General features: G+C 51.4%; 4 protein-coding genes, 1 long non-coding RNA gene and 1 pseudogene across 9 annotated transcripts; 4 read left to right on the top strand and 2 right to left on the bottom strand.

The window, feature by feature from the left end:
* Positions 1-15,191: 15,191 nt before the first annotated feature.
* Positions 15,192-15,309, top strand: LOC120604212 (uncharacterized; annotated as a pseudogene).
* An 891-nt stretch (positions 15,310-16,200) lies between these two features.
* Positions 16,201-25,117, top strand: PRELID3B (PRELI domain containing 3B). Of its 3 annotated transcripts, none has more exons than XR_005653212.1 (7): positions 16,201-16,359; positions 20,035-20,203; positions 21,174-21,263; positions 21,704-21,774; positions 21,908-22,010; positions 23,346-24,444; positions 24,572-25,117. XR_005653212.1 is itself a non-coding variant. In XM_039864723.1 (7 exons), the coding sequence occupies exons 1-6, from the start codon at positions 16,328-16,330 to the stop codon at positions 23,463-23,465; spliced, it is 585 nt and encodes a 194-aa protein (XP_039720657.1). In that variant the 5' UTR covers positions 16,201-16,327; the 3' UTR covers positions 23,466-23,496; positions 24,572-25,117. The 3 variants fall into 3 exon arrangements, 2 of the variants coding, with proteins under 2 accessions (XP_039720657.1, XP_039720656.1); XM_039864723.1 differs by having other exon boundaries at positions 23,346-23,496; XM_039864722.1 differs by having other exon boundaries at positions 23,346-25,117.
* A 5,999-nt stretch (positions 25,118-31,116) lies between these two features.
* Positions 31,117-37,328, bottom strand: TUBB1 (tubulin beta 1 class VI). Its single transcript, XM_039864721.1, has 4 exons — positions 37,112-37,328; positions 34,824-34,932; positions 34,309-34,419; positions 31,117-34,192 (listed from the first exon to the last, which is right to left on the bottom strand). The coding sequence occupies exons 1-4, from the start codon at positions 37,166-37,168 to the stop codon at positions 33,114-33,116; spliced, it is 1,356 nt and encodes a 451-aa protein (XP_039720655.1). The 5' UTR covers positions 37,169-37,328; the 3' UTR covers positions 31,117-33,113.
* A 9,090-nt stretch (positions 37,329-46,418) lies between these two features.
* On the top strand, positions 46,419-54,509 carry CTSZ (cathepsin Z). Its single transcript, XM_039864719.1, has 6 exons — positions 46,419-46,631; positions 47,015-47,178; positions 50,739-50,918; positions 52,605-52,755; positions 53,036-53,198; positions 53,926-54,509. Exons 1-6 carry the CDS (start codon positions 46,489-46,491, stop codon positions 54,034-54,036), a joined length of 912 nt encoding a protein of 303 aa, XP_039720653.1. The 5' UTR covers positions 46,419-46,488; the 3' UTR covers positions 54,037-54,509.
* Positions 54,510-54,942: 433 nt separating this feature from the next.
* On the bottom strand, positions 54,943-65,188 carry NELFCD (negative elongation factor complex member C/D). 3 transcript variants are annotated; one of them, XM_039864717.1, is made up of 15 exons: positions 65,036-65,188; positions 62,247-62,362; positions 61,907-62,016; positions 61,003-61,112; positions 59,864-59,971; positions 59,248-59,400; positions 58,914-59,044; positions 58,183-58,348; positions 57,771-57,905; positions 57,225-57,364; positions 56,377-56,491; positions 55,814-55,909; positions 55,593-55,733; positions 55,138-55,267; positions 54,943-55,049 (listed from the first exon to the last, which is right to left on the bottom strand). In XM_039864717.1, exons 1-15 carry the CDS (start codon positions 65,150-65,152, stop codon positions 55,015-55,017), a joined length of 1,803 nt encoding a protein of 600 aa, XP_039720651.1. In that variant the 5' UTR covers positions 65,153-65,188; the 3' UTR covers positions 54,943-55,014. The 3 variants fall into 3 exon arrangements, 2 of the variants coding, with proteins under 2 accessions (XP_039720651.1, XP_039720652.1); XR_005653210.1 differs by having other exon boundaries at positions 54,950-55,049; positions 55,682-55,733; XM_039864718.1 differs by having other exon boundaries at positions 54,950-55,049; positions 62,247-62,359; positions 65,036-65,185.
* On the top strand, positions 63,517-67,167 carry LOC120603886 (uncharacterized). Its single transcript, XR_005653211.1, has 2 exons — positions 63,517-64,840; positions 65,922-67,167. It is a non-coding gene; the product is annotated as an uncharacterized LOC120603886 (long non-coding RNA).
* Positions 67,168-68,476: the final 1,309 nt, after the last annotated feature.

Here is a 68,476-nt window from a genome sequence, read left to right as displayed (position 1 = left end):
CAGGGAAGACGTCAGTGTTTGTGGTTGGGGAGTTAGGGTAGCTGTGAGAGGAACATCTGAATGTGTCTTCGCATCTTGGAGGAGAGGGAAGGGAAGGATGAAGGCAGAGGAAAGACAGGCAGAGGCTTCCTGTTGGCACATTGCTGCTTTGACGCTCCCCTCTTCCCAGCCCCACGTGGGAGGGGGCTCGCCTTGGAGACTTACATTTCCGGTCACATTTTTCTATGTTGCTTTGTTTATCCTGCCGGAAGAAAAACTGAGGTTAGGCATATTATTTTGGTGGTGTCAGATTTGTACTTATGCATAGTGCATGTAATCATTCGAAAGTGATTTTGCTTCCATTTAGGGCTTTTAGTGTAAAAAAAGGGGGAAAAGTCTGCTCGCATTGTTTGCCTTGGAAAATCTGCCAACTTCTCAACACCCGCCGAAGTGGGCTGGAGGTTCTCTGCTGAGCATGCGCATTCTAACATTTCCTCGCCCCGTTAGGAGCACAGTAATACCTTTCTGCAGAATGATGTTGTCTGTTAGTTTTCTGCCAATCTCACCGTATACACCAAAACTATTTTCCCATTTAAAATCACCTATTTTTAATCTACAAATTGATCTGGGCGGAGTCCAGGCAGGTGTACACATATGTGGAAATACATCACGTGTACTCATGAGTGCACTTCACTTTATAATTTACATTTCGACAACAACAAAAAATTAATAAAATCATCTGGTTTTTTCCTCTGCGTGGCAGCCATTTTCTCTCTCATCGGTATTGTCATTTTATTGCTAACAGAATATTTTCCTATCACTAACGGAATTTTTAAAATTCACCCAGAATCCCCCTACTGTAATAAAAAGTTTGTTTTTCAATATCTGCTTTCACTTTGGACATCTACATAGTTGTTAGTAGAAGCACATGCAGTTTCATATTCTGCTTTTGTTCCTCATGTCATATTCTATCAAACATTTTTCTGTCTTTCATGCTCCTCGTTATTTCCCATTTTAATGGCTGCAAACCTTTCCGCTAAGTGATTACAGTACCACTGGCTTAGCCACTCCTCTTGTATTGGACATTTAGGTGACTTCAGATTACTCATTAAATCCCGGAAACGTTTATGCACGCATTCATCCATCCACCCAATGGATGGAATATTAATTTGAGCCTCTGTTCTATGGAGAGGTCACAAAAAGGAAACGCAGATGCAGAACCTCCTTTGAGGATCACTGAGTGTGGTCTGCGCCGCACAGTGAGAACTGCTAACTAATTATAGCCTGTTCCCATTTGTCGAGACCTGCGCATGATCACCCTAGGACAAGCCCGCCCCTGGACTCGGCTCCAGTTGGACACGGAATGGCTGATTGGGCTTGCCTTGTCCACCCCAGTATGGCCGGCACCAGGAAAGGTTACAGTGCCCTATGACTCCTGGCCCCCAGCGAATGAATGAATGAATGAATGAATGAATGCAATGTCAGGTTTCATGATCCCAACAAGCTTATGAGATAAATATCATTATCCCCTTGTTAGAGATAAACTGAAGTTCATGGCCAAAGGCACAACGTATCAGAGAAACACAGGGCTTTGCAGGTGACATGCATGCTGCTGCGTTTAACCCCCACTGGAACCCTAGGAGAAACATACGACCATCCCAACTTTGCAAATAAGGAAACCGAGGAGCAGGGAGAAATTAAACAACTTCCCTAGGATCACTCAGCTTGAGAGTATCTTCTTTGTGTACTGTGCTTTTTCTCAGACATGGGGTTATGGAGTAAAAAGGCAGAAACATTTTTATTATTTAATTTTTACTATTGCCAATATATTCTCTTTATTTTTGTTCAGAAGACAATTTTACCTGTAACGTACACAGTTACCAGTGTAACTACAGCCATCCCAGCAATAGGTATTATCTTTTTAAACATTTTTGAGAATGTGAACTATTTTAACAACACCGATTGCTATCTTATTTAATATTTATTTAATTCACATGGAAGCTCAACACTTTTCAAATGTTTGTTTAGTCTCTGTTCTTGTGTTCTACTTATGAACTTTGTCTCTTTGTTCATTAGACTTTCCATTTTAATGGTTTACATTAAAGTGGCTTCTTTAGATACTAACCTTTTGTCATATTTGATTCCCACTTTTTCCCCAAATAGTTGTTTCCTTTTTGATTTCGTCAATTTTCATTTTATAAAAACGATATAACATATAGTGAAATGTTTGAATCAGTCCTTAGAAAGTTGTATCACTTTTCCAAACATCTGGTTAGAAGCAAATATCTTAGGTTTAATGTACTGATTCATCTGAAGTTCAACACAGTATATAGCATACGGATCTAAAGTGTATGTCTCGATTTTCTATCTCATTTAAGCCAAGGCTGGATTAAGTCATGCCCACCTGTACGTGGCCCCTGATAGGGTTGGCCAACAACAGTTCTCATGCCCATACCATACTGTTGTTAACATTTTGAATATCACCTAGATTATTACCCAGTACCCATATTAAATTATTCATGTCTTCATCACATTCTTCTGACACTGTCTTATATAGTTAAGCTTTACATACCAGCAGATTTATATCTAGCTGTTTTTCTATTCCCTTGATTGATTTTTCCACACCGCTTAGGTAACCTTTTGAATTATTGTAGATTTATAACATCATTTTATATTTGGCATGGTAGAATCACATCTTGTGGCATCTGAAGTTATACAATTTGGGGGGGCAGGGTCTCATAAAGAAAATACATTTGCTTTTGTAAATCTACATGATGTGTCGATTTATTTCAAATTACTTTTCAGTATCCATGGAAATGACCATGTAGGAATTTTTATTTAACTCATCAATGTCACCTAAGGCTTTATAATTGAACCGTCCTTGCATTTCAGAGCTACATTATACTTTGTAATGCAATGCCCTTTTCATGGATTTTATTTACGATTTCCCCATCTACATTCATGACATCGACTAGTTGTTTGGGGTGTTTATCCTTATCAGTAGGGTATTAAGTGTTTCTCTGTCAGGAGCACTCTTTGTAACATAATATTATCTATTTCTTAAAATATTTTTAAAATTCACCCTGATTCAGAGAATTGTAACAGTTCTTTAATGACTTTCCGATTTTTCCCTCTCTTATCAATCTCTAAAGATTATCTTGCATCTATTTTAGGAATTTTTGTTTTCTTTGAAATTACCGATTTCTTTAAGAATTACAAATATGGTAGCATACTTATGGATACTTGTTTCTTACAGTTTTATTTTAATAGAGTTTCTATTTTTCTAATTTCTACTTTTATATGTTTTTCGGTTTCTCTCGATTAGACATCGGAATTTTTTCCATATTGCAAAAGTTTCAAGGAATCAGCATTTGCTTCTGTTGATTTTATTTTTCGCTTTCCAATTTACAACTTTATCTTTTTATTTCTTTCATTGTGTTTTTTCCTTCTCTAAGATATTAAGTTGAATAATTTATTGACTTTCTTTTTTACTTTTAACAATAAAACATTTAAAACTTTTGTTCACATTTTCTCTAAACATTATTTTGGTATGTATATTATTGTTATTATTATTTTCAAATTTGTCTTTTATTAAGTTCTTGATTTTCCACTGTCCCAGTTGTTTTTTAGATTATTTTCAAAATATCAAAGTACCTTGCAATTTTTTATTCTTAAGACTTTTAATTTCAACTTTTAGTTGTGTTTTGTTAGAACATAGCCTATAAAACCTCTGGTGAATTTTATTCACTCAATTTTATGGAAACTGGCAAGTGATAAAGTTGGTAAGTGTTCTTTGAGTAATTCTAAGAATATATCTCATTTGTAGACTACAGAATTTTGTCTGCTTTAGTTATTGTGGTTTTGATTATAAGAAATTTAATGTTCTATAACTGAATTTTTGTTAGTTTTTACATGAGATTCTTACATTCTCTGCTTTGTGTGTTTTGTTGCTATGTTATTTGGTGCATATAAATTTACAAATATTATATCTTAAGTATGCAGTTTATCTTCGTATAACTACCCATTTATTTCAGTTAATATGTTTTATCTTGAATTACTTGATATTATTATTGCTTTCCTATATTTCCAACCTCTGCTTTCCTATATTTATTATCATTGCTACATCTTTATAGAAACTTTTCATTTTAAGTTGTCAGTGTGACTTTTTACAAGTCCGTTATTTATGAATAGCACAATGTTGACATATCTTTTATAATCCTTTTTGAGCATCTTACCTTCTAGTCAGAGTTCCATGTTGTGTTTTTCTTTTTATTTTAATTTTATTCTTTTTCTCTACAAAAGTTCTTTAACTTTCGATGGAATTCGATTTACCTCAGTGATCATTTTCATAGTTGAGGTTTTCCTTGTTTTAAGCCACTTAAAAAGCATTTTAAAGAAATCGAATGGGAGAAAATGCCAGGATCTTCCCGTGTCACCATTCCAAAAGAACACGGCACTGTCTGATGAAATGTAGGCATCTCCAAGTTTCCAAACCCCTCCCCCCTCCACAAATAGCTCTCTGGTTCTATTCAGGTTGTGCTTTTTTAGATTCTATAACTGTTCCCTTGTCTTCCACCAAATGCTGATTTCTATTTCTTATGCTTTGATCTCAAGACTTATTATTCTGGTATAATATTTTTAGCTATCATCTTCGAATTTGAAGTATGCCGTTCAAGGTTCTTTTTGTACCAAAAATACTATATACAAACCTCATTTTACTTTTCGCTCGACTCTTCTATATGACTCCAATTTTCTGTCTTTTTTTTTTTGATATTTCAATAAACCATAGCATTTTATTAATTCTATTTCATAAAAAAAATGATGTTCCAATAGCCAAATCCTTCTTTTTCATGATCCCTTTATGAGGTATCCTTTCTCTAAAGGTCGCTATTATTCTTGTTCCAATTACAGTATTAGTGTCCACATAGACCATTGAAATATCACCACCATTTTTAAGTATCTTCTCGCCTATTCTGATTTAAGAAATTTGTCCTGGGTAAATGATAAGCACAATTTAAACCCTTCTCCACATAGCACCGATTTCTTTAAAATGTCACACTTACCTTTAATAGCTATAATAAATAGCAATATTAAGTTAACACTTTTAAAAACTCAGTTTTGTAACTGGTGACTTTGAGCCGTTACTTATCTACTAACAGTGCATGTCTGTGGTAGTAAGGAATGAAAAATAATTGTGGTTTTCAGGGCAAGGAGAGAGGCACAGAGAAGAGAGACAGTAACCAGAATGAAGAACCATAAGATTAATAAACAAGCGATATTCTTCGTTAATATTAGAATTTCCAGCATTGGTGCACCCCCTACTGACTGAAGTCCAAATAAGTCTGTTTTAAAATATCGTTTAATGCATGTCATAAAAACGAATCAAAGGAGTTACTTACGAGAGGTCTTTCTTAATTTTCTCCCTAAGAAACTGTGATGGCTCTTCATCGGCTATAGAGTAACACCACGAGTCAATAAGATGGAATCCAAAACCATTGGATGTCCTAAAGAAAATCTACATATTTACTAACAGACATTTATTAAGTACCTAATAGGAACTTGGGAGGATAGAAAGATGACCAGCACAGAATCTCTACATCTTAAATCCTCATGAAGGAAATGGACAACTGAATAAGAGCTTCTGGGCCTCACCTACCCCTACTCCCTCCATATGTTCACGTTTTAACCATGACAAAGCATACACTAGTCTCCAAACTGGCCACACGGTGAACTTCGACATCTCCCCGCCAAAAAAAAAAAAAATCCCCCTAGAATTCTCGCCCTAGAATTCTCGCCCTAGAATTCCTTCCTTCCCCTCCCCTCTCCTTGAAAGACTACTTACTTCTGTTCCTTCATGATCCAATCAGTAAATCATTTTTTGAATCTTTTGAATCTTTAAGCTTTTCTAGTTTTACATTACTACGAACAATTCTGTGATCTAGATCTTTGTCCACATTTCTGAATGTTTCATCACAGTGGATTTCTGCACTGGGAATCACAAGGACAAGAGGGATTGTTTATGGCTCTGAATAGATATCGCTAAATTGCTCTCCAGAAAGACTGTACCAATTTATACTCTCAACAGAAGTGTATGAAAGTGCCTATTTCACTTCACACTCACCAACTCAGAATAAGACGTATGTTTTAATCATTGCTAACTTAATAGATCAAAAATGCTATACTGTTTCAGTTTGCATGTCCTGGATCACAGCTACAGTTGAGCATTTTTTCACATCTAGCAACCATTTGCACATTTTCTACAGATTGTTCATGGTGTTTTTATCTTTCTAAAGGATTTTAATGAGGTCTTAATGGTTTAAATGGTTTTTATATATTAAGAAAATTAACATAATCCATCATATTTGTGGCAAATATTTTCATATATTTTCCTTTTAATTTTGAATTTGATGTTTTCTATATTTGTGAATCAATACTATGTATGCAGTTGAATCTGTATGAATAATTAGATTTTAATATTTATCTCTTTAGGTAATCTAGAACCGATTTAGATATATAGCCTGAGATAATACGACTTTCATTTTTTTTCCAAATACTTAACCGACTGTCCCAGCACTATTTATTTACCAATCTATCCTCCCCCCTTGGATTTGAAATGCTGATTCAAATCAAATGCTAAAATATAGTACACGCTAAGGTCAGTTTTAAGGCTCTCCATTCCTTTCTACCTACTTTTGCCCAGTATCACACTATTTTAGCTACTGTAGCTGAATAGCTTGTTGTAATATCTGGTAGATCAAGTTCTCTTTGCCTTTTCAAAACTTTCTTGGCTATTCTTACCTCTTTATCCTTCCAAGTGAACATTAGAATCATGTGTCAGGTTCCCAAATTATCCTATTGGGATTCCATTGGAATCTCATTAAACCAATTTGGGAAGACTTGCCAACATTAAACACTCAGTTGCTCTGCCCAGGAGTATGGTGCATCTGCCTTCAGTCAACCTTCTTGCTATGTTCTTCCGAAAAAAAAATTATGATTCTCTTCATATAGGTCCTATACTTAAGATTTCTTCCTAGGTATTTCAGGTTCTGAGTTATTTTGGAAATTTTGGAAATTAAATGGAAATTTTCCATTATTGCTTATACATGATCATTGCCAGTGTGAAAGAAAGCTATGGACTTTTGCACTTTTCAATTAATTTTAAATAAAGCTTAAAAGATTTTATATTAGCTTTTCAAATAAATCACAATTACCCAAAGTATATTTTTAATAGATATACGATCAATGCTATGTGCTGATTAATTCTGATAAAAATATCAATCTCTGAATGTGTTTATGCTCTGACACCAGTTGGCTGGTGTAAATTACTGAAGCTATTCGAAGATTTTGTCTTATTCAGAGATACAGTCGATGTCCTTGGAAGAAACGAGAAACCTCTGAAATTTCTTCCTATGGCAGGCTTTTTCTACACTATTGCTCTTAGAGAACAGTCGAGTCAAGGAAAGAAAAAGCCCAGACTCACAGATGTCAGCTTCCCTCACTGCGTCCCGAAGCCTCTCAACACACAGTCCTGCTGCCTCTACTTCCCCAGCTGCTAGATGTCTCAGAGTTCGGAATAAAGGTCGGTGTGGGTCTAACATTCCATCTGATCTGCAAGCCGGCAAGTACTTAAACATCCGCATCGTTATTTGACGTGACGCGCAGTCCATGACTGGAGGTGTTCCCTGTCGGGGCCAGCCCTGCGCTTTGTGGTCCTCGCCCTGAAGAAAATGCTTTCCTTTCCCTTCTGCCCCGCTGGTGGGCAGCACACGCATTTGTCCAATGTTTTGCTGAGGAAAAGCGGATGCGGGAGAAGCAGGTGGGTTTCGTACGTTTTGACAGTGACACGCTTGCGGACCACAGGAACGCGTGTGCAGGGCTGGCTGGTTCCCTTCCAAACCACCGTCCCCGCGCCTTTTCTAGGGCCACGCACTGAGCGCTGACTCACCGAGGACAAGCGTCTCGCACTCTTTTCTCGGCCTTAGGCGCAAGCAAATAGCTGTCCTTTCCCACGAAGGCAGTTTGGGATGTGGGCAGATCCTTCCCCTCAGGCCTGCTCCCTGCCGCCCACTGCGGGGCTGCCCCAGCTTCGTTCTGCTCTGGCCTCTACCACCAGTCTCCCTAGATTGTCCCACTGAGCTGCTGGGGACACTGCTCAGACTCAGGCACCTGCTGATTCTCTCCCGAGACCCTTGTGTTCTTTCTGGCTTTGGGACCTTCACCTTGTGCCTTGCAAGTTCCAAATTCTGCTGACTGTCTGGCTTCATAAGCCTGTCCACAGTGTCGTTGACACCCCTCCACATATGAGGTGTGATGTCACCCGGTGCTAGCCCTTGGCTTGCTTTCTAGTCATTCCTTTATTCACTCAACAAACACTTATTGAGCAATGACTATGTGTCTGGCACTGTGCTACGTCACGGGTAGTCACTGGAAATACAGCTGTGAACAAGACAGAGCATCTGTCCGGAGTGTCCCCACTAACCTGTGCTCTCACTGGGACTAAGAAGACCGAAACCCTGGCATCTTGCTGGCCTCCAGACCTCTCTGGTCCTATGTGCTGGGGTTGGGTTCACGTCGTCTCCTGGAGTGATTTGAGTTTATACATCATGGAACAAATCCTTGGCCAATTTCTGACATCACGTTGGAGCATCTAGATGTGAAGAGACCTTCCGCTTTCTCAGTCAAGAAGGGCACATTCCTTTGTCTCGTTTTGATCCGTTTGAGAGGGCGCACGAGACGCAGGATGGGAACGGAAGCTGACATCTCTGCATCACTTCTTACAGGTTTTCCAACGAGATGCTCCAGTGCACAGAGGTTGTGTCTACGCTTGGCCAGCGAGGCCGACCGCCCGATGCTCTGGTTTCCATCTGGGATGCCAATAACCCCGTTCCGTCTTTCATGAACTGACTGAACCGACCGGAAAGGGCATCGCGGCCACATGCAAAGCAACGGACTCCCAAGGGAACGGGGGGTGCTGCCTGCTGGGCCCACAAGCTCCTGTTGTTCAGTATTCTTGACTCCCAGGGCCTTGGAAGAGAACCGTATTCAAGAACCTTCTACCCACGTGCTGTTAAGCTCCTCAGTGTACTCCACAGTATCATGCCATCCTTCTGTCCTGGGGGCTGAGTCTTAACAATGAAATAATGTATTTTTTTTTAAAGGGCCACGTCAGTCCTTACAAGATGATTCGTGCCGAAAAACCGACTTTTCCCCACCCTTCCATCCTTTTGTGCTTCTTTATAACACATTTTCTTAAATGCAAAAAAAAAAGTCACACCTCTACAGAATGGACCTCTTAGGAAGACCATTATAAAGCAAAAAGCTGACTCTACCCCAAATTCTGTGAATAGAATCCAACGAATATTACCGCATGTTCAGAACATTATAATGCACGCACCTTCTCCCAGAAAGAATGAGAGAAACCCGGCAGGTCACACTCTGTGATTCCAACAGCCACGCCCTGCTGTGGCCGGCCTTGCCACCTCGATCGAGGCGAGCACGTCACACAAGTTTTATGCTGCTATAGCGTCACCTCCCCGCCCCGCACTCCCCTCGCCGTAATCACCGATGACAATAAGGCCGAGAAGCCATCTCTCGGCTCCTGTTTCCCAGCCGTGAACAGGAATAATAGCCTCTACTCCTTTGTCTACACGATGTCACCCTGGGAAATGAGAGGATCTATGTGTTGTGCTCTGAGCTGCTTTGGAAAAAGATGAGATATTCATTAATCCCAGAACACTCCTGGGGGCTCATGATTGAATGGTGTGGACCCCGGGGGGTTTGAAGGAGGTGATGGTTTGTTCCTTTGAAACTGTAGTCAGCTGAACTGCCTTCAGGAAGTGGTTTGTGTATGTAATTGTTCTCTCCTTCGCTGTCATGCTGTTGGCCACTGAAATGTTATATCCGAAAGGTCATCAGGATAAAGTCGAGCCAGAATTGAGCACACAGAAAGGAGCTGTCTGAATCCATCCCAGGCCAGTACACACTTGCATTTGTCACTCCCTGTGTCCAAGGTTCCCTGGGAATGGAGCTACTTGGAAGGGGAGCCCCCTGCGTGCCTAGCCTGTTTCTGGTTCGGTCCATTTGCCTCTGGCAAAGAGAGAGAACTAATTTGCCTACAGCTAAATGGAGAAGACCACCAAGCTCGACAGACAGGGAAGAACCGGGTCCTGTCCCCTTTCATGAACCTAATGATGCCACTCACGGATTGTCGCCCTCTCTCCCTCGATGGCACGAGAGGCGAGCAGTCGACTCGACGTGTCCACAGTCGTTAACGAACGGCAGGTCACCGTCCAGGGGACTTCAGATAAGAAAAGTCCTTTACGAGGAAGGAGAAACGGTGAAAACGCGGCTCATGCACACGTCGCCACGAGGGCCGCTGTGAGCCCTCCTTGGTCCCCAGACACTCGGGGGTTGGCCCGTGCACCCTCTTTTCTCCTTCCCATGCCCTGGTGTGGTAACAGGGACCAAACAGAGTACATTCAGCGTGACATAAGGGATCGTGAGAACTGTTCCTCTCAAGGCCCGTGGGCAGTGACGTTTTTATTACCCAGGCAAGAATTTCTGGCCAGGTCTCACACCTTTGTGCCTGAGAGCACATGCGAGGGAGACTTTCATGGCAAAGCTCTTAGCATAGAAAAGAGCGAAGCTACTTTCTATATGGACTGCCTGGTTATAGGAAAACTGCTAATAAGACATACTGAGTTAGCGCTAAGAAATTACCCTTAAATTTCTCAGGACGAGGAACTACCGAAATAGTCAAAATCCTCCCAAGAAAAGAGATTCATTTTTTATGACAAGAATTCAGGGAGAACTGGGTTAGATACCTAGAGAAACAGAAAATGGTGGTGGCGGCAAGGGATCCTATAGATAGGAAGCTCTGGACAGTTACTCAAACTCTTCAGTCGCTGGTGGGAACAAAATCAAATTTGACTTGAGACGCTTGTTAAATTAGAAGTCGTGCGAGAGTCCTGGACCAGAGGGGGCTGTGGGGGGTGGTCCCCTTCACAGAGACGAGCAGGTGGGCTCCAGGCTGCGGTCCAGGCAGGAGCCTCTGCGCCCGCCCCCGCTTCCTGCTCTCTGACCCAGTGAAATTCCACAGGCGAGAGAGACCATGGGATGCCAACGTCTCAGACTCGAGTTGTGCAGAGGCCACTTTTGTCGGGCTCATTCTGTGGCCACGTGGACTCTGGCTGTCCATTTTGTAAGGGTCGTCCGGGGCACACGTGAAAAGGTGAGGGCATGCAAGGACTTGCCAGTAGGGTTTCCTAGAAATGCCTCAAACTCCCCCTCCTTCTCTTCCGCCTGTGTCCTGGCTGCTTCTCACTCTAAGTACTTACTGCCTCCTATTCCTAACTGATCTTCCTATGAAGCCCCAGCTCTTGGGGTATAAGAAACTCTCATTTTTAGTATATAATTGGTGCCCAATAAGCCCAGCGAATTCACTTAAAACCAACACCAAAATTTCACAGTAAATAATGGAAAACAAAAACCGCAGCTGAGATTTTATCCTGAAAAAAGAAATAGAAAACGATGATGGTAAGTTTATTTATACACACATACATATATATATACAGATATGCATACATATTATGGCACATATTTTATATATTATAAGATATATACACACACACACCCCTTAGGTTAAAACGTCACTCTATGCAAATCCTTATTAAATCAAATCAAGTGCTACTTTTTGCCATAATTTTCCCCACCAAGCTGTAAAACGCACTACACAATATGTTTGAATTTCACAGCCCAATCACAGCGACGGAGATCTTTGCAGAAATATTCAAGGACTTGGTCAGCCTCCCCGTGGGCCTGCCCCAATGCTTAACCATGCCAATCCCTGACACGTGACATGCTTCTTCCTCCTCGATTTTCTCTTCTCGGCTGCGAACTGTCTGAATTCTCCGTGAAGTCATCTGCCCGTGGTTTCCCGGATGATGGAGGCGGTCTTGAGTATCACCATCACCCTCCTCAACCTGAAAAAATCCTACACCTTTTCCAAGAGTTTCCATCGCGCTTTCTTGCCATTTGTGGTATATTTTTAGCTATGGACAACCAGTGAGAGACCAACCAGCAGACACTTGGGCTCGCAAGTGGGTCCCGAGTGTGTGTTTGGTTCTGCAGTGAATATTTTTATGCTTTGATGATTCTGTGTGGCCGCATGACAGCAACGACTCAAAAATGAAGAGTTAGATAGGGAGATCCCCCCACGCCTCTAACACAAAGGTTGCTATGGTCTGGATGTGTCCCTCAAAATTCATATGCTGAAATCTCAATGTCTAGTGCCGGAACTAGGAGGCGGGGCCTCTGGGAGGTGCCGACGTCATGAAAGAGGAGTCCTCACCAATGGGATCAGGGTCCCTTCTGCCACGTGAGGACGTGGAGAGAAGATGGCCACCGCACCACGCTGGCACCCTGATCTCAGACTTCCAGCCTCCAGAACTGTGAGAAATAGCTTTCTGTTATTTATAAGTCACCCAGTCTGTGATATTTTATTATAGCAACCCAATAGACTAAAAGAGAAGTCATGACTTTGTACTTTAAATTGCCATTGTGGACACACACGCACACACACTATCTATGATAATAAGGTCTACATAAAATGCCAACAGGAGCTCAGAGCAGAAACAAAGCGCTGAGCTGAGCTGGGGCAAAGCCAAGTCCGTGAGGCACCGGGAGGAGGGTGGAGGGGATATTTGCTCAGTCTCAAGATGTTAAGAGTCTTCAGGGCAAATCGAGGGGCAGTACATTCTCAGCGGAGTACACCGGGCACAAAGTTCCAGGGTGTGGAAGTGCGGCCTGCTGACGGGCGGCGAGTCACGGATGTTACAAGGACAAAAGATCAAGGCCAGACTCTTAGCTCTGACCTAGGGCTTCTACATACACTGTGACGCTACTGATATTTGAAGTTGGGTACTTCTTTGTTGTGGGGGGACCATCTCTGTCCTGTGCACTGTAGGGTGCTTAGCAGCATCACTAGCCTCTACCCACAAAATGCCAGTGGCACCCCGCTCCTAGAAGTGACAGCCAAAAAGGTCTCTAGACATTGCCAACGTTCCCTGGAGGAAATTGCCCTGGTTGAGAACCCCTGGTGTAACGTAAGCTCCGTGAATTCAGGGATGACCGAGAATGGGTAATCAGTGACTGTTTGTTGAATGAATAAATGAAGGGAGCAAAGGAAAATAGATTGGAAAGGAGAAAGGAGTCGAAAAGAAATACAGAGAGGATTAATGCAAATGAAAGACATTTTGAAGAGGAGGGGAAGAAGGTTGAAGAAGCTCACCATGAAGTCAGAGATAAAGGTCAAGAGCACCTTGGAGGGGGCACGCCCGCTACGGGACTCTAGGAAAGGCAGTAGAAATCTTATTGTTTTACTTTAATAGTTATGTATTTAGCATATATCAAAAAAATACCGATTTTTCTGTTGACAGTAGTCATATTGTTTCATTTCAAGTTTATTTGTAAAAAAGCTGATATGAAAATTAAGTAATAATGGAACAGGTGGTATGAAAATAGGGCAAACTGTGAAGATGGCGAGTGAATGACTCAAGTTTGGAAACAGAAGGAGCTGGGGCCGGCTGAAGTTGGAGCACACGACTTCATCCACCACCAGGCCTGGCTCTGGGCCCCACTAACACAGGGCGCGTGGGCAGCGCCAATGCGCACCATCCAGGATCCCTATTCTGTTTATTTTAGAGAACGTTATTCTGTCCACTTCAAGATTTCTGCATTAGTTTTTGTTTTTTTTTTAATTTGTGAAAATTACATGGCACCTACCTCCCACCCATACTACATCAGCCCATCTTACTTACTGCGTCTGGAGTGATGGGGGGTAGAGCGTGGAAGGGTGGAGATCGAAGACACGACTATTTTCTCCCTGTGTCCCCAAGGCGGAAATAACAGCACCTTGGTTTGGGAGAGCAAGACCTTTACACGTATCTTGTCTCATAGAGACTCATTTAGAAACACCCAAAGGAATCAAATGAATGGTTTTTAGATACCTAAGCATTGTTATCACTGATGGTACCTCTCACAGAAACAGGAGTCATTATCAGGTCACTAATTTGAAATTAAGTAGGTGACTGGTTTTTATGGCACTTGCCCCAGGGATGACACACAATCCCCAGATCCCTAGCTCTTCCCTGGTTGGGCGAATGCAGATGTGAGTCCTACCAGAAAGGACCTTCACATCTGGCTGAGAAACTAAAAGACAGTCAAGGAAAAATGAGAAGATATTTACAGTGAGGGTTTGGTGTTTAGAGGAGAGAGACCACGACTGTCCTGCAGCCCCTTTGCAGAAGATGGTGGGCGGAGTGTCTTTCTGGACCACAGGGAAGGGTTTGGTGAAGGGCTGAGATCAGGGGCTGGTGTGCGAAGGAGTGGACAGACAGCGCCACTGGTTTCATGGAGGTCCAGGAATAGCAGGCACAGGCTGTTCTGTGCTGACAGTTCCCCAACCAGTGTTTTAACACTCAGCACCATCAACTGCGCATCTTGATCAAGGCTGAGGCACTCTCAGCAACCATGAAAGCGTTACCTCCCCAAGAATTCACTTTAAGTACTGTAGGGTTTTGTTTTTTTTTTTTAAGTCCTAGGTAGCACAAATTGCACTTAGCAACTACTCAACCATATTATTTCCTTCCTGTCTAATGTAATTTTTCTGTTTTTCTATATAAAGAATTTTAGCTATTTTTAAAAAATTATCCTCCCTCCTAAATTAACCTGGCTATTTAACAATTAAATGAGCTAAGAAAGAGAATGAAGCAGTGCTAACTAGCTTCTAAACCACCAGCCATCATTTTAAATGTCAACTGTTCCTATTAGGGGGTACAAGATTGCGGACTATGAGGGGAGGAGGGGAGGAAGGGCTTTTTCTGAAGGCTGGGCCAAGCAGTTTGTCTCCCAAACAAGACTCATCTGTGGATGAAACCACCTGCCATTCCCTCCTGCCCCCTCAACTTCTTGGTCATTCATTCCATCCATGCAACAAATAACTATTATGTAGGTACTTGAGAATCATTAAACAAGTCTGGCAAGAGCCTCGCCTTCAGAGGCTTGCAGTCTAGTGGAAGTTAACTGATAAACTAGATGATTTCAGTCACTTATTCCACAAATAATTATTTCATTGATCAATAATCAGTGAACCCTTACTCAATGAAGTACCAAGAATCGTCATTAAGCAAGACAGGCAAAATCTTTGCCTTCAAGTCTACGGCCATACCACTCTGATCCAGCCGATCCTGTCTGATCTTGGAAGCTAAGCAGGGTCGGGCCTGGTTAGCACTTGGATGGGAGACGACCTAGGAAGACCAGGGACTGTAGGCATTAAAAAAAAAACAACTTTGCCTTCAAGGGCTTACGTTACAGTGGAGGTTAAACAAATAAACCAGATGATCTCTGAGAGGTGGTAAGCACTAAAAAAAGTGCATCAGGATGTTGTAATGGGGGAACAGGTGTCGGAGGATCTGCTGAAGGGTGAAGGAAGACCTCTTTGGGGGCGACGTCTGAGCTAAGAGCCATCCAACAAACCCAGGGCCATGAAGCTTTTCCATCTGTTGCATCTAGCGCCCACGCTTCCTAACTACACTCTTTGTGTGGGCGTTAATCAAACTGATGTTAGTTTCTCCTTGTCTGTTTGTCTTCTTCCCACCCAGGGTCATAGCATCTGGGAGGGCAGGTGGAGTAAGCACAGTTGATTGGCTGACTTTGGAATTTTCCAGCCTGGCTGGGACGGGAGGTGGTTGGTTTGTTGGCTGGGTGACTTCAGAGCCCCTCCCCGCCCCCAACCTGAGCTGAGATGGGAGGTGGGAGGAATTTTCTAATGGGGCACCATGAACATTTGGTCAAGTAAACGCGACGGTGTCCATGTAAGCGGGCGGACTGCACCTGTCAACAGGTCTGCAACGCAAGGCGGGCAAGGGCCGGGCGGGACCGAACAGGCGAGGCTGACCCGGCCGGTGCGTCCAGGAACCCGCTGGACGGGTCCCAACTCTCCCTAGAGGTCAGCGCTGCCGGCGACGCCCGAGCGGGGGGCGGGCCGCCGGCCGCGTGCCGCGCCTGCGCAGCACAGCGCCTGCCCCGGCGAGCGCGGGCGCTGCCCCCGGAACTGCGCCGGCGCGGTGCGCCCGGCGCTAAGGGGCGGGGCTTCGTTGCGCCGCGCGCAAGGCTGGCGCAAAACCCGGGCCGGGATAGGGCGTGGGGCAGTGCGTCGGGACGTCCCCCGCGTCGGGCCCGACGGCGCGTGCGCGCTGCGCAGCCGGCGGGGTGGCGAGGGGGCGGGGCGGAGGCAAGTGTGGCCTCTTCCTCGTTTCGCCGCCGGGACACCGCGCAGGCCGCCGGCACCATGAAGATCTGGACCTCGGAACACGTCTTTGAGTAAGTTTGGGGCGTGGGGCGGTGCGGCGGAGGGGCACCGGGAAACTGCGGGGTGGGGGGGCAGGCCGGGCCTGGAGTTGCAGCGAGGTCGAGGCGTCCCTCAGGAGGCTTCCAGGTGTCGGGCCTAGTGGGAGGAGCCGGGCCTGACCCCGGGGGGGACCTGTGGGGGGCGCCCGAGCCGCCCTGCGCCCCAGGAATGGGTCCCCAGCGGAGAAGGCTGCGACTTCCAGGCCCAGTCACAGCTCGGGAGGGCTGGGGTGGGAGAGCAGAGCCGGGACACCTGCTGCCTGCCCCCCGGGGTGGTGGGAGCGTCGCTGAGCTCGAGGTGCTTGACAGCGCTAGGCGTGGAGGGGCCCTGAGCATACACATCCGGCCTTCCGAAACCCGTGGGACAGGGACCCGAAGATCCCAAGAGGAAGGCGTGGGCCTTCTCAAGAGTCTCATCGCCCCACTACCGTTTGGGTGGAGTTCCTTAACTCGGAATGTGAATTTGATGAGCTCAGGCCACCAGGAAACGTAACTTTGTGGCAGCTCCTTGATGTGAGAAACAGCCTTGGAATTAGAGTCCAAGGTTCACTAAGACGCCAACAAGCCGTGTGACCTTGGGTTACCCATTTTCATTGGAGACATGGAAGGTGATGATATCATCAGGGCTGCCAGTGTAAGGTGTTTTTGAGGCCACCTTCAGTAGTATCTCTCGGTTATCGAGAAATTTTTGGTAACAAATAGGCCTTAAACCAGTTGGATGTTGGGAATTAAACTCCTTTCTGGTTGCCTGATTCCATACACAGAAGAACCACACATAGAGGTAACTGAATCATTTTTGCCTTAAATAGTTAATCAGTTGTCCTAGCACTGTTTATTGACTAATGCGTGTTTTTCTCAATGATTTGAGATGCCACCTTTGTCCTAAACACTTGCGGTGTATATACGAACCTATTTCTGAGCTGTCCAGTCTGTTCCGCTGATGTCGCTACTGGAACCACACTGTTTCAACTTTCATAGCTTTGTAGGATGCTTTAGTTTCACCGTTTGATTTTTTAAACAGTGTTTCCGAGGGCAATTTTAAAAGAGGCTGTAAACTTTTTAAAGACTCAGTGAAGCAGACACATCCAAGAGTCCATTGGATCCTGGACTATAGAATGTTAGATCCTGGAGTATAGAATGTCAGAATCAGAGGGAAGATGTCTTTTCTTCCTAGTCTATCGTCGTTCTTGGGGGGAAGACCCTAAATTTTGTAGTCTTTCCGATGTTCTTTAACCTGGGCACATACTTCTCTGCTCCATTTCAGCTCCTGAGATCAGGAGTGGCTTGTACCTTGCAGTCTTCTCGTGGGTCTGAATGCTTCGGCAGTTCTTGGCACCACGTCTCCTTAGAACTTTCTTCCTGTCTTCCCTAACACTCTGTTCCCTGACTTGTCCCCTGCCCCCATCGCCACTCTTTCCGCCCTTGTTTCGTGAGCATTTCTCTCTGTTCTTCCCCTTAAGCATAAGCGTCCAGTGAGGCTGTTGTTGGCCTTCTTGTCTTGCATTTCATCCGTGATTCTTAATCTTTTTTTTCTCGTTCTGTCACAGACCTCCCTGAGATTTGATGAAGGCTCCAGGGCCTTCCCCCCAGGGGATAGACATGTTCACACACATGCTGCACATGTCCTGGGGGAAGCGCTGGTCCTGACTGTCCCCCAGGGAATCGGGGCATTTCCTTCAAGGCCCTAGCTAACATGTACGCATTTATGCCACCCACATCTGCGCCTGGGGCTCCACCCTCTTGAACTTGCAATCCTGACTGTCAGGTCTTACCAGGTGTCTCTACTCACTTGTCCCACAGGCTCTTCAAACTCAGCACACCTGAAATTGAAGTCATTCTCTCCCCTCACAAATCTTAGACCATTTCTCTGCGCACGCATCCTAAGGGTGTCGTGTCTGACGCCAGCCTCTCAGCCATTCCCCTGCGTCCTACCTGTCTTTGCCCTTCCAACACTTCCTCCCAAGGCCTGACACATTGCGGGCATCCAGCTGAAGTCATTCAGTGATTCCTTCCACAAACATGGACGCCCACTGTGTTCCAGGCACTGTTCTTTGGTTACATTTTGGTAAAGAAACCAAGACGTCGTTGCTGCTTTGGTGGAGTTAACTGTCTCCACCTCGCTTTGTAGGAGAAATCGGACAGACTGCCCTTTGGTGCTGTCCTTGAATGTCTTCCAGTGTGACGTCTTGTCACGTAGTTACCTTGAAACCGTTAAAATTAATTGCTGGAAGACTGTTAATCGTAATAGGCAGCCTTTGTAACGTTTGAGCCAGTTACGTTTCGTAAAGCAGTCTTAGTTCAAGCTAAGCGAAGTCAACATTGGTGTTTTCAGGTCGACTCAGGAGGGAAGGACTAAATTGCAAAGAATGCGTAAGCACCTGGAAGCCGTGCAGTTATTTTTTTAGGTGATGAGGGGAAGAAGAGCACAAGGAAGCCAGCTAGCCATGGCGTGCGACTAGATGGAGCAGGGAAAGGGTTCGTCCGGTTTCAGTTTAGATAGTCGCCTTGGTAACAATCAGTGCTCGGCCCGTATCACTTCTAGATACACAGATGTGGGGACCTCCCAGGTTTATAAAGTACCTCTGCTTCTATACCTGCTCTGATTGCCGAAGAAGACCTGAGATTAAAAACAGAATGAGGTGCATTTATATAATATTACAGCAGAAATGAAAACGTTAAAAGTAATGTTGCTGGTCGTCCACAGTCCTGGGAAGTGAATGGTGTTGAGATTTTCCTTGCTGGCAAGTAGTCTTGCTCAGTTCTCTAAAAAGTTAGGTCACCTTTTGTGCTCCGTAGTTCAGAAGGGCCCTTTTGAAAAGATGTCTTTTGTATGAGCATCTCATCCACACAAGTCGTGAACTAATGTGCATCCCATTTGAGTCACCCAGGCACGTGTACTTCAGGAAGATGAAGGTCCTGCAAGTCCCATAATACTGTTACCATTTCGATCCTAGAGGATAAGCAAGTGCTTATTGTATTAGGAGAGAATATTAGAAAATAACATACTAGATAGGAGCGTCTTAAAAATGTTACCGTATCGAGTGACCTTTTCAGAACAAAGCAGAATCCCTCCTCTGAGGAGGGCAATGGGAAAAGATTGACTGGCGAGGCCGCTTATTACCTTAATGTGAGGAAACTCGCGTGCGGTATTATGGTCTTTAGCTCAGCGACGCGGTGCGTCTTCGCAGCCCCTGTAAGGTTTTCCAGTGCGCGTAGTTTTTTTTGTTACTTCTTTATAGCTTCGTGGAATCGGGTCAGACAAAAGAATAAATGGTGTAATAACAATTTTTGCTGCTTGTTTCTGTAGAACAGAATTTTTAAATAACATTTGTATGAATTTGGTTCTCAGAAACAAAATGTGATGAAAGTGGACACGGGTAAGTAGGAGAGATCGCTGAGGAAACTTCTGTGAGGCTCTGTGGGCATTACTGGCACCATGCAGCCTGTGCACTGGGAAAATACCGAGGCCTACCTGTGTTTACAATAATGACGAAGCCCCTAGATTCTTCTTTCAGTCAGTGTTTCAGAAAATCATTTTCCCCAGGCAAATTAATTAAAGTTACATTTATAAAGAATAATTTGACGGTTACAAAACTGACTTAATTGACGTGCATATTTTTAAGTGTCTGGTTTGGGTTTATTTGGCAGCCACCCATGGGAAACCGTTACGACCGCTGCAATGCAGAAGTACCCAAACCCGATGAACCCGAGCGTGGTTGGAGTTGACGTACTGGACAGACATATAGATCCTTCTGGAAAGTTGCACAGCCATAGACTTCTCAGCACCGAGTGGGGACTGCCTTCCATTGTCAAGTCTGTAAGTGTGTCTCTTTCCCCGGGGAATGTGACTGCTGAAGAAAAGTTTTCTAAGCCACATTATAATTTCAAATAGGTGGTGGGAGCCAATTCCGAATGTCATTTTTGCATCCGTTCAAATTGTATTATAATAAACTCGAGCTATGAGTGTATAATGAATTGGAAATATTATTACAGTCTTCATGAAGGCACCTGATAAAACCTTCTGAAGGGAGCCAGCGAACGCTCTGAAATCGAAAGGAGTTGTTTCCTACTTCGGCTGTGGCCAGTAGTGAGATTCCGAGGGAACGGCCCGGTGGCCGTGGTCAGTGGTGGCTCGTGCACTGCGCGAGCAGCTACCCGTGCACTTGGCTCTCGCTGCGTTCGTTCCGAGCTCTGACTCATCTCCCCATTCATTGAAAAGCCAGGTCTGTTCAGTAACATTTCTCAGCAGGAACGTGCTGGTTGCCTCTGTACAAACACTGCAGTAGGCAGTGAGGACACAGAAGTGAGCAGGATCAGGGCATGGGCTTGGGGGCCCGGCACGGGCCGTGATGCTTGCCGTGCTGTCCTCCGTGAGACGGCTGCTGCTCTGTCTGAAGAGTGAAGCCACGGGCCCCTACCCGTGGGCTGCGCCAGGAAAATGCGGACAGAGACTTGCGCTCTCCTTGTTCCCGATGCCACGTTTCCCCAGAGACCCTGCTTTCTGTGTCTCAGGCCCGCTGCTCCGTGGCACACTGGCCGTTCAGTGCCGCCTTGTGTTGCACACGTTCTCAGTGGGCCAGGGTGCTGTCTGGGTCTGGGAGGTCCTGGTGTGTGACATCCCCCCTGCGACTCACGGGGCCCCCTTCCCGACCTTCGTGTGATGCCTCTTGCTCTTTGTGAAGCAGATTTTTGGTTCAAGACGTGAACACTTTTTACTTTCAAATAAAATATTGATACACTGGTTAAGGAACCCTCCTCTGATTACTAATTCTCGATGTCTTTCTTAGCTTATCGGTGCAGCAAGAACCAAAACATATGTGCAAGAACATTCTGTAGTTGACCCTGTAGAGAAAACGATGGAGCTTAAATCCACTAACGTAAGTTTTAGCTCTTTGTTTTTATTTTAAACGGTTCGGCTTAAGTCGTTGCCTCTCGTAGTCGACACAGAGGACCACTCCTCATGGCACTGCGGGGAGCCGGCGCTGACAAGCAGTGCTATCTGGGCCTGTAGTTCGCAGCATCGCCTCACGGCTCTGGCGAGCTGCTTGGCATCTCCAGGGTGCTGCTCTGAACGAAATGACTTTGGGATTCTGTGAAGGTCATTACTGTTGTAATGCTTTTGTCAAAGTTGTTTTTTAATAAAAAGCAAGCAGTGAATAGTGAAATTGAGTTTTATTTACACGGTAATATCAAAGTGGTTTATTTGTTGTTATTTTGTATATTTAGCTAGCAAGACTTTGATTTATGAATTAGTTTGGAAATGCTTTTAACCTTGGGTTTCCACAATGATTTGATATACTTTTTTTTAATTCTATAGATATCCTTTACAAATATGGTTTCAGTAGATGAGAGACTTATATACAAACCACATCCTCAGGATCCAGAAAGGTGAGTAAAAAATGTTTTAACAAACTTATTTTACAGGGTGTTTTAGTTTTTGTTTTGTTTTTTTTTTTATCAAATATTTCTTTAGAGTGAAAGTGAGATCATTCCGAAGCTGTGTGAATTTGTTTTGTTCCAGAACTGTTTTGACTCAAGAAGCCATAATCACCGTGAAAGGGGTCAGTCTCAGTAGTTATCTCGAAGGACTGATGGCAAGTACAATATCTTCAAATGCTAATAAAGTAAGTAAAGCTGCTCTCCGATGGCCGTTTTTCCTGGGTTTCGTTTCTGAAAGAGCTTAGTACTGAATGTGTGTGTATCCCCAAGCCACTCTCAGCCACAGTGCAGTGAGAGTCCACATAGGCTGTTACTCGCACAGGCTCTGGGGCCCAGCACGCCTGGCTCTACATCCAAGCTCTAACCCTTAACCAGCCTTTCAGCCTTGGGCAGTTAACTTTCTGCGCCTCAGTTTGCCCTCTGTGAAGTGGAGGTTAACGACCCACCTTACAGGGTTAGGCATGGAGAGTGAGGAAGATAACGTAGGAAAGTGTGTGGCCCAGGGCCTGGCCCCTGGGAAGTGCTCAGTCGTTGGTGGCCAAGTGTGGTTGTTAAAAGCACTATTCGCGACCTTTTCCATCGGCATCCCCGGCACCGCCAGATCGTTTTTAGACAGACAGCCAGGTAGACGGACAAGACGTGTCTGTACTTTACACATAAAAAGAGTCAGGTTTCTCGTATCACCACCCCCAACTGACTTTTGCCCCATTGAGAATACGTGATTTAAAGGAAGGAAGTTTAGAGAAAGAGGCGCTTAGTGCTGTTTCCTGACACATTTGATGTACTCATTCAGCGGTCAGAAGATATTCACAGATGCTTTCTCTGTGCCAGGCAAAGTGCTAGGCTAGACGGGATGCCACGGGGAACAAAACAGATGCGGCCCTTGCCCTCGGGGAACTAACAGGAAGGTGACGTTGATCACACAACATGCCATTAGGAAAGGAAAAGTACAGAAAGATGAGAGTGTTTAATGAGCGTTGAGTGAGTGGTGTTTCTGCTGAGTGCTGAGTGAGGGGCGTGCAGGAGGCTTCCGTGCAGAGGAGCTAGCTGCACGAGACAGAGGAAGCACGCAACGCTTTTTATTTTCCTCAAGAACCTACATAGAGTGCAAGGAGAGAATGGCTTAAGAAGTAGTCAGGGACCAGACGTACCAGGGCCGAGTACAGGATTTTGCTTTAAAATAAGGGACATAAAAAGAAGAAACGGGTTTGACCTTATCCCCCAAAAGGGGACCACTCTGATCATGAAGTAAGCAAAAACATCACTGTCATTAAAGTGTAGATTCTTTTGAGAACATCTTTCGCATATAAAATAAAAATCAGCTTATAGATCAAGCCAGTTGCTCAAGGCATTTGATATTTGGTAAATAACATCAAGAAGAAAAAGCAAGAACAAAAACAATCCATCCTGCTGAGGTTGGTTATCCTTATAATGCTCCTTGTTACTTCCCGGTGTGCCGTTTATTTGATGCATGCCTTTGCTCTCACTCGGTAACAGTAAATGCATTGGCTTTTTTTAAGGGCCGAGAAGCAATGGAGTGGGTCATACATAAATTAAACGCTGAGATTGAAGAATTGACAGCTTCGGCAAGAGGGAGCATAAGGACACCGATGGCAGCGGCAGCACTTGTGGAGAAATGATGGAAAGTGGCGTGCAACACCCAGTACCCAGGTCTCTACCAGCGAGCAGTATATTTATTTGTTATTTAAAAAAATACAACTATATTTTAGGTAGAATTTTTTTTAATAAGCTGAAGAAAGGTTGTGTGACTTTTGATCAAAACGAAGAGGGAGGTACAGGGCTTCTAAATAAAAGGGATCATCCAAAATAATCGGTGGTGTTTGAGATGACTGATTTTGAGGGTTCTATTATTTGTGAACAATGAACAGTTTTCGCAAAGTACTTGGAAATCGGTGTTAGCGTGTTAAGTCTCTTTAAGGTAGAATTTTAAAGCTTTGCGTGCATTAGAACTCTACCTGGCTTTGGACCAACTCCAGAACAAAGCAGAGCCACCTCTTAAACATACACGACTGCCCTGCTGCAGCAAACTTCAAGAGGGAACTCACTCTAAAAGGAGAATTTGTATAGTTTTGAAAGAGGTTAATTTGTATAAAATAACTCGCTCCGCTGTAAACCACCATTAAAACTCACAGTGTTTTAATATGGCACCTAAATGACGTTTTAGGAATGAAAATTATCACTAATATATAACACCAACAAAAACTATGATTTTATTGTATTGAGAGCGCTCTCGATTTGCCACAGTTTTGCAGCTTCGTGAAGGTATTCCCTTCCTTGCGTTTGTACTTTATGACTTAGTATGCTGTGTCGTGGGCTGGTTAACTGAAAAAATAAAGTCATTACCAGAATTCTGCAGCACTCTAAACTTAAACAGAAGAACAGCTGTTCACATCTTTTAGCATTTCACATTTGCCTAACTTATAAATTGCCATGTGTCAAAATCATGGTTCTGTAATTGCTAAAGCATGATATGTCAGGTTATTTGAATATAATTACTTTTTGAAGTAATTGTGACCACAAAACATCTTTTTTACATGAGGAGCTGTACATCATTTGAAATTACTCAAATGATGCCTTGATCTGAAGCATAAATCCCAGGTACTTAATGTTTTTAATAATAACGTGCCACGTGGGGGTGGGGGCGGGGGCGTGAGGAAGAAGAAGAGTAATAGGGAAGAAAAAAGCATTGACCCCTGAACTAACCACTACCTGAATTGCTTTGCAGCTTTTCTCCATGGAAATCCTCCTTGGGGGTGCCAAAGGGCAGCTGCACTCCGAAAAACAATGGCAGTAAATGCGTTTTGTTTCATGTTCTGTGGCAGTCGGTTATCAACCAGTAAATAATATTTTGATACTTGTTGCATATAGAGTATTTTTGTTAAGAGGTGATTAGCTCTTGCCTTTATTTTACAGTACTTTATGTGATAAACTTCTAATCAGATTTCCTATGAAGGAAACCAGATGGTACATGTATATAAACCACAGAAACAGTATAACAAATGATTCGAAAATTGTTTTTCAACTTAAAATACTGTTTAGCTTAAGACTTCTTAGGGCATTTGTAAAAGCAAGTTAAAACTCAATGAGGTTTTTGATTATTTTTTTGTAACCATAGTTTCTACTACAATTGAAATAACATTTCAGCTAAACAAAACATTGCTAGATATTGATACTTAATAAAAAGTTGCCTTATATAATTTCTGTAAAGTATACTTGTTCTGAAAGAGGTGTAATGAATGCCCTAATGATAAAGATTTCTAAACAAAGTTTATCCTGTTTGATTTTGTTTTTTACTCTGATCTAATAATATAAAACACTCCCAATTTTATTCCAATGTAGTTAACTTGTTTTAAGCAGTTGGTAGTTCCTGGCTTTTACCTGGTACAGTAGCAGTGCCCAGTGAGCAAACGCAGTGACAGCACTCAGCTGGAAGGTCGCTCACATAGACCCTTGGACTATGGAGCGTCTTGTCCTAAATATTAAAAGTGGAAATTATACGAATTAAGAACCTTTCTTGTTAATAAAAACTCCCTTTTAACCATAATGTTTTTGATTACAACTTCTTTAAATGTGAAGAAAAAAGATTTTCCTCATTAAGTATTCACTTAATCGCCACAGGCTGTAAGCTGTAAGCTGGCTCTGCGGTGCAAGGACGCGCCTCTGAACCGGACGCAGGGACGAGCGTGTGGGTGTCACTGTGGGTCCCCCGCGCCTCCAGCCCTTGTTCCCACCTTTTTTATTCCCACATGCCATCCAGCCCTTTGCCCCCGTCCTGGCGCATCACGGGTTGCCCTGAAACCCCGGGAAATGTCGGGGTAGTCGCACGTTAGGCCGGGTTCACTTTTTCAGGAAGTCGGGGGCGGAGACCTCAGGTTCTTTGAATGTCGGTGCCCCCGGCCGGGGTGCTCCCCGACGCCGGCCTCAGACGTGGCTCCGCGTCTCGCGCCCCCGAGGCCACGCGGTCCCGCGTTCCCTCCAGCTCCCCTCCGGCCCGGCCGCCCCGCGGGGCGGCTACGGAAGCCCGCCGAGCCCACGACCGGGACGCCCGCCGAGCCAATCGGCAGGCGCGGCCGGCCGGCGGGCGCAGTGATTGGCTGCCGGCGCGGGGGGATTCCGCGGCGGAGCAGCAGGGGCTGCGCGGCGGGGCCGGGCGGGGCCGGAGGCGGCGGGATTGGCAGGTCCGGGGCCCCGCCCCTTCCGCTTCGCCGGGCTGACCTTCCGGCCGCTGGGTCGCGCGCTGAGCCGACATTGACGCGTCCTCGCGATTCGGCCCGACGAGCCCACTCTCGCGACATCATGGTGGCGTACTGGAGACAGGCTGGACTGAGGTAGGCCCGGGCCTCGGGACGGGCGGGCGGCGGAGGCCGGGGTCGGAGGTCACGGGGGGTGCGGCGGGGGTCGGCCCGGCAGGTGCGCCCCAAGATGGCCACCCTGCGGCCGCAGGTCCGGGCGGGGACGCGCCCGGTGCGCGCCGGGGGTCCGAGCACCTGCCCGCGCCCGGTGTGCCGAGGCCGGGCCGCCGCCACGTCCGCGCCGGGCAAGTGCGACGCCTTCTCAAAGACGGCTCCTCCGAGCGCGACCTTTGTTCTTCTGAATGACACCCCGTTTCTGTTACGTAAAGCTTGGGAACTAGGGTTGAGGACAGTTCTCTTGTCACAAGCACTGTCAGCATTTCTGGTCTTTGGGGCATCAAAGGGCCTTTTGTGATCGTACACACGTGTTTGTTTTTTTTTTAAAAATTAACTCCTGTTGCTCTTGGGTTTCCTTATCAGTAAAACGGGTGAAAGCCCTCGGTAACAGGTAGATAGCCCTGCGCACAGGTGAGTGGTGGCTCCTGGGAAGGTCAGACACGGGACCCATTTGAGGACACAGCACCTAATGGGACACGTCGGTCTAGAATATCTGTGACATCTGATTTCTTCGCCTGTGCACCCAGCTGAGCGTAGTACCTTGCCCCAGGTGACACACCTTATTACTTCACTGCATAAAGTAGCACCTTCTAGTGGTGGCAGTTCATGGGCACAGGCCTGTGAGACAGCTGAGCAACCCACGTTTCCTGACTTGTGAGGTCAAGCAAAGTTTTGTAGTGTTGGAAGGATGATTGTTCCAGTAACGGTACCATTTATTAAGCACCTACTATGTGAGGAACGTGGTGAGTCATGCTTTTCACACTTTGTTTCTCCTCCTCCCACCCACCAGTGGGCCAAGTATAATTATCCTTCTGTTTTATTCTATTGTTTCTTTGGGTGAATAAACTAGCTGAAAAGATTGAACAGCCTGAAGGTCACCCAATTAGTAAGAGTGGAAGCAGGCATTGGAACGCCTACCTCTTGGCCAAAAAAAAAGAAACCCAAATCTGAAACATGACAAAATAGACAGCAGCACCCTTCCCCCACCCCTTCCTGTTTTCAAAAAGTGTAAAAAGTGAGCTGCCATCTTCTGGAAAATAAGATGTTGATGGGAGTCCATCTACCAAACAGGAAGCAGGCTGTTAGATATTTTGCTAGAATTGATGATGTTCTCTGAGGACTTTTCAGTTTAATTTGGAAACCTTGATTGGAAGTATTTTTAATGGCAGATTTATGAAACAGAATCCAGTGTTCTCAGGAAAACCTTTAAATAATTAATCAGAGGAAGAACTTTTCATTCAAAATAGGTTTTTTCTATTTCAATTACATATACTTTACCTCGTAAGCATAATATAAGAAAAAATTGCAAGTAGACCAATGGGGGAAATCACTCACGTTGCAGACTTCGTGAACATTTTGGTCTATTTCCTTTCCTGTACTATGGGATTTTTTTAAAATAACTCTGCATCTTTTAAAGTAATATGTATCGAAGAGAAACAGTACAAAGTAGAAAAGCAAAAGATCACATTAAGATTTTGGTACATTTCTTTGAAGTCTTTTTCTTTGTATAGAGTTTCTTTTTTACATTAGTCATTTTCAAATCCAGTTTTATAATAATGTACAATCAAACCAAAAAAATATAGGAAGAAAAACAGCCACACAACTACTCTGGCCTGGATCATTGATAATTAACTTTATATTGTCTCATTTTCTCCCAGCTACATCCGATACTCCCAGATCTGTGCAAAAGCAGTGAGAGATGCGCTGAAAACAGAGTTCAAAGCAAATGCCGAGAAGACTGCTGGGAGCAGCATAAAAATTGTCAGAGCGAAAAAGGAATAATCTGTAAGTTCTCGTTCGCTTAGAAGAGTTGTATCTTACATTTTTAGAGTATTTTTTTAAAAATCAGAGTAATTTTAGTTTTGCATTTTGGCCACTGTTCGGTCAATCAGCAGATGTAGAAGTTAGTGGGATGATAATTTAACGCATGCAGGTTTTAGAAGGCCCATGGCATAATACAAGAACGTTGTTTTGGGCTCTGACAAGCAGAAGTAATTGGCACATTGATTTTCAGCTCATTTGGCAAAGCTTGGGTAGAGAGCCGTCTTATTTTAATTAAACCTGTTTCGTTTGCCCAAAATCAAATAATTTGGAGGATAAGCTCCCCACTTTGGTAATTGCTGTCGGAGTTACATAACAGTTCAGGAGCACGAGAAATTCTAGTTCTTTGTGTTTTTATTTCCCCCCCACACACACACCTGATAACGTCCTCACAGATCACACTGCCTGAACGTGAGGGCCGCCAGGACAGCAGGGGTCCTGCAGCTCTGTCAATCAGCATAGCCTACGGGAGCCTGCAGCAGACTTACCGTCCCTTCAGACGGTGCGGCTCGTTTCACATCTCCAGAGATGTTGGCAATGTAAAGTTACCTTCTATACAGTAAAAGACAGTTTTGCACCATTGACCAGTTCAGACTTTCATGCACCAAACTACTGAAGTGATCTGATCTCCAAACCACTTTCTTGACGTTGTCATTTCAAAGATAAGGAAGGCTAATTACCAGAGATGTTTTTCCAGCTTAATTTTTTTGTTTTGCTTTTTAAAAAGCTTCAGGCCCACAGTAGCAGGGAAATGTGAGAAATATGAATCCTTTGGCAGCTCGTGGTCATGAGCAGTCTTTCTTACTGGAACTGTCTCCCCTAAGCACTTTTCACTTCGTCTTGATTTAGTGAATGTTTTCTTACGAGTCTAGAGATGCAGTGTTTCGAATTTAGCCCTTTTTCTAGGGCCTTTCTGTCTAATCTCATAATTCCGCGTAATGATTTTCTGGTGGGTGGTTTCGTTGTTAACAGCGAACTTGAGAAAATCACTTCACCTCCCTCTGTGGCATAGTCGAGCCCGATTCCGCATCCAGCTCCCCTGACCTCGTGATATGCTTGGGGTCAGGAAGCAGCATCCACCTCCCAGAAACAGAACATTGCCCCCTCCACGTGTCCTGCAAGGGACGCGGCCTCTGCACGTCAGCACGGGCGGGGCAGGGGGCTGTCTTTTGGAGCCGGCGTGGTTGGTTTACTACTGGGCGGGCGTGCGGTTTCACTTAGCGGGGAGGTCAGCGCCTTGGCCGTGAAGCTGCGCTCTGCAGCCCAGAGCCCGAGCCATGGCTACAGTGCGCAGTTCGTTCTCAGAAAGTGGTTTCTCCTGTCACGTTGGGATTTGAAGAAAACACGAAGGGCTGGCAACTTTTGCATTTTCTTTTTTCCTCCCAGACCCCAACTACAGCTTGAAACGCTCCGTGTCCAAGGAGAAGATGTGTGGGCACGTGTTATGGCAGATCGAAAATGACCTCACTTCATGGGGAAAAAAGTACATGTCTCGTTCATAGATTGACAACGTCAATAAATTGAAGTATGGTTCACACACGCCGTTGGACTTCTTTCTTTGTGGGAACCGTCTGCACAGATGCGGGATTCTGATCATGTGAACCGAGGTTGCGGGGGTGGGGGACAGGTTTAATATCTAGGGACCAAAGGGGTCCAGAAAACAGTGTGCAAGTGTCTCAAAGTAGCAAGTCGTCCTCCATTCGTGACATCAACTGACAAAATTAGGCTGTGTCATCGAGGCACTCTCATTGTCCCTTCTCTTCGGACCGCAGAAGCTGTGTCAGTGGTCGATGGCTTGTCGCCCACCAGCCTCGCCCCTAGGTGCAGGTGGCACTGCCTCCACATAGTGCTGCTTGGCCAGGAGCCAAAGTGAAAACAACTAAAACCTTAGGTTAGAAGAAAAAAGACTAAATTGTATTCGTTTTATCAAGCACTTAAAACCTTTAGAGACGAACTATCGATTTGGAATTTAAGCACAAAAAGCATTTCACATTGTTTTATAAGTGAATCTCTCTGTCCTGGGAGCATTTCTCTGAACAGGCAACAAGGCAAAGCTGTTCAGTAGCTGGCTTTTCGAGTTAGCTGGCGGAGCCAAAGTTAAAATCGAAGGTTTTTGACTGCGGTCTCAGGCCCCATAACCACCACAGTTAAATGGTGTTTGCAGGGTGATTCGTTGATTCATTAAATATTTACGGGTGAAGAATTGTTGCAAGTGTTTCGTTTTTATCTTTCTTTAAAACTTGGAAGCACTTGGCCAAGTAAAACTCCATTCCAAAGTTAACTGCTTGATAGAACTGTCGGGGAGTGGAGTAAAAAGATGGAACGGGAACTTTTAAAACTCTGTTGAGCTCGTGTACATGACCAGCTCTTGTCGGGGCCACCTGGCGATGCCCAGGAGGAGCCCAGGAAAATGCCTGTTCTCGGCTTCGGGACGCGACTTCCCGACCTTTCGGTTTGGTTTCGTTCTGGGCACAGGGCATGCGAGGAGAAGCAGCCAGTGGGCGAGGGGGAGCCGGGCGCTGGGCACTGGCCAGCCGCTGATGAGCTGCCTGAGTCCTTTGCCTCGGGCTGTTGTCCTGTTTTGAAGTCAAACACCTGAGTTGTCTGTCAGTACTCCCTTCCCAAGGGATGAGTACTAAGAAGCATCTTTCATACAGACAGGAGTAAATGAGTCACACGGCTGTCAGGCCTTTTTGATTCCAGATGAATAAAGTAAGTGATAGGCAAAGGGCTAAATTATTTCCAGCCAAGTAATTAGAGCTAAGTCACTTATTAGGGAGGCGGATGTGATAATTAGGGGTGAGACTCAGGGACAGGGCTTGTGACATGGCAAGGATTAAAGTAACTGAATAAAAGACAAGTTTACTGCCAGCAGAGATTCTTTAGGGCTCTTCCTCTGCGATTGAAAACAAATCCTGAACTGGTAACCGATGAAACAAACTTTCTGCATCCAGCCCTGCTGGGTAGCTGGCAGAACCGTCCAGATTGCCAGGGGCCCCGATCAGATCTGCTTGCAGGTGTCTCACTAACTAGCTGGGTGACCGTTGAGGGCATCGTCAGTCTCTTGGTCATGCCACGTTCTCGTGTATGAAGTGAAAGGATCGGACAAGCTCTAAAATTCTGATTCTATTGTGTGGGTCTCTGAGAGGCCAGTGTCACCGTAGCAACCATACTGCTAAAGGAATAGGCCCTTCAGAATCGGGGCAGATTTCTTTGGGTTACTAATGGGTTTTTTCTGTTTTTTGTTTTTTGTTTTTTTCTTTTTAATCTGTTTCTACCCTACGAAAGAGTAGGCTGGTAAGATACATTTTGAAATATTTTTAACTACTCAATCAGTCTGGGTGGTTAGACTCCAAGAAAAAGAATTTATTTGTCTGAAATAAAGCAATTTCACCATTTAAAATTAAAGTTTTTTGTACTTTAATGATTACTATTGAGCAAACAAAAAATCTTTGCAGTAATATAAATCGGCAGTTTTTTTAATTGAGATTTCTATCCTTCCTTGCATTATTTGTCTTTTTAGATTTGGGAAGGAAAGTGCTGGAGAAAGCTTGTGTGTAAATTCTTTTATAGCCACAGGTTGTAAGTCTTTTTAGCATCTAAGGAAGTCGGAAACTTCAAACTAAGAGTATATAGGTGCAGTTTCTTATTAAACCTGCTTTTGCGATCTTGAATAGGTAGAAAGCGTTTAAAACTTTTTCTTTTATTTTGTAAATAGAAGGCTTGCCACGATACCAACAAGAAGACTTAATTTGCTGTTAGTGCATATTTCAGTTACTTCCTCATGATGCATTTGTGAAAAGAGCAAAATTTCTCAGAATGAGCTACTGGCATCCATCCTCCTCTACCTTATCATTATTGTAGCTGACACAAGCCAACCGGGAGGTGAGAACCCCGTTGCCTGCAAGTAAATATTTTCTGCGCTGAGGGTCAGAGCATCTTCCCATTGCCGGCTACCCATGAATCAAGTAGCATACAGCTCGGTGCTAATTCTAGAAGGCCATTAAAACCCTCATGGTGCTGGGAGGGACCGCGGTGCTGTATGTCCGAAATAGGTAAACTGTAATTAAGAAGTTATGGATGATTTGATCACACTCTTGTGTATTTGCTCCTGTTGTAATGTGAGCAGATTAAAATCGTGTAATGGTTAAAGCTATGTCATCATGCAAACATTTATGGCAACTTCCGCAAATTAATTTGAACTGTAAACGTTCCCTAATGAGATGATGTCCTCTGTAACCGGGAAGGACACTGCTTGCTTCTTGTATTTGAACGGTTGCCGAGTGTACGCTGTGCCCTTCCCGAAGCAGCAGCGTCTCCGAAGCTGATCACTGGAAGTGAAAAGGGCATTTCAAAATGACCTTGACGAGGACAACGGACGGCGACTGATGAATTCCCGGAGTCTGGCACTGATGAGAAACTGAAAGCATACCGACATGGGTGTCAGAGGCCAGCCATTCAGAAATAAAGGGGGGGACTGCAGCTCCTGAGTCGCGCTCGTCGCGTTTTGGGTCAGTTTTGTGGTGGGTATTTCGTCCCCTTTCCCTTCCCGCTGGCACGCTGGCTTGTGTGCGGGGCCCACACAGTCCGCTCCCCGCCCACCGGTCAGACCTGGCTTCCGAGACCAGCTGGGGCGAGGAGGCAGGGTGCTCCTCGGCGCCGCTAAATAGCGTCAAGTTAGCGTCAACCGCCGTGGCCCCCGCACGGCTACGTGTCGCCCTGACGCCCGCACTGCTGTGCCAATGCTGAATACCCACCGAACGTCAAAGGCAGTGCTTTCCAAGGGATGCGCTTTGCTATCAGAAGGCTTCGTAGAGTGTGTTGAACACCAAACTGCTCGTGTTAGTAAGTGCCAGCCAAAGACCCTAACGCCTATCATTACGTGCCCGGCCCCCTCCCCGCAGTCCTGTGTCAAAGCTGGTACCAGTGGCCATGTGGGTGTCAACCCGCTGCGCCGAGCAGAGCGGGCCTGGGGTTGCGGCCCAGGACGCGAGACACCGCGCCCCGCAGCTGCCGCTCACGCAGCTCCCCGCCCGGCTACTGTTCCCTACTTTCCGCTTGCGCGTCCGCCCCCGCCTCGGCCCCTTCGTGCGCCCCGAGAACCGCCCTGGCATCTTGAAATTGCTGGTACTCGGACACCAGGTCGTGGATGTTGGCTTCGGCCTCCACGAACTCGTGCACGTCCATCCCTTCGCCCGTGTACCAGTGCACGAAGGCCTTCCTCCTGAACATGGCCGAGAAGTGCTCGCGCACCCGGCTGAACAGCTCCTGGATGGCCGTGTTGTTGCCGATGAAGGTGGCGGCCATGTTCAGTCCCGGGGGCGGGATGTCGCACACGGCCACCTTCACGTTGTTGGGGATCCACTCCACGAAGCAGCTGCTGTTCCTCGTCTGCACGGCCAGCAGCTGCTGGTCCACCTCCTTGGTGGACATCCTGCCCCGGAAGATGCAGGCGGCCGTCAGGTAGCGGCCGCGCCGCGGATCGCAGGCGGCCATGGCGTTGCGGGCGTCGAACATCTGCTGGGTGAGCTCGGCCACCGACAGGGCGCGGTACTGCTGGCTGCCGCGGGCGGTGAGCGGGGCGAAGCCGGGCATGAAGAAGTGCAGGCGCGGGAAGGGCACCATGTTCACGGCCAGCTTGCGCAGGTCGGCGTTGAGCTGGCCCGGGAAGCGCAGCGACGTGGTGATGCCGCTCATGGTCAAGGACACCAGGTGGTTGAGGTCGCTGTAGGTGGGCGTGGCCAGCCGCAGGGTGCGGAAGCAGATGTCGTAGAGGGCCTCGTTGTCGATGCAGAAGCAGGCGTCGGCGTTGTGGATGAGCTGGTGCACGGACAGCACCGCGTTGTAGGGCTCCACCACCGTGTCCGACACCTTGGGCGACGGCATGACGCTGAAGGCGTTCAGGATGCGGTCCGGGAACTCCTCGCGGATCTTGTTCATGAGCAGCGTGCCCATCCCGGAGCCCGTGCCGCCGCCCAGCGAGTGGGTCAGCTGGAAGCCCTGCAGACAGTCGCAGGCCTCGGCCTCGCCCCGCACCACGTCCAGCACGCGCTCCAGCAGCTCCGCGCCCTCCGTGTAGTGGCCCTTGGCCCAGTTGTTGCCGGCCCCAGAGTTGCCTGTGGCAGACGGGGCTCCTGTCACCTTCTCGGAGTGGGGGGAGGGGCGGGAGGGAAGCGCGCCACCGGGAGGGCATCCCCATCTCGTCCCGGTGGAGCCTTCCGGAAAAACCTACCGTGGATGAAACTGTCCGGTTGGAAGAGGGCCCCCAGTCTGCTGGACCGGATGCTGTCCATGGTCCCCGGTTCCAGGTCCACGAGGACGGCGCGCGGCACGAACTTCCTACCTGTGCGGAGGAACGGGAGGAAGTCAGCAAGCTGCTGCTCTCCTGGAAGTTAACGTTTCATCCAGTAGAACCTTGTGATACTGGATCCAAAAAAATAAAAAATAAACATTCTAGAAGCTGTCTTTGGTGGAAGGATTTGAAGCCATAATCGGCCCCAACGACAATCACACAAACCTATAAAATATAGCTTAACATTTCTTTTTCTAGCATTGTTTTGTTCTGTTGCCAATAACAGAGATTCTGCTCCTATTGGAAATAATTCTGGTTTTCACTTTAAAACCAAAAAGGAGGGTTGGTGCCTAACCTGCTCATGCCGAGACATGTACCCCCACTTAGTGACTTCCTGGCCAGTCCCTGCCCTCGTCCCTCGTTGCTCCGCCTGGACCCGGAGCCCCACGTCCTACCGTGGGCCTCGTTGTAGTACACGCCGATCCTCTCCAGCTGCAGGGCACAGTCCCCAACGTAGCTGCCCACTGGGTCGATCCCATGCTCCTCACCAATCACCTCCCAGAACTGCAAGCAGAAGGGGGAGGGTCAGTGGGGAGAGACCCCAAAAAGGCCGTTTGGCTCCAGCAAGTTCGCAGGTGAAGCAGAAGGACAAATGAGCCAGGCCGCGTCCCTGGGTCCCCCTGACTGACCCTTCCCGAGATACCCCTTTTGGTCCTTTTCATAAAAGCCATCTCTGTGACATTAGTTCACTCTGCCTCTGCTGAGCATGAACGTGAAGACTGCATTTTATGCCTACTCGATCCCCTCAAATGAGATGTCAGTCAACACAGACTGTTTGGTTAGGTTTTGCTCCTGTCGGGTCCCGGCCCCTGCGTACACTTCTGCTGTCATTTTAGATTTTCACACCGGACAGTGCGTCTCTAACTTCACCTGAGAGCGCTTCACGCTAGTCAAGCATAGATCCTGTGACGTGAGCATAGACACCTCCTCTGACTTCACAGTCGTCTCCCTTCACTTTGGAGATTGATTTTCATGCCGCTTTCCCAAGGCCCATCACTATGGCATCTGTGCACGATTTAGGCAGTGTGCGTCTTCACCGACCAGAGAGGCACGCGGTTCAAAATCGTGCACAGCTCGCTCTCGTAACTGCGTGGAACAGGTTACACTCCTGACCGCATATACAGTGTTTATTAACATAGCTGTGAGCCAGGCTCCTGGCATGGAAACAGTAACCGAGGTGGCTTCTTGCCATTGCCCTGGAGAAGCACCGAGTACAGGGCCGTGAAGTCCAGCCAGCCCTTGGACATGACGGCTCTGGCCATGCTCTCCTCAACAAGTCCATCTGCAGTAAAGCACCAGGCTGCAGAAGAGTAAAGTTGTTCTGTGGTACCACAGACTAGATGGGACTTAAACTTCTTACGGCCCCAAATAATAAGTAGTCGCCAGGGCTCTAACCAGCAGGCCACACGGTTCTGGAGTAAGAGCTCAGACCCTGTGGAGACCCGCACACCCTCGCGGTCCTCTCTCCGTGTTATCGTCCAGCTGCAGAGCCTCGACTTCTCTGCGAGTGTCAGTGCTGACGCCTTATCTCTGGCATGGGAGGAGGATGGCTTCTCTTCAAGCAGCAACATTCTCTGCCCCTGGTTGGAAGCACCTGCATTCAAAGACTTCACTTTTTGCAGAGTCGCGTTATTCACAATGGCCGAAAGTTGGAAACCATCCGAGAGTCCATTCAGGAATGAATGGATAAATAAAATGTGATGTATCTGCACGAAGGAATATTCTTCTGCCAGAAAAAAAGGAAGGCTATTCTGACCCCTGCTACCACAGAGATAAACCTTGAAAACATTATGCTAAGTGGAATAAGCCAGGCACAAAGGACAAGTACTGTGTGATCTCGCTTGCAGGAGGTCCCTCAAGGAGTCGAGATCGTAAAGACAGAGAGTAGGTGGGTGTCACGGCTGGGGGAGGGGAATGGGGGTTAGTGTTTCATGGGGACAGAGTTTCAGCTTTGCAAGATACACTGAACGATACACGTAAAAATGGTTAAGATGGTAAATTTTATGCTGTGTGTTTTACTATAATTAAAAAAAAATTTCGAAGACAGTTTTAATATCGCTCAGGCTTGTAATTTCAAAATAGCGGTGAGAACAATCAAGTGACTGTTATACTCAGCACTTGGTTATCTTAAAGTGAGGGTGGGGGCCCTTGAGCTCTGCCATCCGGGGAACAAAAGCTCATTTATATTCCAGAAGGTATATTTAATTCTTTCTACTACCGTACCCGAAACTTTTAGGTTTACCTCTTTACTTTTCTGTTGCATATTAAGTGGAAAAGTAGCTGATCTTTTTTAACTTTATAACAAACTACGGGAGGGAAAGATATCATAGTGATATAGTGTAAGAAGTTTCCCAACAAGTACTGGAAAACTATTTTGAGACAAATTACTGTTTTTAGACAGGAAAAGTTCATTGCTTAACATAAAAAAAGTAAAAATGGTCAACGTGTATTATGCACATGTATTATGCACAGGGATGAAATTAATATGAATTAAATGAACCTTTAAGCCTTTACCACGTCTTGTGTCTCTCTGATTAAAGGCATTGTTTAAATAAATCAAACATTTAGCAAGTGCATGCAGTCTGCTAGGCCCATTGCCTTCCCTGCTAACCCAGGGTGTTTTCTTAGCTGGCGGCACCGATGGCCGTGGTACAGCCAGTACCGGTCACCCGATTGTCCTTACCTTGGATCCGATCTGGTTACCACACTGGCCAATCTGAATGTGCACAATTTCACGCATCCTTGCTTGGCGCCCAAGTGTACGGTCTCCCTGGGACCCTCAGCCTCTGCAACAGCCGCCCTTCAGTGGTGTGAGCCCAGTACAACTCTGGTCTGCAGTGATGGGACCAGCTGACCCTCCCAGTGCGACTCGAGGGTGTGTCCAGCCCAGAGGCCCAGTCCTCCCCCTTCTCTGCTCTCTGCCTATCATCCTGGCGATGGGGTTTTTTTCCTCTCCCAATAAAGAAGATGCCCAGTCATTTCCTCCAGTTCAAGGCCCAAAGCTGCCTTTGCGCACGGTGCCCGGAGGTCCCCACCGGGTGTGGGGGGCCCTGGGCTCCCAGCTGGTGAGGCGCGGGGTGTCACAGCCGACCGGGACCACCCCCAGTGAGCTTCCCTGTCTGAGCCACTGATGTCGTTAGAAGTCCTGTTGTCCAAACCCATCACTTGACAGATGAGGCCATGCATGATATCCCAGAACGTGACAAGTCTTCACCACAGTCACACAACTAGCAGGACATCTCCCCACCCTCACCTAAGGACCTGTCTTCAGCCCGTTTCCTAAGGAGTGGCCTGAAAGCCACTGGTGGCACCAGGTGACTTTGGGGGGACGTGGGTGGACAGTTTTTATGTTGCATACCTCGATGTCGATAGAAAAAAATAACTAGTTAATAGTAAACTGGTAAGAAGATAAAGTTTCCTTTCTGAACTTGGCCAAAATTGTGACGGCGACAAGTGATTCTCAGGAGTGTGAGAAACCAAGAGATGAATCTAGGCTCTGTGGACCACACCAAGGCCTGTGCCAGCCTGGCCTCAGACGCCGCCCCGTCCCCTCTCCAAACTCGTCCTCCCAGGGCCTGTGCTGGGAGCAGACCGGGACATGGAAGACGTCTGCGCGCCGGACCTCAGGGCCACGGCCTGTCCCCGTGCCGTCCTGTCTGCACCTCACACGTGCTCGCCGCGCCCGTCCCACAGTCCCCGCTCGTCCCCAGCTGCTCTGTCGCTGCCCTGCACAGCCTTCTGCTGGGGCCCAGGCCCGGCCGTGCCCTCGGCACCCTTCCTGGTCCCGGGCACTGGTCCCCTTTGCTCTGCCCCGTTGCTGGGGGCTTCTTGCTGGCCATTGGTTTCCTTTCACAGACCACGGGTTCTTCGAGAGCCAAAAGGACCCCCAGCCGCACTTCTTGAAGGCGTCCTGCCCGCAGCCCACCCCGCCAGCGGCACAGGGCCCCGGAGGTGCGGGCGCCTGGCAGGCTGAGCCACGTCTCAAGTCCCGAAGGCTCGGCACACGGGCGCCACACCCGCAAGCATCTGCTTCCCACGGCCTCTCCTGCGTTCGCCAGGCACCCCAAGATGGGCCCCATTCACTGAACAGCTGCCAACGGGGACCTGCCATATGCCGGGCATGCACGGGGAGCTGGGATTCGGGACTGGAGACCGGTGCGGGCAGCCCCGGAGGTCCCTGAGCTGTCCGTGGGGCTGGCTGGCTCAGGAAGAAACCATCGTCTCCCCGGATGTGGATCCAAAGGCAGGACGGAACTGGTCTCAGCCCTGGAGTCCCCGGGCGGGCCCTTGACCGGATGGCGGCGTGGGCTGCGGGGGCTGCCCGCCTCCACCCGGTGCCCTCCTGACCTCAGGCCTACAGGCCCCAGGGGGGCCCGAGACGCAAGGTCAGCCACACAGGCAGGAAAGTCGGAATGAAGGACTTTCGGGGGACAGCGGGGGATGGCCTCTACTGACTCCCAGACAAGCTCACCCGCACAGCACAGCGATTGAGCCGGGCGCCAGAGGAGAAAGCCAGAGGTGGGAAGGGCTTGTCCCTTGGAGATCGGCACCAGGACAGCTCCTGACTGACACCGTCCAGCGACCTCATGGGCCACGTGACCCCGAAGAGCTCCACGTGACCCTGGGTGGGTCCTGGACCAGAGAAAGGTCACACTGTAAGGGACACTGCTAGGACAGCAGCAGACGTTTGAATGCAGACTGTGTGGGTTGGGTAATGTCTTTGCATCCATGTTCTAGTTCCTAAATATGATGGGGCGGGGGCTATGAAAATAGAAACCCCTGTTTTAAGGAGGTACGGTGACGCATTCAGGGTGGAGAGCGAGGCAAGCCTGGCACGTGCGCCCACGGGGACATCTTCCCGCACTCAGGAACACTTAGAGAAGTGACCACATGCTCCTCAGATGCTGCTGGTCCAAACCCTGCCACCCCTGCCAGTGAAGACAAGAAAGTGTAAATTCAAGAGGAAGAAATTCGCAGCTGCCTAGCAGCATTTCGCACAAATTAAAATATATACACAGAATAAACCTTTCGGCTTCCAGAGACGTCACCCGTCCTTTTTCCCTTGGCCCCTTCCCTCTTCCCTCTGTCCCCTCCCCCAAACCTGTCCTCCCCGCCCATCAGACTCCCACGCAGTCCCAGGGCACTCACTGTCCCCTCCTGCCGAGTCTGTGGTCTCCCCCAGCAGTTCCCGGGGGGCGGGCAGAGGACCCCCGCTCAGGTGGCGCCTGCACTTCGGTTTGCGATTACCTCTCGGGCTGTGTTTGCTAATGACTCACGGGCATGCCTTATCTCCCCGCCAGCCGGGCTGCGCTGCCATCTCACCTGTGCCCGGTGGGGCCTCAGGACATGTTTGTCGAGCGCACACCGACAGCTGGGCCGTTTGAGCAGCCATGCTCAGAACAGCGTTTTTTTTAAGCCAATAATGTATTTATTCATGAGTACATCCTCATGGGGGCAGCGGGGTGGGGGGGTGGGGGGGTAGTGCCTGAGGGCTTTTTCCTCCGTCCCCTAAGAGGTGGTCTCGGCTGAAAGCGTAAAGTGTTCCTGGAGACCGGGCCTCCAGAGTGGCTGCCCCTGGAGTAACCGCATGAGAGGGGCCGCGTGTGGGCCGCTGCGGGGACCGCGAGGGGCCTTTCCGGTCTCCCGCGTCCTCTCTCTGCTGGAGGGGCAGGACCAGCGAGGGAGCCCCCACTACCCCGCCCTGGGCACATTCATCCCGCCCTCTCAGTTTGCTCTGGGAGGGAGGCCGGCCTTCCAGATGGGCGCGTAAAAGGTGTTCCGTTGATGGGGCAGTTGGCAAAGGGGGTGGGGGGAGGAACCCTGTTTGCTTTGTTCCCAACACAGCTGCTGTGTTTGCTCCGTCTCGTGGCGTGCTTTGAGCCGGCTTTGCTGCTGGGCGAGGGCAGATGCTGAGGGCTGAGGGCGAATGCTGAGGGCAGAGGGCAGTCACTGGGGCAGGGCAGATGCTGGGGCTGAGGGCGTCTTTTGAGGGCAGAGGGCAGATGCTGGGGCCGAGGGCAGATGCTGGGGGCTGAGGGCAGATGCTGAGGGCAGAGGGCAGATGCTGGGGCCTGAGGGCAGATGCTGAGGCCAAGGGCAGTTGCTGGGCATGAGCCTGCGTCCCACCTTCTGAATTTTCTCAGCTGTAAAGCAGGATAACGGTCCCAGGTCTGCTGGGAGCACTGAGCACGCCTTTGCAGGCAGTGTTTGTCAAGTCGGCCTCCCAGGATGGAAGAAGCCATAGCTCGCTGCCTCGACAGCGCTGTTCATTCCTAGGGGTTAAGCGCCTACTACGCGTCAGTCTTGAGCTAGTCATGGTACAGAGGGCCACTGTCTGCATTTAAGACATGCAGGTCTGCAAAGCAATCCCCTCTACCCCCAGTCCTTTGTCCTGACATATGAAGGTAGCTGTCCCCCCAGGAGAGAGCCATCCTCTGATGCCCATTTAGTAAAAGCCACTGCCCTTCTCAGACCGCATGTCGTGGTCCTCTGGAGCGGCCCATATTACCCAGGGCCTGTCCTCTCGCCAGAATGAAAGTGACCCCCTGGCCCTGAACTGCCGCCAATGATTAAAAGTGGCGTCCATGATGCATGACAGTCTCCCCACCACCCCCGCAGAAGGGCCGTGGGAAAGGCAGGTTAGCTCTGCCTGCGCTGGAGCCTGGAGCTTCCACGAACGTCACCCCGGGGGTAGAAGGCAAAAGCAAACCATCCCTGAGCATGCATGGTAGGGGTGCCCACGGCGAGGGCGCCCGCTGCCTGCAGACATGGAGATGGTTAAGTACAACCAGCCGGCTGCTAGCTGAAACATGTCACCTCCGCTGCGTCGTCTCTGTCCAGTGGCAGCGAGCCTTTTCCTGGACGACACTTGGGTCTATTATGGGAACAGAACTAAGACGATAAGAAAAACCAAGTGTCACCCAGAAACCTCAAATCGGCTGCTTCCAGACTTCCCCCAGGAGATGTCCCCAGTGGTCGGATGGAGCCCCATTTGACAAATGAAATGTAATTAGGAGAAAAACAGAGTACTCAGAAAATTCATTGATTTTATCCGCCCCTAATGTTCCACTCCGAGTACATCGGAGCCCCTTGAATAACTCAGAGAAGATTGTTGAATTATAGTGTTTGCTTGTGATTCAGAAGCAGAAATTTTTCCAAATGTCTTAGCAAGAAAATGACATCTGAGGGGCCATGATGAGTGACTCAGCGGGTGTGGGCAGATCATCAGATGAACTGAGATCCACTCTTGTCTTCTGCTTCGATGTGTGTTCTCCTACTGTAAAAGAAAGTTCTGGGAAGAAGAATAAGTAATTATAAGAGACAAGGAACTGGAACGACGTTGCTGTTCTTCCTTAGGCCAGGCTGCCCGGCCTCACGGTGCAGTCACGGGCCGTCTCCACGGGCCAAAGCGCCATCTGGGACCGGCGGGCGCCATCTGGGACTGGCGGCACGCTGGCCTCCTGGGGCTGTGCTCCATCACCTTCCGGCTCCGAGCCGGGCACTGGAAATGCTGTGTCATCTCCTTGGGCGCATCGAGAATCAGAGCCCTGGCCTGTGGCTTCTCTGGCCGGCGCGAGGAAGCGTGCACGCACCTCACCGCCCCGGAGCTGCCGGCGCTACAGGTATCCGGGCAGCCGCACCTCCGCGGCCGTGCCCCCCGCACCCCCCAGCTGCACGGCGCCTGATAAGCAGCGTTCTGTGGCGGAAAAAGAGATAAGCATGATATGGCCCACGGCCGACATCAAACAAAAATAGACACTTCTTCAAGCCCAGTGTTTGTCCAAGAAATCTCTGTCGTACGACTCTCAGAAATCCATTCAGTTATCCGACAAATATTGGCTGAGTGCTCTCTGGGGGACCTGCAGGAGGGGCCCGGGAGAAGCAGGGAACGTGAGCCCTGCACGCCAGGGATGTGGAGACCTAACGGCACCTGTCACCTTCCCACTGGCCTTCGCCAAGTTCTCTGCCGGCTCATTCGGCCACCTCGGAGCTGGGCTGGTTCTCCCCACTTCGCAGAAGAACCAGTGGCCCGGAGCGGAAAGCAGCCGCTCTCGTCACGGGACCGCACGGCAGGACCGGGACGGGCCGCAAATGTGCGCGCCCCACGCCCGGCCGTGCAGTTCCCGGTGTCAAGAGGCAGGCTAGCCAGATGGCCTCCAGCGGGGTCCCCGAGGAGCCCGGCTTGCTGATCCCAGCTTCCTCCTCACTCCTGGCCCAGCCCGGGTCCTGCCAGCCCTACCTCCCAGATCGATGGCCCCAGTGTCCACCGTCACCATCTCTCCAGCAGCACCCCTGATCCACCACCACCAGCTCTCCCGTCCACAACCACCATAGCCCCTGACCACCTCTCTTCATGCTCTTTCCACTTCATCCTCCCCGTGGCCACCAGAGGCATCTCAAAAAACATCAATTAGACCTGACCTGTCACCCTTCAGGACACTTGCTACAACCAGGGTAAAAACCACAGCCATGTGGTTCAGAGGGCTGATGGGAACACACCAGTGAGGGGAGAAGGGAGGGTGCTTGGGGAGACTGAGGCAGGTCTGCCCCGGGGGGGCGAGAAGGAGAGGCGGGTGGGGACGAGGCAGCGGAGCCCTGCACCCCAAGGACCGGCCGGCCATGGATGGCAGCACGCGGGGCTGTGCTTTCTGCAGCCTGCAGGTCAGGGAGGTGTGTTTAAAGCCCCCTGCGAGCTCTCCAGGGACCTCACCTCGCCTCTCTCTTCGCCGGCCATCTCTGCTGCCACTCTCCACCGGCTTTGTCCAGCTGGTCACACCCACCAAGCGTGTTTGCGTTCGAGGACTTGGCGTGCTCTGTTCCCTCTGCTTAAGAAGTCCAGCTCGTCCCGCAGCTACGTCCTCGTCATTCGATCCCAGCTCACCGGAGAGCAAAGAGACCTGTCCCAGGCTAAACCCCCTGGGGCACGCCCCCTCTCTGCCCGAGCACGCCCCGCTGGATCCGCTTCTCCTTTGTCCACAGGTCCCCTTCCCAGACTGTAAGCTCCTCACAGGCAGGGACTTGCCGCTCCGTATCCCCAGGGGTGGGACGGTGTTTTGGCACACACTAGGTGCCCGGCAGATACCTGCTGACTGGCTGACTCACGAGATTAGACCAGGTGAATGACTAAGGCCAGCTCCTGGGTGGGCTGCATGTTACGTGCCAGGCTGTGGCCAGAGGCTGTGGCTGGCATGCTTTGAAGGCGATACTGACCAGCCAACCTCACAAACGTGGCCCCAGGGAGCCACGTCCCCTCCTAAGCAAATGCGTGCAGCCAGGAGAGGGCGTGATGATGATGGGATTCGGGGACAGCAGCAGGATCAGCTGTACGCCTGACTCGCCCGATCGATGGCCTGCCCCGCAGAGTCCGGGGTCAGCCCGAGCGTCCACACTAATGGCCACGTGGCCACGTGGCCAGGGGGCCGTGCCACCCTGCGGAACCATACCTGCCTCCCGAGCACCATCAGCACCCATCAGAACAGTCGCCGGGGGCCCAGGATGTGGCTAAGCCCAGGAATGAGGGATAATGGGGTGTCTGCTGCTGGCCGGGCGGGGGCCAGACCCTGGCACGAAGGGAGGGGGAAGAGGGTTCCAGGCAACTCCACAGGGAGTAAAAACTCAGCCCCTGTCCTTCAGCTGGAGGGGCGGGCCAGCCCTGGCCTGACCGAAGTGTGTGTGTTTTTTAGCACGACGAGGGAGAAAATCAACCTTGTTGTCAGGCATGAATGAATAGGGTTGTATGTCGCGGCCTTGGATCACGTGTGTACCCGGACACTTTATGGAGTGACTACTTTCCAACCTGCCCCCCGCAAGCCTCGAAGGGCAGGTCTCTCGACCTCTCTGGAGCCTCAGTCTCCCCACCTGTAAAATGAGGCGATGGCATCTGAGCCCCCCACCTCACAGGGTTGGAGACAGGCTTTCCAGACTGGAGATGACTCTAGAATGTCATTGTGTCTGGGGAGCCGGTAGGACTCGGTTACGTCCAGGAAGAAACACCCAGGGCACAAGGCCAGCTTCCGGGTAGGGGGCCGTGTCATGGTTGCAGGGGGCCTCTGAGTCTGAAGGAGCTACGAGCTGTGCCCCAGACTGGACGCGGGACTCACAGAGCTCAGGAGAGAGCTGCCAGAGCTGAGCTCAGGCAAAGAGCCTGCCCGCTCCCAACCAGACCATAAGACGCGAGTCACCGCCACAAACCCCCTCACGGGCACGAAGGGACACAGCGTCCAGGTTTGCGAAGTGCCAGGGGCCACCACTGAGGTGTGTTTGCTCTGCAGAGAGGCGGGCAGCAGTGCGGGTGCTTCTGTGCTAAGCTGATGTGCGTGCCCTTCGGGGAGCTCCGGAGGCTGGACGCCCCCACCAGTGCGAGGACTCGGCGCCCAGGCTCCGGCTGTGTTCCATGGGCTGACGTTTGCCCTGGGGCGGTCCGGGGCCACCCCTTTCTCAGAGCGGTCAGCCAGGCAGACACGCATCCACTGACCACAGCCGGGTTCAGACGGAGAGAGAAGGCCCCAGGTCTGCTGCTCAGCCTCCCGTGCGTGACCTGTCACAGGCCCGAAGAGGCAGAGTGTGTCACATCAGACTGCACTCGTCTCCTGCTTTGAAAGTTGTGGTTTCGAATGTCGGGACGCCCCCCGCCCCCATCCTCCTGGAGCGTCTTCCCATCGCCTCCTGAGTTTGAGTTGCTTCTATGTCGGAAAAACCCCATGCGCCACAACTTGCCAGCTCTGGATGCCCTGTCCCTCACCCGAAACGTCACCCTCACATCCTCCACTGAACCTGCACTCCACAGGGTTGAGTGACCTTCCACCCGTCTGACCTCTGCACGAGGCCCTGGCCCCTGGAGGCCGTTTGATCAGGCAGGCCCGTGACGGAATGAAACCGTGGGGCCTTGTGCAGCCCAGCGTCACGCCAAGTGCGGGTCACCCCCTAACGGCTAACTGCCACTGCCCGGTGCTAAGGGTCACCAGGAACTGACTTTCCAAGAAGAAGAAAGGCACATCACAGGACGGGGCCCGTGACTGCCCTCGGCCTCGGTGACAGCTTTGCACGAACGAGAACCAGCACCTCTAGGCGGGTAAAGCAATGCCCTTCACCTAGGAGGCCTCGCTCCGCTCGGCCGGGCACTGCCCTGGGCTGTCCCGGCCTGCCCCAGCCTGCCGGGGTCCCATGTCCCCTCAGGGCTTCCAGGGGTGGCCATGGAAATTGCTGGAAGTCAAGGAGGCAGCCATTCCGGCTTCTGATTGGGGCAGGGAGGGTGCAGGCTGAGGGAGGGGCCGAGTCTTCAGTTACGACATCGGGCGGGGGGTGGGGGGGTCTCACTTCTGCTTTGGGTTCCGTATTTGACTGCGAAGAGTTTCATTTGAAAGAAACCTTTTCTAGCACCCTTGGGAGGCAGAATGCAGAGCCGCGGTCCCAGTGCCAAATGAGGTTGCCCCTCGGGGCTCTGCCTTCCTTCTCTGAGAGGGGGAACACGTCTCCAGACAGGCTGCGCCCTTAGGAAGTGGGGTTCAGAAAGCCAGGCCAGTGCCTGGCCCTGCAGGAACAGTGGCTTCCTTCAGGACTTGGAGAGATGCGCGCCCGTTCCCTGGGAGGCCTGGGCCCAGGTGGGCTGTGGGGACAGGCGGCACCACCGGGGGACTGAGGATCCCAGAACCCAAGGCCGGTCAGACCCTGCAGTTTGCACGCCTGGCCCCAGGGCCCTTCAAAATCTGACCGCGATGTGCTCAGTCTAGCCAGCAAGCCACGTGGCTCGTGGCGGGTCAGGTCTCGGGTCCGGGCGGGCCTGGGCGCGACCCCGGCTCCGGGCCCGCCCCTTGCCCTGGGGCGGAGGCGTCCGGCAGGCGGCTGGCTCCGCCAGCCTCTGCCCGGTGGCCGGGGCGGGGCCGGGGTCACCGGGGGCAGGAGCGGGCGCCCCGCCCCGGGGGAGTGTCCGGGCGCCCGCGCCGCCACCTTAAACACGGGGCGGGGCGGGGGCCAGAGCTTCGGGGCTGGCGGGGCGCGGGCGCACGGGCCCCCAGCGCGCGATCCGGAGCGGGATTCGAATCGGGACCCGGCGCGGGAGCCATGGCGTCGTCCAGGCCGGCGGGGCCGCCGCTGCTGCTGCTCGTGCTGCTGGCCGGCGCGGCGCGGGCCGCCCTCCACTTCCGCCCGGGCCCGGGCTGCTACCGCGCCCCGCGCGCGGACCGGCTGTCCAGCGTGGGGCGCAGGTGCGCGGGCGCGGGGGGCTGAGCGCTGCGCCCGCCCTTTGGGGACCCTGCCGCCTCCTTGGGGTGCCAGGAGCCAAGGCGCCCTGCCTCCCTCGACCTTTAGGGTCAAATCCAGCCCCTTCGTTTGGGGGTCACTTTTCTCTTTCCTATCCAGGGGAGCCCTGGTGCTTGCTGGCTTTGACGAACCCTGCTTCCCTGGCATGTGGAGCATTGCTTGGGGAGCAGTCTGGCTGCTGCGTTTGGGGGTGCTCTGCCTCCATCCCATTCTGAGAGGGCGGGGTCTCCTGGTGTGAGATGGGCTCACTCCCACTCCCCCTCATTTGGGGGAGGAGGGGGCCCCAGGGAGCGCCTGTAATGGTTCTGCTGCTGGTGGTCTCTTACAGGACCTACCCTCGGCCACATGAGTACCTGTCCCCATCAGACCTGCCCAAGAGCTGGGACTGGCGCAACGTGAACGGTGTCAACTACGCCAGCATCACCAGAAACCAGCACATCCCCCAGTACTGCGGCTCCTGCTGGGCCCACGGCAGTACCAGCGCCATGGCGGGTAGGTGGGGTCCACAGACCGGACTGGGGGCCAGGAAGCCCTGTGCCGACCGGTCCCTGTCAGCACAGGCGGCCGCAGCCCAGGGTCCCCCGGCCCTTGTGAGTCCGCGCCAGGGTCCGGCCTGGGAAGCGGGGTGTCCGATCCTCAGACCTGGGGACCCGACCTGTGCCCCCTGCCGCCCTTCCCTGTGGAGGAAGGCCGAAGTGGCACAGACTGGCTCGTGTCTCTGCTGGCAGGGCCGGCCTGTCCAGGGCCAGTGGGACTGGAGCCCAGTGACAAGTGGCTTCCAGGTGCCTTCTTCCTCCCAATGTGTGTGACCCCGGCCATTGGGATTGAACGAGAAATCCAACCCGCCTTCGGTGACGGGGGCGTTGGGGGCGGAAGTGGCGTTTCAGGTGGTTGCCTGCCCTGGTCGTCGAGCATCGAGCCAGGCCGGCCCGTTCCTCACCTGGACCGTCTGCCCAGTGAGGAAGGAGGGGCGCCAAGGGGAGGCGGCGGGGCCTGGCCCGGGAGACCGCACGCCAGCCTCGGGCCTCCGTTCAGCCCCAGGCCCGCCTGGCAGTGGTGTGGAGGGACTGCCATCTCCAGGCACACCGGAAGTCCCCTGGAGACGGGACTTTCCCCCTGGGAAGCTGGCCCCCGGAAGGCTGGGGCACTGCCACCTCCCTAACTCGGGGAGCTCACTAGGCAGGCCTGCCGTAACAGTGGCATCTGGTGGGGTCTCCATGGTGGCCCTGCCCCATCTCTTTTCGGGGACTGATGAGGGCTGGAATGTACACCTGAACCTTCCAGAAGGCGGAGGAAGGGAGCGGGGAGGCCGAGGCCCCTTTTGAAGGTGCAGGGAGCCACGAGGCCTGGAGATGGACAGGGCTGGGGCTCAGCTGCTGGAGCCACTGGGACATGAGGGGCCGGGCAGGCAGACAGGGTGTGGGCCGCCAAGAGACCGAAGGTCAGAGCAGCAGCAGGGGTGGTGACGGTGAGGAAGTGAAAGCAGGCCCGTGTGGGGGCAGGGTGGGGGCGGCTGAGAAGCCCGCCAGGGGCCCTGCCCCAGGAAGTCTGGAAGGGCTTAGGGAGGGAGTCACGCGCCAAGATTTGCATTCAGGAAGTCTGCTGGGCGGGGAAGGTGGCCACGGTGGGCCTGCGCTGGTCCCTGTGCAGACAGGTCGGCGGTGCCAGGGTTCTGGAGCGGAGATTCGGGTGGGAGTTTCTACCCTCGGCGCACGGCCGCTTCTCTCTCTGTCTCTTCAAACCTTAGCATTTTCTCCAGCGATGGGGCCCTCCTTCCTCTCTCACTGAGAAAATAGAAGCCCCCAGAAGGGGACTTCCACAGATGCCTGACCCAGCTGGCTGTAGCTTGCCTTCCCTCCTGTCCCGGGCCACGAGCATCAGCCCTTCGCGAGGCCCCTCCTCCCTGTGCTCAGCCTTGGCCACCAGGGAGACGAGCGGGGGGCTTGACTCCACCCGCCTCCAGCCACCACCCTCTTCCGGACTCCCCAAGAGGAGCCTGCAGACCCCGCTTCCTCTTCTCCATTTTTGAACCCACTCCACGGGCATCGTTCTTGCCAAGGTCACGGGCAAGGGGCCGCCATGCAGTCAGCCCCCGGGCCTCTCCCTCCTGTGCTCGATCACTTCTCCTCGTCATGCCTTCCTCACCTTTCAGCACGCACCCCGATCTCCTGCCCCCCTCACGGCTCCCCATCCAACCTCACTAATGAATATCGGGTTCCCCAGGACTGAGTCCTTGGCTGCACCCCTTCACCTGAACCCCAGCTTTACACCCAGCTGCCCACTCTCTCTCGCTTGGACACTTGACCCCTCCAACCTCAAAGGTTCAGATCTGAACAGCTCGTCCTTCCCACCATCACCCTCACACCTGTCGACATGGGAAACTTCCAGACTGGGAGAGAATTTTTTTCTAAGAGTTTATTTGAGCCAAATGGGAAGACAGTTACAAGGAGGCAAGTCTCAGATGCTCCGGAGAATGACAGTGGGAACTGATGGGACATGAGTCGGATGACACTGAGGAGGCAGAAAACCAGGCGGGGTTGGGATTACAGGACAGTTGACAAGGTCGGAGCTCTCGTGAGGGTGGTTTCTCTTGCGGGGTCGGGATGAGCGGCATTTCAAAGGCGCGTCAGCCCGGATGGGATGCACGAGGACGGAGCACAGGGCTGGCTTCAGGCAAAGTTAAACCTTCTATGTGCCTGGAGTGTGACCAGCCACCATCACCTACCCGGATAGGAATTTATGATCAGGTCGCCCCGTGAGGTTACTTTCCGTAGAACCCCATTTTCCTCCACACCCCCAAACCCCATTCTTCTCCGGCCCTTCCCGGCTCGTTCAATGAAAATGTCGCACTTCCAGTCGCTCGGGCTAAAAAGCCCAGAGTCGCACCTGATCTATTTCAGACCATTTCATATCCCTCACACAGTCCTGTGACAAATCTTGCCGGTCTATCTTCAGAATACCTTGTAAACTCTGCTTCTCGCCACCTGCACCACGGCACCTGGCCTGAGCCCCGCCCCGCACCTGGCCTTGTCCCGCAGCTGCTGGACTGGCCTCCCTGCCGCCCCCTCGCCTCCCTGCCGGCTGGTCACAAGCAGCTAGACTGAGCCTGTTCAAACCCAGGTCAGATCACGTTTCTGTTCTGCTTGAAACCCTCTAAGATTTCATGCAGATAAAACACAAAACCCTTCCTTGACCTGCCAGAGCCCGTGTAAGCTGCCGCCTGTTTGGTGTTGAGACCCAGTGTGGATGCCAAGGGCTAGAGCACAGGTTTTGCCTTCTCAGGCCAGGCACCTGCTCTCCCAGACCCTCTCCCATGGGCGCCACCTCGGTGAGGTCATTGGCCCCCCCGATACGATGCTCCCCCAGTTCTCTCCTCGTTTTCCTCGAAGCACCGTACGCCTCACGCTTCCACGCCGACACCTGTTTCCTGTCTCATCTCTCCCCGCACTTGGACCTCGTGAGGCGGGAGGGGAGGAGCGGGTCGCTGAGCAGGCTGCCGAGCGCTGGCTGCTCCCTGTCATCAGGGACGGCATGGGCGAGGCTGCGGTGATTTCTGACCTGGGGGGCGAAGCACGAGAGGAGGCCGAGATCACCTTGGGACAGCGAGAAGTGAGCTGATGGGGAGCGAGTGGGAGCCGGCGGCCGTGCCTGGGTCGCTGTGGGATTCTTTATGCACGGAGAGGGGAGCGGATCAGGGGGCCCCGGGTGGGCGCGGTGGCCGTCTGCAGCTGTCCGTGGCCTCTGGCTGGCTGCTCAGAGCCCTCCCTCTGTGACCGCCAGTGCCCATGGGGTTGGGTCCGTGCCAGCCTTGCCCACGGGGTCTCGGCCTTCCGGCTTGCTGATGGGTGGCCCCGGGCTGCACTTGCTCGCGGAGGTGCCCTCCGGGGTCTTTGTTCCTGCCTCTTCCAGCTCTTTAGCAGGCACTCGTGGGACTGCCAGAGCGTGACAGGACGGGGTGGCCCTGCCCGCCTGGCGCTTACAGGCGGGTGGCGCAGGCACATGTGCCAGGGCCCGCGAAGGGCGGGCGCGCTGACCGGGGTGCTGCCTTGCAGACCGGATCAACATCAAGAGGAAGGGGGCGTGGCCGTCCACGCTGCTGTCCGTGCAGCACGTCATCGACTGCGGCGAGGCCGGCTCCTGTGAGGGGGGCAACGACCTGGAGGTGTGGGAGTACGCCAACAGGCACGGCATCCCTGACGAGACCTGCAACAACTACCAGGCCAAGGACCAGGGTAGGCCCCGCCCCGCCCCCGCCGCCCGGGAGAGTGTGGCTGAGCCCGGGCCATCCCGTGCCTCACACGCTGGTCTGGGCTCTGGGGGAGGCGTGGACCCTGTGGGTCTGGAGGAGCAGGAAGCGGAGCCCACAGTCCTTGTCGAGAATGGCAGTAGGGAGGCCTGGGGAGAAGTGTCTCTAGCCTTGTGTCCCTGTGGCCAGCGCTGGCCATGGTTTCGGGTTCCGACATGTTGGCACCTTGGTGGTTTTCAAGGGCCTTTGTAAGAGAGGCACAGGTGACCGTTGTTTGGGGGAGAGTAAGTTTTCCAGGAGCTGGGGTGGGGAAGGTTAGGCAGGCTGCTCCCTGAACTGGAAGCAAGGAGGCCCGGTGGCAGAAGGTGGCATTGGCCTGGCTCCCGCCCCGCAACCCTGGGCCGCATGCATTCAGGTGGTCTGGAGCCAGGGGGCCGCTGATGGACCAGCACACCCAAGCTGGCCTGGAACCCCTGGAGTTGGCACGTTCCTTTCAGGCTTTTCCCCTCTGGAACAAAGGAAAGAAAATGTCCAACCCCAAACCCATAATTGGCAGGTTTAAGTCACCTGTCTGTCAGAGCTCCCTGTAGCTGGAGCAGAGAGCTTGGATGATTTTGAGACTGGACGGGGGCTGAGGGGGGAGCCCGGGTGCCCGCCCCCCCCATCTGTAAGGGTTAGCCCAGCCCCCTGAGGCCCACAGCATCCTCCAGGCACCATCCCAGCCAGGCCCTCCTGGGCCCTATCTCCTAGTCAGAAAGAATCTCCCCAGACTGGTTGGGTGAGTCTTGTTGAAGAGGCAAATGGAGCAAGGGTCAGAACCGGAGAGAGGGACAGAGGAACAGATGAAGGGGATGAGGGAGTGACCGCCAGGAAGCAGGAATCAGGTGGTCCCGGAGCTGGTCTCCTCCAGCCTGGGCCAGGCCCTCTCACCGCCGTGACGGGGCAGATGGAGCTCCGCAGGGTCCCGACTGTTTGCAATAAATAGTCTGGTCTTTGTATTAGCAAATGTGGCCACAGATCCAGCACTTTCCAGTACTGGGCACTGGGCATTTGTTGGCCAAAGAACACATCAAAGCAACAATTTAATCTTCAAGGAGTTTGGTGTCCCGGAGGAGGAATTTGGACAGACAGGGAACTGTAACAGCCAGGTGGGCAGCAGGAAGCCGTGGACAGGCAGGTAGAGGGTCTGCTGGAGCGCAGCCGATGGGGGATGTGGGGTCTCACAGAACTAAGGGCTGCATTTTGTTCTGCTTTATCCTAATTCTTGATACCACCTCAAACCAAAGTAATTAGAAAATGCTATTTTTTCCCAAACAATTAGCCTGTTCACTAGCCAGCAATAAACTGTCTTATTAAGAGCTAATAATTTAATTACACTGTTTTCAGCTGTAGGGTATTGTGAAGGGCCCCCTCCTCCAGGCCCTGTCAGGAGGAAAGGTTCTCTCCTGAGTGCCCACTATGCACAGTTACTGCCTACTATGCGCAGTTACCACATCCTCTCTCTTTGCCCGGCCCGGGGAGGGCTGCTCGAAGAAGGCGTGATCACCTGCTGGCAAGATGGTTTCCATTGTTAGCCCAAGCGAGCGGAGTGAGGAGTGGGCCTGGGTGTGCCTCTGCTCACAGGCTAATGAGAAAGTCGTCTCCTGCTGCCTTTCCATGCCACCCCCCCCAGAGTGTGACAAGTTTAACCAGTGTGGGACATGCACCGAGTTCAAGGAGTGCCGTGCCATCCAGAACTACACCCTCTGGAGGGTGGGCGACTACGGCACCCTGTCGGGGAGGGAGAAGATGATGGCGGAGATCTACGCCAACGGCCCCATCAGGTGAGGGCCTCGCCGCGGCCATGCGGGCCGCTGTCCCCGCCGCATGTCCCCTCTGGCCAACTTCGCTCTGTGGGCTCGAGACGCAGCTGCCCGTGAACTGGCCAGTGGGTCCCTCAGGGTGGTCGTGAGTGGAGGACGCAGGGCTGTGGGCACACGGGGACTGGCCACCAAGGGAGGAACGACTCAGGCTTAGGCAGGATCACCTGGCGTGCGTGATCGGACTGGGGTTCACACAGCTGGTTGCACTGAAAACGCCACTTCTCCACCCGCTCGCCCGCAGCTGCGGGATCATGGCGACGGAGAAGATGGTCGGCTACATGGGCGGCATCTACGCGGAATACCAGGACAAGGCCTACATCAACCACATCGTTTCCGTGGCCGGCTGGGGCGTCAGCGAGGGCACCGAGTACTGGATTGTCCGCAATTCATGGGGCGAACCGTGGGTAAGCCGTTTCCACTGCTCTCGTCGGTGGCTCTACTGGCTTCGCAGCTGTGTCATAGTGTTTAGCAGCCTCCCTGGCCCCGATCCACCGGATGCCAACCGTTCCTTCCCTGTCCCCTAGTTGTGACAACCAAAAACGTCTCCAGACCTGCCAGCCGTCCCAGGCAGGAATCACACAGGGAGGACGCCTGGCCTGGGTCGGTTTTGTAGTTTACCCCTGCAGCCCTCTCCTCGCTCCTTTCCTGGTCATGGCTCCCCAGCTTGTTGGCACACGGGTGGAATTTTTCCAAAAATACTCTGTGGATAATATCAAAATCCAGGGAGTCAACTGCCAAACTCCTCCTCATTTCCTGAGACCTCCAGTGGGAACCATCAATGCTTGAGGTGACATGAAATTCATCCTGAGAATGGGGCAGGACTAATGTAGAAGCGATGAAAATGTCCATTTTTATGACTGTGCAAATGAGATTTGACTGGAAGCTGCCATCTGGGTCGAGTCCCCATTGCATTGCTAACTAGGGGCTGGCGTATGCAGGCTGTGCGCACCTCCGTCAAACATTGACTTCTCTCTACGCTCACAGCAGGCTTCCAGCAGGGTCCCGGGGAGGGGGGGGGGGCGAGCAGCTGGTGTGGAGCTGCACGCACCCCATGCGGGGTCTCAGAGACGGGCGCAGGGAGAACTGGGAGGCCGCGGGCCGAGTGGCGAGCTAACACGCTCCTTCTCCCAGGGCGAGCGAGGCTGGATGCGGCTCGTGACCAGCGCCTACAAAGGTGGGAAGGGTGCCGATTACAACCTCGCGATCGAGGAAACCTGCGCGTTTGGGGACCCCATCGTCTAGAAGAGCAGTTTAAGACACGACACCACGAACCATCAGAGGGGATCGTGTCGTCGCGGGCACAGGGTTGGCACCACCACAGCTTGAAGGAACTGGGGGCTGACAAATTAAATTGGCATCTAGTGACTGCTAAGGGCACAGCACACCTGGACCGTGCAGACGGCTGCGGTCCTGGCTGACCACTCCCCACAGGGGAGTGGAACGCGGGGTGACGTGCACAGCTGGCACAGGATGGTACCCCGGCCTGGTGACCGCAGGGAACCATCTACTTGTCGAGGAAGTGATCCACAAGACAATGAGTTACGTGACCTCCCTTTTCTTCAGTCGATAGTCTGGTGTTTTCCGCGAGGCAGCTGTGCTCTATAACGTAGCATTTATCACCAATTCTTTTGTCACCTTGGAATCAGGGGGGCGGAAGGGGAGACGGCGATTTCAGATCGCCCGAGTGATAAATAAAACACAACTTCACACAAGAACTGAGCCTGAGTGTGCCTGTTTACACGAGAACACTCACCACCAAGATTCACCATAATCTTCCAACCCATTAGAAAGGGGGCTTCTCATCTTGTTCTTTGGAAAATTAAAAAATAATTAATAAGCAATAAACAACTAATCAGGCCTTCCTCAGCAAAACGTGTATTTCAAAATGACTCCTGGAAAGTGGTTCATTTATGCCTCGCCACCCGGGTGGTGGGAGGCTGATATAGTTGGCCCCACCCCATAGAGGCACTGTGAGGCCCTGTGTCCTCCTTGTGTCCGGGGGAGGCACGCTTGTGGAGCAGCCTGCCCACAGGAGAAGGCAAGGGCTGCTTTCGTCCACATCTCAGTCACTGATGCGCGGTGAAGCTTCCGCCGAGCTGCTTATCCACTTCCTCCCCAAAAGTACATTTCCAAGATATTGAGCTGCTTGTTTCTGGAAATGAATTTTTTTCCGCCAACTGGTCTAGAATGTTCTGCTCCAGCCCTGGACAGTGCTCTGAATCAGTTCACCAGGATGAAGTTAGACTTGCAGTGAGCTACAGGAAACAGCATAAGTCACAGGGTTAGAAACGGGGTGAAAACATCACGCTTAAAACTGCAGCAGAGGGACACCCAGTCGCCTACCTATGAACTCCGTCACGGGATCGTGCTCGCCTTCTGTCTTGATGGTGCCTGCGATGCTGTCATTCTCCAGGATGGGGAGGAAAAGCTGCACAAAGTCAGAGGTGTATGGAGGGGCTACGACGTCCAGCACCTGCGGGAGGGAGCGGGGTCACTCCTCCCCGCAGCCCGTGGGCCACGCGTGGCGCACAGGGCGGAGAAAACTGCCCTCCCCTCCCTGCTTCTTGCTTCCTGTTGCCACAGCGGTCTCCATGGTTAAGACACCCGGTAGTGGCCAAGGTAAAACATACTACGCTGCCTGCATGCAGGTGCCGGGAAAATTGCTATGTCTCCGTCATCAGCACGATTATCAGAAAGCACAGTTCTCAGAGTTAGGTGCAGTACGAACTAAATGAAGCCAGAAAGGGCCCTGCTAGTGTCAACAGTATGAAAGGGGAAACGAACGGGGGGTTGCTGACCTCGGTCACAAAATAGCGAATGAGTGAAATGTCAGTGTCCAGCTTCTCCAGACACTTTCGGATGTAACTGACCACAGGAAGTACATAACCTCGACTCAGCAGGTGCACCATCCTGTCCAGCAGGGTCTTCTTCAACTCAAGCTGCCAGAGTGCAGGCAGAGAGGTCCGTTAAAATGGGCCCTCCCCAGGCGGCACGACAGACCCGAGGGCCACCCGCTCACCTGCTCCATCACATCCAGCTGGGAATGCTCCGTCTCAAAGAGCTTAACAAGCAGCTGTAGGACCTGGGGGTGCAGGAGCTGGTGGCAGGTGCTGATCTATAAAGACCAAAGGGAGCCCGGCTGAGCAATATGCTTGGGTGTCCGGGCTCACCATCGGCGCACAGCCGCCATCGCCGTCACAGCTGCCAGCCTCTGGGCCATCCCTCAACCTCTCAGGGCACTTGATAAAAACCAAGTTGTCTACAGAGTCAACGGAACTGGTTCCTTAGAAGGAAAACGCCTGTTGAGGACAGGAAGAGCTAGCTCAAGAAGAACATTCGAGCTCACTGAACAGAAGCGCTGGCGATACCAGCACACGCGGCGCCAGGCACAGCGTGGCGGGCCCTCCGATGCCGTGGCTCCATCCGGCATCGTGTTCCTACGCTGGCGGGAGGCTGCGAGGCCACAGGGACGTAACTCCTATGACAGTCGGCGCTCTCACCGCACACCGCCTCGACATGCAGAACCCATCGCTACCGTAAGGGAGGCTACCCACGTGCTGGAAAGGGCCCCGCAGCCCCTACCTCGTCCAGCAACGCGAGGTGGACCGGGGTGTGGTCGGTCTGCAGCTGGAAGTACCTTGGCTCTGACACAGTCCAATCCACCCACTTCAGCACCCCCATCGCTACCACTGGAAACCTGCAGGTAAAGAAGGCAGATGGCTTCCTTTAAACAAAGCTTTTAAAAAACCAAACACCAAAACAGAAACGTTTAAAGACCAAACCCAGTCTATCCCATTAATTCACCCTTCCCCATGCCCTGCCAGGGAGGCACTCACTGGTGCCAACAGCCTGATGAGCCCCGCGTCCTCCCAGAGTGCACTGTGAGAACCACCCTCACTCAGTTCCCGGCTTGCTCTGAACCACTGCCCTGGCTTAAGAGGAAAAGGGCATCCATGCAAAATGCTCCGTGAGCCCGGCGGACTGGCTTGAAGTGTCCTATGATCTAGGAAACCCTTTCCTTGTCCCTAGTACAAATTACCAGGGGAGAGTCAAATGCCCAAGGGAATGCCCTATTTGTAAGCTTTCCCTAGTGGATTCTCATTTACATAACTGGCATAACCGCAAATCATTCTACGTAAGCAATACTTTGCTGGTCTGACTCTTACTGTAAATAGACCCTTTCCTTCAAATCAATTTTTCTAATTTTGGTTGGTCTTCCTTTTTCTTAGTCTGATTTGTAAAGAGATTTCTGCCAAGTAACACCTAAAAACTATACTGTTGAAACAGTTTACAGTTCTCTAAATACGTTCAAAAAAGGGAAAAATAAAAAAGTATTTCTGCATGGTTTTTTTTTTGAGCTTTTAATATGAAAATGCAAGCTACCTCCTCCCGGAAGGATGAGGTTCAGAAGCGAGCGCCGCTCCGCTCACCTGATGCACTGGTACAGTGTGCTCAGCTCGGCCACCAGTTCGGAGGCCCCTTTGTTCTCGTTGCAACACAAGTTGTGAACAGTTTCAACAGCTTTCGACGTGGACTTCAGCTCGTCTTTGTTGATGCTCACTCGCTTGTTCTAAGCACACACACACACACGCTGGTGAGGTCGGGGTCACCTGGTGCTGGCGGCTTCTCTCTGCAAACCCCCTCCCTGTCTCGAAGGTCAGCAGTCAAGTTAACTGCCACGTTCTGCACTCATACGGGACACGGAAACAGAGAGCCAAGCAGAAGGCATCTGTGGCTCAGGGGACTCAGTCTTGTTCCTTTAGTCAAACTTCCAGTGACTGAGAGTAAGTACTGGATGCTACGCACACTTCCCTGAGACACTGAGCACTGACTGTTTTCTGGGAAACACTAAAAAGACATTTCTGATAGAAGATGGGCTCATGATTTCTCGCAGACAAAATTCCCAAGTGATGCCAAAGAGAGGAAGGGGTGACTCGTCCCCCACGGGGTCCAGGAACCCACAGAGCTGACGGTACCTTCTTCCAGGTCTCCACCACGCTCGCGGCGTACGCCAGGATGTGGATGTACTTGTGCTTGTGGTCCTGGTTGATCCGGGCCCCGGGTTTGAAGAGCGACTGCATGAACAGGTCCAGGAAGGCGGGCCCCCGGATCTGAGGAGACACACAGCCCGCCACACAGGAAGGCAGCGAGATGGCAGGGAGGCCCTCACACGAGGGGCTGAGGGAGTGCCGCCCACACCCGTCCCGCCCCGACATGCACAGACCCCGTGGGTGACGGGAAAGGGCCCAGAAGAGGACAGAAACGTTTCAGCGGGAATCCGCCCTCGCTGACTTTAGAGAATTAAGAGAAACGCAGACTTTCTAAAATAACCCTTCCGACTGGCACTGGGGATGCACCATCTGATTCTAAAAATGAAAGGCAACCTACGAGTTCAACAGGAGGTGGGTCCATGCTGGTAAACATCTTGAACAAGACTGTGATGTCGGCCGGGTTCAAGGCCCCTTTGGACAACATAGCCCCAAGGGCCTGACAGGCTCTGGGGTAGGAGGCAGCTGTGCCCAACGCTAGCGTGATCTGGCTGGCATCGTGGCCTCTTGATGAAAAACAAACCACACATCCCGTAGTTGGCAAGGTGGGATATAACGTTAGTAACCCCCCCTTCCTCTTTCCTCCCTCCCTTTTCCCATTTTTAATGCTGTGCATTGTCGGGATCCCTCTGTTTTTTCAGATGGCTGTCACTCGATGGTACAGTGACTGGCCCATGATAACAACGCTGGAGCTAAGTGGGAAAGAAGGGATCAAATACAGCTCACAGGCTAAGACTCCATTAGCAAAAGGAAGGACGACAGCAGCTAATTCTGTTCGGAGACGAACACGACACAGCAGACTGCGAGTTCGGGACCTGCTGCTGTCTGCCAGCGACGAAGCCCCGCACGTGAAAGCACGCGTTCGCCGATCCCTGAGTGCGGCGAGCACCGCGCACTTAACACACTCATCAGGGCGATGCTTGAGCTCTCTCCGTGCGTTTAGAACCACTGGGCTGCGGGCGGCCTCCCTAGGTGTCAAGTAAGAGGACCCAGTCCCCATGTGGAGGCGGGGCACCGGGGCTGGCGGGGGACACACGGCGAGGGGGCGGTGAGCACGACACTGCCTCTCACTTCTCCTGGGCGAAGCGCTGAACCTCCTGAGCGATCCTGCGCACGGCGGAGCCGCCCTGCTCTTCCTGGGCCAACACGGACATCATGGCCTGGGCGAACAGGTACGTGTGCTCGCCGTGGCACACCATCTTCTGAAAAGGTGCAGGGGGAGTTTGGGGTTCAGGATGGCACAATGACAACGCAGAGAAGAGTCGGATGTGAGCAGCACCCCCAACACAAAGCTCCGGTCTCGGAAGGAGCCTTGCAACCAGCACATTCTCTGAAGGCAAGGGGTGTCTCCTCTTTGCAAATGCCCGACCCCAAATCCCCTCCTAATCTGAGACAAAGAGCTTACGGCAAACTCGGGCAGATTTTTTTCAAGGTTTTCTTCTCCTCCATCCAGAATTGTAGCGAGGGAGGTACGAAGTACTCTGGAAAACACTTCCAACTGCTGGCAGGCCGTGGACACGCTGGTTATCTCTCCTTGGTACCCCGCGTCGGAAATGAGCTACGATATAAAAATAAGAAGCCCAATGAACTGTCAACAGTAGGGACCACACGTTTCATTGAAAGCGAGCTTGCTGTCAGTGTCTGTAGTGAGAAGCGACAAGCAAGCACTGGTCTCAGGTCTTGAACCTTTACTCCAACCCCTAACCAGGCGTGTGGCTCGGTGTCTGCGTGTGCAAGATGAAGGAGACAGACCAGGCGTCCTCAAAGGCTCCTCTCGGGGCACAGTGGCCTCTATAAATACGTTCCTGCCAAATCCTAAACCTCTGTCCATGTTGCTGCAGAAACAGATACGAATTCCGTGCTTTTCTTTCTCAATGTTAACACTGACTAAAGTGCCGCGACGAAGGCCTTTACCAAAAACGTAACTATGATCTTTCAGAAGAAAACGCCACCCCACCCAACCCCGAATCACCCTCGCTCATACACACTTCCACCTCGCCCGACCCTGGCACACCTCCTACCTTAACGGTGAAGTTGAGCATCAGACAATCTGGATGGGCTTCAGCCAGCTTGTAAAAGAGATCTCTCCACGTGGTATGTGCGATCATTTGTTCAAGCCACGCCGGGGTCTGCCAACACACAAGCAAAGGGCGAGGTGAGGGGCCCAGCTGTAGCTTCGGTGAAGATTCTGTTGCATAAACAGTCACAGGACGCTCTAGCTGAAACAGTGCCGCCGCCCTAAGTGTCCCAGAGCTAGTGATGCCACACGGGCAGCGGGTGGCAGAGCTGGAGCCCTGAGCGTCCCCTCACAGCTTCTGGAAGATCCAATGCCACACGAAAGCACGCCGAAAGGCGCCTGCTGGAGACACTGAGAGTCTCGTCCAGCGGAGCCGCGTCACACGCACAACTAACTCATGCTAAATCAGCTGCGTGCCCTGGGCACATGGAGAAAAAGGCAGCGGACACAGCACGGCTAGCTCTGCCCAGCGCCACGCGGAGTGGCCATGAACACGTGCCTCAGCTCTCATACCGTGTGGCTGACGGACCCAGGGCCACCCTCGGACTCCGCCATCCATTCGTGCCAAGGCCGGGCTCCCCACAGGCTGCCCCAGCCACTGGCTGAGGGTAGCTGGGCCTCTAAGGCAGATCAGTTCCTAGGGGACACAGGTGACTGTGGCTTGAAGACTCTGCGGAGACACTGCTGAAACTCTGAAAACTGCACTATGGTCTAAGACCTCCTACCCAACAATCCTCCCTTCCCTCTCGTCTTCGGGGTCAGACCTGCATCGGCGCCCCCCAGCCTCCCCTGGCCCCCACTCACCTTCCCTCCCAGGGCTGTCCTCCAGAACCTCCTGCACACCTAGTCCTGTCCTGGCATCTGCTTTTCGGAGGCCCCGAATGAATATACCACACGACTCAAAGAGCCTGCACCTAGTCGGCATGACAGGGGAGCTGTGGAGCCGCCGTCCCGTCCCCGAGCTCAGTGCCTGGGTGCCCCTCGGCGTGCCAGAGCTCGCTACACCGAGCACGCAATCTGTCCCACACCGTGACTCAGTCCCCAGCTCTACGGTACTCCCCTCACAGGCCGCACCCCAGTGCGCACACGAAATCAGCAAAAGACCCCAGCGACTGGTGTTAGAAAAGAGAGAAGACTCCTCACCTCTCCTTCCTCCGTAAAAATAGAATCTGCTTTGCGGGGGTCAAAATGTTTGATCAACAGACTCTTCAAGTGATTTTCCACAGTCTCCTGGACCTGCAGTGGCTCAACGCCTGAAAGAAATGGCACTCCCTCAACTTGTCGTTTCACTTTAGAAAAAGTAGACAGGTCGAAAGGCTGTCTGTGAATCCGCCATCACAGAACCGATTCCGACAATTTAGAATTTTGGACTCTTATAAAAATTAGTATTAATCATAGTCAATGGTAAGAATCAGCAAGAAGCACAAAGCAGAACACACGAGGACATTCTACCTTGCCATCGTGGAGAGGACAGCTAAGGACCAGGACAAACTGCAAAACGGGCAGGTAGGAGGATGGAAAGACACACCCTCGCAGAGAAGGGAGCAGATGCCCGCCAAGAGACACTTGTACCTAATCACCGTGACAGCAGCGAATGGACTGGTTTCCGGACAGCACTTAATCAGTGATGTCATCTCGCCCGGTTCTGTGATTTACAGTAAGGCTCTGCTTTGATCATATTAGCCGAAAGCTATAATCAGACCCAGTCGTAAATTGTCCATCATTTGCTGCCTGCTATAACAGACCTCTTAAAAACGACACACTGAACATACACTCTATAATCCTATAATTCTACAGCATGGCAGGGAAACAGCTCAATGAGAATCACATTAGCAGCCTGTCTGTAAACCTCAGTTATTGAATCAAAGATAAAAACTGAGCAGACAGAGATGGGTAAGAAGTTCAGTTCTTTCTTACTTACGTCTTAAAAACCAGGAAAACAAAGAACCTTTCCAATTTATCAGCATTGTAATGATTGAAAGGTGTTTATTTTTGAAGGGGGAGAGGGGGTGGTGACCAGCCGGGACAGGGGCCACCCACACAGCACCTGTCTGAATGAGCCACTCAGCCAGCAGGTTGACGGTCTGGGCCACCGCAGTGTAGTTCTCTGACAAGAGCTGGATAACATTCTCAGGCGACCCTCCCGCCTGGAAATACCTAGAAGAAGGAACATAGCAGCTATCACACGAAAACGAACGCATACAGGCGTGGGATGGATGACAACAGGGAGGAGCGGAGGACACCAGGTCATGACGATTTTTAAAGTGTGGAGGGGCCCCTGGACAGCACCCCATCGTTCTCACTTTCGCATATCTCCTGGGTCTATTACAAAGCTTTCTCTCAGTCACCCCCACCCTCCTCCCAACGCAGAGAAGCGCCTCGCACACCTCTTCAGCGTGTTAAAGATGGACGGCTCCATGATGTAGTCGCGGGTGGAGAACTTGTGGAGGCATTCTTGCTGGACCTCCGCGTCGTCCTCTCCCTCTCCATAGTCTTCCTCCTGCTGTCGGTAGGTGCCGTGAGCCACGTAGTTTTTCATTAATACGAATATCCTAGGATCTCACCTTAAATGTGTCGCACTGTCCCTTTGAGAAGTGCTCCGCATACATTATTTCACCCGACTTTCCTGAGGATCCCATGAAGTGAGCCGGACAAGTAATGAGTGGCTAAGACAAGGAATCGGGATCCAGAACCACACCGAGGGGGTTTGTATCGCGACTCCGCCCTGGTGAACTTGTGTCCAGAGGTCATCTGAGTTCCCTCGTCTCTCTGGGTACCCGTTTCCTCCCTATTAAAGATAATCACGGTACCCGCCCTCATCTGGCGGTTGTGAGGGTTCCACGAGCTAACTTTTGGAAGAGCCAAGCACAGAGCCTGGCACTGAGCGAGGCTGCCACAGCTGCAGCTACTACTGTTTGCACTGTTTCATACGCGCCCTCTACCGCCTTCCGGCAAAGTCAGAAGCAGCGGTTCCTGAAGGCACAGCCATCACTCCGCTGTTGAGAAATAAAGATCACCAACTCGCTCCGCATCAGGCCTGGCTAGATTCCCAGTGCCGCACGGAAGCGCCCTCGAGCACGTTACTGAATCTCAGGACAAGGCAGGACGAGGATGCGATGACTATGGACGGAGTGACTCGCGGTCCGTCCAGCTTTAACACTGTCATCCTAAGTAACAAGCAGAAGCTTTACTGTGCACTGAGCACTGTGTTTAGGGAACCTAAGAATATATAAGACAAGATATGTCTTTTTCCACCAAAGGAGTTCACAAGCGGGGAGACCAAGCCCCACACAGCTGACTCTAACGTAACAGGGTGACAAGAATCAGCCAACTCTGGCTCTCCTCTTATTTTTGTAAATAATCTTTTACTAGATTATTAGCTTTTTAACAAACCTAACATCCATGGCTGCCTTCCCTGTAACAGCAGAGCTCAGTTGGGACAGAGGCCTGTAGCGCCTAAAGTACTCAGCTGGCCCTTTACAGAGAAGTGTCCACCCCCTGGTCCAGACCCATATGCCAAGAGCCAGCGCTCTGATGAGGCTGGACTCCTTCACTGGGGAGACTGGGGCGTCTTCTCTCAGACCACGTCTTCGTGGGGCCTGTCCTTGAACAGGCCGGACTTCACCCCAAGACTCCTCGTCACATCTGTATTCTTGGGCTCCTACCCTGGACCCTCCTCCTCTCTTCTACATCTTCTCCTGGGCCATGCCGCCCCCCTGCTCACAAACCAACCTCTCCCCCCATCACCCACCCCTCCTTCTCCGGACTCGTTTCCATGCAGCTGTCCCACCAGTATTCCAAACTCATCAGATCCGAAACTGGCCTTCTTCCCCTAGAAACAGATCTCCCTACAAGCCATGTTTTAGTAAGATCCCATCAAGTACCTGTTACCACAAACCTAAAAATCGTCCTCAATTTCTCCTCCGCGACTCCACCCCCCACGTCCTGTCACAAGAGCCATCGGTTCCCTCTCCCCCCCGTCTATCGGTGTGGCCTTTCCTCCCATCTTCACCTCCACGGGTCCTAGTGTCATGCATGCTCACAGCAGCGACATCCCCTAATGGCACAGCCTCGTTCCTTCCTTCACACACAGGCCATGATGACTTTCATAAGCCACAAAACTGATGTCTCTCTCTTGCTTCAAGGTTCCTCCCTCTCTCAGAAAGACATCTAAACTCTGCATGACCTTAACCTTCCACCCGGTCACCTGGCAGGTCTCATCTCTGCCACTCCCACTGGCAACCTGCAGCTCTTAGCTTCCTCCACGTGGACCTGACGCCACAGCGGCCTCCCAGCACATCTTTCTGCCTTCCACAATGCACCTGGCATGGCTTCAAGAGACCAGAATTTGGGTCACAAAACTTGGCCTACCACTATCTCTCAAAATCCAGCTCCTGTCACCTGTCACCTTTCTTGACGTCCTCTCCCTCCTCCAAGCAGTCGGAATGAAGCTGAAAAGAACATCTGGTCCACCCCTGGCATCACTGAAGGCCTATCAGGGTCAGGGGGCTAAGCCGGGGGCTCCTCCGGACACGAGGGTCCCCATCCTCCTGACAGTGGGGTGGAGACCCGGCTCTGCCACCAACTGCATGAGCTACCGCACGGAACTGGAGGGTCCAATTTTAAAAATGTGAACAGTGGACTAGATGGCCTTTAATACGCCCTAGTTCTAACACCCTGTGACTCGACGGCTCGATGTGACAAGTACTATGACTTTGAAAGGATGCTTCAAACGCCAGCCCACTGCCAAGCTAAGTTTCTCTCATCTGGACCACCGGGGCGATGAGCGGTTTGATAAAGTGGCAATGGAGACAAAGGACCTGGGGACTACTAGCGAGTAACTGCGCCTGGCCCGACGTCAAGGGTCAGCGGGTCACCACGTGTCACGAGCCCGCCACTGGGGAAACTGAGGCCCCAGTGACAGCAGAGGCGCCGTGCCCGCCCCGCGGCGTTCCGGCCCGGCCTCCACCCCTACTAGTTTGTGAGTGCGGAAACGGAGGCCGGTAGGCCGCGTGCGTGACCCTCAGCGGGCAGCGGCGTGAGGGGCGGGCCCGCCGGCCGGGGAATGGCGGCGGAGGGGGGCGCGCTGTGCTTGAACCACACGGTGACCGCGGGGCCGGCGCGGCGGGGGCGGAGGCCAACAGTCCTCTTTGGGGCCGCCCGGTGCCCCGCTCACCTGGCCGCCGTCCGCCTCGTCGCCCCACTCAGCCGCGCTCGCGAAGTAGTCCTCGTCCATGATGGCGCCCGGCGCGGCCCCAGACATCCTCTCCAGCGAGCGAGCGCGCGCGAGCATGGCGCATGCGCACGGCGGGGGCGGGCGCGCGCGCAGCCCCGCGGCCTCCCGCGGCCGCGCGTCTCGGCCCAGGAGGGGGCGGGGCCTAGCGAAGGGGCGGGGCAGGAGGGCTGCCACTTGCTGGTTGCCCCAGGCGTCCAGGCCTGGCGAGAGCCAGGCAGGGGGCGGGGCGGGCCTAGGGGCGGGCAAGCTGCCACTTGCTGGTTGCCCCAGGCGTCCAAGCCTGGCGGGAGCCAGGCGGGGGGCGGGGACTAAGGAAGGGGCGGGGCAGGAAGGCTGCCACTTGCTGGTTGCCTCAGGCGCCCGGGCCTGGCGGGAGCCAGGCGGGAGGCGGGGCCTGGACGAGGGGGCGGGGCTTCCCCAGGGCGTAGATCCCAGTGCCTAGGGCTGTGCAGAGCTGGGCTCGATGCGGGCTGAGAGAGCGTCCTGAATTGACCCAGGAGCACAGCCTGGTTGGGTCCTTGGAGTTTTAGCTCTGCTTAGAAGTTTTGAACTAGACTCACGGTTGTCTGGGTTCGGGTCCCAGCTCCACCCCTTCTTCTCGGCAACGGTCTGTGCTGAGAGCATCGGTTTCCTTATGTGACAGCTGGGCACATAGCAGGGCTGACTTATCAGGCTCAGAATTTGGGGCCCATGACAATGTTTTAATTTCTTTTAAAATCGGAAGAACGATGACTATTATAACAATGAATCCGGCCTGGGTTACATATATGTAACTAGTATAAAGAACTAAGTGTAATTTAATATAACTTTTCATATTTCTTTATAGAAGAGCCCGCGAAGGCAAAAGTGCCCGAGGCCCACAAATGTCGTAATGCATCCCTCGTGGGCACCTGCCGAGGGCAACCGAGATGTTGCTTTCAGAGCCCACACAGCACGCTCCGCAGCAAGAGGCAGGAGGTCCAAAAGTGAGCGCGAAGATCATCACAAACTGTTCTGGGCAGAGACGTTAACACCATCTGATATAGATGCCCTGAGGTAATGCCCACTTCGGTAGAGAAAGAGCATTAGAGACAAGAACTCGATATATTGATAATAGCGACGACATACGAAAGGCCCGCCAGGCAGGCGCTGGGCTTTCATCCATTCCTCCTTCCCTTTACTTGACTGCTGTTTGTGGAATGAATGCCCTTACGTGCTGGCCCTTACGTCAGGTTTTTAACTGAGGGCAATTGAGAAGGATTCAGTACAATTATGTATGGAGAGCACGGAGCTTGCACACAGTCGGTGCTCAGTATCAGTCATTCTGACGAGGACGAAACGTTTGGAGGTTTCTCTGGTTTGCGTACTTTGAGGGAATGACAGGATCATGTCTGGGTGTTTTGAAGCCGTGTCCCGTAGCCGAGGCAGGAGGCCTTACGGAGGGAAGCTTGGAGGTGGGCATGCAAGTGAAAAGGACTCAGAGTTAAAGGGGGGCTGAGAAGGGGCCACGGGTGTTGCTGTGAGCTGGAGGTTCAGTCTGAGAACATGGCAGCCTTGGGGGTACCAAGGAGCAGTCCCAGAAGATGCTGCTGAGACTTGCAGCCGATGTGCCAGAGAGAGTGCACGGCGGAGCCGGGGAACCTAGGCGGAGGGCAGGTCTGTGCAGGGGACCATGATGAGTTTGCTGAGCTCCGACCAGGACGTGCTGCATGCATTGGCGGCGCCCTTCAAACACCCATGCAGAGATGCCTTGCGGGCGGCTGGAGGTGTAAGTGTTCAGCTCTGGATTCAAAGAATCGACTTCTGGCTTCTATTCATAAAATTAAAATGTATTAAGTTAATGAGTGCCCCTGCTGACTTCTTGTTTCAGGGTTCATTTTCATGTGCGTTCTGAAACGTTTGGAAGAATGGGTGGCTGTTAAACTCCTACTCCCCCTCTGCTTGGATTTGTTTTTTTTAAATAGTGTCTAAATTGAAAGCAGGCAGATTGATATATGTAGAACTAATCGCTTGTATGGAAGCTGAGCTTATTTAACTCACCTCTCCCTCAACCAAAAGGTTACTCATTAAATGGATTAACAAACAACCGCTAATGAAAGCATTACATTTGGTCTATAAGTCACAATGATTTAGAATAATTGAATCTACAGGTCTTGTCTCCTGAGATACTGTTGACTTGTTTTTGAAATGCCTTATCTAACATGTCCAAATGAGCTTGTGTTACTTAAAATACATACTCTAGAGTCATTTAAGATATTTTCCTGTCGAAGAAAAATTCTGGTGGAAAATTTCCATGGAAATAAGGAGTTAGTTTCACTTAATCCATATTCAAGAAATATTTACTGAGTGCCTTCTCAATGTTATGTGTGGAGATGTAGCTGAAAACCATAGGCATGTCTGTCTAGTGCTAATAGAAAAAAAAGAAAGAAAAAGAAAAAGAAAAACGCCATCTCTGATAACGGGGAAAGAGAGGAGGGGAGGGGCTAGAGGTCAAGGAGTACCTTTCTGGGAAAATGACATTTAAGCTGAGACTTCAGGCTTGCACCTGGAGTCCAGGGGAGCTACAGGACAGCCTGGGATGCACGGGACAGCCCCCATAACAAAGAACTATCCACCCCCACTTCTCATCAGTGCCAAGGTTGCTAACCCTGTTGTCAACCACCGTTCCTCTCCTTTGGGACGTGTGTCTCGGTTTGTCACCATACATCCGTGGCGTGCCGCTTTGATTGGAGTCTGTCTCAGTGTGACTGTGAGCTTCATGAGAGCTCCAGCTGTGGTTCCTGTTCACGTGGGGTCCTCCACACCTGGAACGACACTACTCTCATTCACTGGCCCAGATACCAGATGCTGGGCAGTATCTTTCCCTCTCTTTTTGGTTAAGAATATCTTGATTTTCCTGTGGACAAAAACTTCACCGTTTCATTTGGTCTTGGTGGGTGCATCTACCACTGTACTGTGAGCATATGACCCACAGTAGACTAATTAGACCCGCTTTTGTTTTTGCAAATAAAATTGGAAATTTTCGTAAGTAAAGACGGAGTAAATATTGGAAAACGGCAATGCTCGTTCGTTCGCGTCTTGTCTGTGGTCGCTTTCACACATGGCAGCAGAGTTGCGACAGAGACTGTATGCCCCGCAAAGCTGAAAATATTTACAGTCTGGTCATTTACAGAAAACATTTGCCAACCCCTGACCTAAAGCCATAGTTCATGAATTCTCTCTGCCGAGATCCTTGGAACTGCCCTGGACATTTTTAAAGCCAGCTCGTTCACTTTCCCTTCAATTCTGTCACCTTTCCAGTAATATTCCAGTAACTCCCTTTGGTTCATCCAGAATAGGTTTCAAGTGTCACCTACAGAGCCTAAAGTAATGGAGCCACCCAACAGATGTACGTTAAGTAGC

The sequence above is a fragment of the Pteropus medius genome, unplaced genomic scaffold (genome assembly GCF_902729225.1).
Source record: "Pteropus medius unplaced genomic scaffold, Ma_sr-lr_union100, whole genome shotgun sequence".
NCBI classification, from domain to species: domain Eukaryota; kingdom Metazoa; phylum Chordata; class Mammalia; order Chiroptera; family Pteropodidae; genus Pteropus; species Pteropus medius.
Note: the sequence above shows the minus strand (reverse complement) of the source record. Positions and strands in the feature narration are given on the sequence as shown.

What these genes read in the sequence shown, in the direction of transcription:
- PRELID3B (XM_039864723.1), top strand. Translation starts at nt 16,328, where the DNA reads ATGAAGATCTGGACCTCGGAACACGTCTTTGA. An exon ending in TGGAGCTTAAATCCACTAAC is followed by an intron (nt 21,264 to 21,703) that starts GTAAGTTTTAGC and finishes TTAATTCTATAG; the next exon opens with ATATCCTTTACAAATATGGT. An exon ending in TATCTTCAAATGCTAATAAA is followed by an intron (nt 22,011 to 23,345) that starts GTAAGTAAAGCT and finishes GCTTTTTTTAAG; the next exon opens with GGCCGAGAAGCAATGGAGTG.
- TUBB1 (XM_039864721.1), bottom strand. Translation starts at nt 37,168, where the DNA reads ATGCGTGAAATTGTGCACATTCAGATTGGCCAGTGTGGTAACCAGATC. An exon ending in GTACTACAACGAGGCCCACG is followed by an intron (nt 34,420 to 34,823) that starts GTAGGACGTGGG and finishes TCCTCCGCACAG; the next exon opens with GTAGGAAGTTCGTGCCGCGC. An exon ending in ACCGGACAGTTTCATCCACG is followed by an intron (nt 34,193 to 34,308) that starts GTAGGTTTTTCC and finishes CGTCTGCCACAG; the next exon opens with GCAACTCTGGGGCCGGCAAC.
- CTSZ (XM_039864719.1), top strand. Translation starts at nt 46,489, where the DNA reads ATGGCGTCGTCCAGGCCGGCGGGGCCGCCGCTGCTGCTGCTCGTGCTG. An exon ending in CTACCAGGCCAAGGACCAGG is followed by an intron (nt 50,919 to 52,604) that starts GTAGGCCCCGCC and finishes CACCCCCCCCAG; the next exon opens with AGTGTGACAAGTTTAACCAG. An exon ending in ATTCATGGGGCGAACCGTGG is followed by an intron (nt 53,199 to 53,925) that starts GTAAGCCGTTTC and finishes TCCTTCTCCCAG; the next exon opens with GGCGAGCGAGGCTGGATGCG.
- NELFCD (XM_039864717.1), bottom strand. Translation starts at nt 65,152, where the DNA reads ATGCTCGCGCGCGCTCGCTCGCTGGAGAGGATGTCTGGGGCCGCGCCG. An exon ending in TGAGTGGCTCATTCAGACAG is followed by an intron (nt 61,113 to 61,906) that starts GTGCTGTGTGGG and finishes CATTTCTTTCAG; the next exon opens with GCGTTGAGCCACTGCAGGTC. An exon ending in TGCTCAACTTCACCGTTAAG is followed by an intron (nt 59,401 to 59,863) that starts GTAGGAGGTGTG and finishes TTTATATCGTAG; the next exon opens with CTCATTTCCGACGCGGGGTA.